The sequence below is a fragment of the Thermobia domestica genome, chromosome 3, assembly GCF_964235325.1.
Source record: "Thermobia domestica chromosome 3, izTheDome1.hap1.1, whole genome shotgun sequence".
NCBI lineage: Eukaryota > Metazoa > Arthropoda > Insecta > Zygentoma > Lepismatidae > Thermobia > Thermobia domestica.
The window spans coordinates 290,089,249-290,161,337 of NC_137456.1; the positions used below are offsets into that span (position 1 = coordinate 290,089,249).

Genomic DNA, 72,089 nt, shown 5'->3' on the forward strand with positions numbered 1-72,089 from the left:
TGATGTCAAGAGCGTTAAAGCCTGGTATGAGAAGTTCAAGAACACAGGGTCGGTTGCTGACCTTCCGAGGTCTGGTCGACCAAGAACCTCAGCAGACACGGTGGAGGCTGTGCGGCACTCACCTAGAAGTGCTACGTGCTACCAAGGGTGCTCATGTAGAAGTGTACTGATGTGACCAAAACTTTTATAGTTTGTAAACAATTCAACACCAGTTTCATATTTCTATCGTATTTCTAGCCTGAGTTATCGATTTCTGTAATCAGGGAAGGACTTCTCGGACAACCTATGTTTCTGCTCTTAAGAAGCGTTTATGTGGGGGTTTTAATCTACCTATTGCAAAGGGATCACGATATTAGTTAGAAGAATCAATTTAGACTTTTTTAATGCATACATTACGGAGAAATGCTAACGAGAATAAGGACGTTTTTGTTTCACAAGCCACGTTTACGTTCGGTGGCCAACAGCTTTAACTAAGAGGAAAGAGTTTTTGAATCTTTTCCTGTTTTCCAGTAGAAAAATGCTGGACAAGCACCATTAATGTAGACTGTCAGCGTTTTTTCTTCCTCTTTCTTTTCCATTGTTGTTTCGTTTCTTTTCAGAGTAGCGTTCCGTTCAGCAGCGAGGCTATATGAGACGTGCGCGTATAGATTAATGAGAAATATGGACCACATGAGCTTCCGGCAGGAATTGAACCCTCTATCCTTTTCCATTGTTATTGGTATCACTACTGTTCACTCATTGCTAAATATTAGAATGCGATTCCGATATACAGATTGATCCACCATCTATTTTGTAAATAAAAATTAACAAAACCCAACATACTAAATTACAGTGAAACAACAACGAGAGTGTAAGCGAGGAATTACATCGACTTTGGAATAAAGATCTCATTTCACTCGTAACTGTAGTTCCTATATATTGTCTTCCGTAATCTTTATCAGTTCATTTGACTAGACTTAGTTTTAGAATATACTTGGTATAACATGTCACTAAATTACAAAAGGGTTCTCAGTCTGTAGGGACAGTGTGAAGGTGTTATTTCATAGCGTACTCTTTTGGTCTAGCTGTGGGACACTTGAACGGAAGGTCGGGGGTTCGATTCTCGGTCGGTGAGTATTATGAGTATCTTTTTGTTAAATTTAAGATTTCTACATGTCACTCTTCTTATTAGAAGTTTCAATTTCTATTTCTATTATTTTCGGTTTGGATTTATTAATGTAGCCCTAAAAATAGCTGTTTTATGTAATGGACATCTGCATCATAACCACTTGTATTTTTCGTGGCATCCGATCAGCGGGACGGCGGAGGTGGCGTTTCTTTGCGTAACTTCCTCCCATGCATCTTCTACTAAGTTCTAATAAGCAGTTTCTGTCGTGAATGGCGGATTAGGGAAGCACTCCTTAATCACTTTTCTCACCTCAGTCCATACATTTTCGATCCGGTACATGTCAGCCGCACATGGTGGAAATCAAGAACATCTATATCAGCCTGTTCTGCTAGCCAATTTTCAACAGTCCGACATGTATGCACAGGAGATCTGTCGTCCTGAAAATTGACTGCGCCATCAGGATAAAGTTCTCTATCAGATGGCAGCATAGGATTCTGAAAAATGTGCAAATACTGCGCACTCGTCAAATGTCTCTCTTTCCGTTGGATTACTCTTAGGCTCCTTGATTTTAAGATTCCCCTGGCCGACATTGACTCACGACCACAGTGTCTCTGTGATGGTATATCGTTGGTCAATCCTGGTTCCACATGGATTATACACAACGACTGATTCTGAATTTTTAGAGACGAATGCGCACTCGTCGGTGTTGAGAATAACGTTCCAGTTGCGATGAATGTTCGCTTCTGCAAGTGTGAGGCTGTTGCTGTGCAACACGAATGAGCTGATGGTTTTGCGTTTCCTCCCCCAACCGTGGCATCTAGCAGCTTCCCCAGTTTCTCGGTACCGCTTCACCCAGTGTTGAGCTCTTCTTGTTTTAATCCCAACAATTACTGCTGCTTGTGAGACACTGTACCCCACGTTACCCCCACGGTACCCCCTTCCATTACGTTATCTGAAATTGCGCTCTATCGAGTTATTGCACCTCCAGATTGGGTTTGTAAAATATTACTCCTAAGAACAAACGTGATCGGCAGATAGTAATACTAAACAGAACTCCACAGAAATGCATTCTGAATTAACGTTTATAGCTACCCCCTAGTGAATTGCCCTCAAGGTCAGTTGATCGGTAATTCCTTTCCGTGCGTTCTTAAGCCGTGACCTTATTACTTCGAACAGTTTTAAAGCATTTGTTTCAAAAATAAAAAAAATACAGAACGATGATAATGAAAAGAATGCCTCGAAATGCAACAGATTCCTTTCGCTTAAGAAGTCTAAACTCAGTTGGTCAGGGCAACTAGTCTGTACGAAGGATGTTGCTGGTTCGATTCCAGTAAATGTTTTTATTAAAATTGTTTTTCGTTTTTAAGTCAGGAAAAATCAGGAGGTAATTTGGTTACGAAACTTTGTCAAGCTATATTTTGAATATCATTAACCATTAAAATTATTTCATTCAGATAAATGTGTATGGTATCTAATAATAGAACTTTTAACGAAATAACGACGTATGTCCTTACTAACTTGGGTCCATATTAATCTGCTTTTTACTTTGTTTACTTCACTCATTCTGTTCACGACATTTCTCATTGTTTCATAAATGAAATTATTTTCCAAACTTTTCAACTATATTGCCTTAAGTGTATAATATTTGTCCGAGTATCGCAAATGTATATTTGTCTTCTTTACTGTTTGTCATTTTGTTATGCATATTCTATCTAGAGCTATTCTACCTCTGTATAATTGAATTCTCAATAAAGAGCTATAGAAAGTTAGTTAGAGCAGCGAGTCTAAACGCAGCAGGTAGTGGGAAATAGGTTCGAGTCCTGTAGAAGTGAGATCTTCATTTTTACTTGATCACTGCTAAATAACAAATGTTTTCCACTAAATTGTAATTCTAATTTATAAAATGTTATAATAGTTTTCACAGCGCTTATCATTAAATTGTCTTCAATCTATTTGTTTGGACAGTTTGGTAACAAGTTTCCCTATTAAGTAGTACGGGATTGCCCCAAATACTGGGAATTCTCGAAAAGTAGGGACCTCTTGGAAGTGCAGATTAGCTAGAAATTTGGAAATTCTCCAAAAAGAAGGAATTTTTAGAAAGTGAAGATTCATCAAGAAGTGTCAATTCCCTAGATTTTGGGCGTTCTCCAAAGTGTAAGGTCCACTATAGTGTAGGGAATCCATAAGAAGTTGGAATTTCCCCAAAGTGGGTATTTCCCAGAAAGTAGAGATTCTTTAGAAAGTAGGAATTTCCAGAAAGACGGGATTCCCCAGAAAGTAGGGATTCCCCAAAAAGTGGAATTTCCGCAAGTAAAATTATCCCAAAAAGTGGGTATGCGTAAGAAAAAGGGATTTTCGCAATAAGAAAAATACGAACTCCCTTGGAAGCGGGAATTCCCAGAAAAAAACAAGGACTCCCTGAAAAGTAGAATTTTCCCTACAAAGTGAAATTCCCCAGAAAGTGGGGATTAATCGTTAAAATGGTTGTTCTCAGAAAGTGAGGAATCCCCAGAAAGTGGGTATTTGCTAAAGTGGGGATTTTCTAAGAAGTGTGTGTTGTCCAGGAAAATTAATTTCCTCACTAAAGTGTAATTTACCCAAAAAAAATGCGTATTCCCATTCCTTATAAAACGGAATTTAACTTAACATTTAGGTTCCCCGCAAAAACAGGATTTACAATAAAATAGGTAATTTCCCAGGAAAACTAGCTTCTTCAAGAAAGCACGATTGCCCAGAAAAAGTAAAAGGAATTTTCCCTGAAAAGGATTTTCCAGGCAAGCCTGATTTCCCCAAAACGGAATGCAAAGGAACAGAAGAGAAGGGAACGAAAGAAAAAGGCCGGGCCGCGAGAGCGCTCCTCGTGGCAGCTAATTTGCTTTATAAACTGTTTCTACGACGAAGTTTTGCAATATTTTTAGTTATGGAACTTAGTCTTAACTAAATTTTAAATATCATTAACAATACAAATGTTTAACTAGCTGATCAATTACTGAACATATCAAGCACTCTCTCACTCAATTCATTATCAGTTTTAATAATGATACTACTAACGTGGAAACGAGAATATTTTTTCTAGTAATCCAATGAGGGTGGAGCGAAAATTTTGAAATTTAATATATAGTTTATACGAAGACACTAGAAACATGTTTCTAATCTACAATAAGATCTCTGCTCCCTTATCTTCCACTGATTTGTTTTCAACTTCACGAATATATTTATTACCGCTTAACATAAGAATGAAAGAGAAAAGAAAAAGGAAAAGAAACTTTATTACTTGTCTGCTCAATGTTGAAGACAGATTTGCGCCGTTGACGTATCTGAGCCAAATGTATTATTTATGTTCACACCAATAGAAAGCGTTTTATTCATTGGCTGTTCTTCACACCAAAGGCTATTTTCATGGACTCTTGGTTCAAAGAGTTGCATCCAACGAAGTATTTCGTTTTAACATACTCATTCTATCATTTTCGTTACATTTACTAATTTATGTGTGTCTATCAATAAACTATTTCCCAATCGTAGCCAACAGCAACATTATAAAGAAAAAGAAAACAGGGACTTGAATCTACTTCCTTTAGATTACAAGCATAATGATATTTTTTGGACTACCAGCGGTTCGCATAAACCGTGAAGTATCGAAAATAGTCTTCCTTTTTCCTTGTCTATGCAAAGCGTTTCGTAATGCATAAATTTACTGTAGTTTCCGTTAACTCTTTGTAAGCGTGATGTGCTTCCATAGATTCTTTTGTGTTTTAATTAATGTTTCTTTTCTATTTCTATTTCCTTTCTCTATCCAAATACATTTCAACTGCTTTTTTTTAAAAAAAAAAGAAGATAGAGGATTGAACCTCGCCACAGAGCAAACATTTAATGAAACTTATTCCACCTAAATGAAGTCATTTTAGAATGATTATGATTACCTTCTCATCATGAGATGTTTAATATATAGAATGGTTTTCTGTGAGAAGGTCATATGGGTCCAAAGTTTGATATATTTCTTGTAGGTTACTTAACAATAACTTATAGTTACATCCTAAGAAGCTAATAAACATTCAATACCAATCTTCATTTACATATACTTTTCTGTTTTTTCATAAGCCAAACCAAATCGTGATTAATCAGTTTTTTGTCATATAACGAAAATTTTGTTTATTGCAAATACGTCCTTTTAACAAAATGATTCGATACAGTATATTCTTTCCACCTTTTTGTAAATTTCTATGAAAGGGAAGGATGTCGTATGAGAGTACCTATGCCGTGAGCGTCGGCGGATTACAGTTAGACATTAGGAACATGTCTCCAAACATTAACGGCCTCGCAGCGACGATCGGCGATGGCTTCACTTCCGTTTAGGAAAGTACACCACTAGCGGTAGATAAGCCACGGAACGCTAGCGAACCACAAAATTATTCCCCAAAAATACGTTAAATCGCATATATGCATAATTTGTTTCCATTAAGGTGTTTCTATAAACACTTTTAGAAAAGTAAAAAATAGTAATCTAAGCTGGACGCGAAACACCAACCTTAAGAGTACTAGTCGCGTGTTCTTCCGTATTCAACACGGAGGCGAAATAAACAACACACCTTGTAGAGTGATCAATCGTTGACGCATTTTTAATATTTGCAATGAGAGTACTCCTTCAGCAGTGTATATTTGACGATAACAGTTTGGAATCAGTTCAAATGCACTTGCCTTGTGATTTTATAACAAAATCGGAAGTGTCTATCTACTTTTTTCATAGATTTTTCACTTCGTTATGTAAAGGCAGGAATAACTCTTGACCTGTGGAGCTCAACTATTGTCATTATAATAACAATTCGTCAGGGTAAATTAATATATAATAATAACGGCATGCACATCAGTTGCAATAGTTCGTGTTAGTCCGTTCGCGATTCTTCGCGACAAATCGAATGAGCGCGTATCAAAATTAAGACCTCGCTGTTACGCGGTGATAACTTCAATACCCCCATCTCTAGATATCTTCTTCGACTCGACGAATCCCTGACACTAGTGGCAATCCTATCCGCGTCGAATAAGGACGATCGCCATTTACCGAGAAGTGGGCCACTTGGTGTTGGCGACGTTTATGGCATGGGGTAACTAACTAATTGACTGTAAAATGCACGAGTTGCAAAACTTCCCGGGTCACTCATAGGGTCCTTATAATTTCCATATACATCATGTATTACTTAAAGGTGCCCAGCAGAGCCAAAATGAGTCCGCTTACAGAGCGATGTCGATAAAGGATATGACTCATATTTATTGGTTTATGCAGATTCTGCCGAATTGGAACGTAAATTACTAATTTCTTTCGGAATGTGTGTGCTAACGCAGCTATAATACGATTTAAGTCAATATAGCAGTCGATCTGGGGCAATGTCGTCCAATGTCATTTTACCTAGCCTGTATCATTCTTCGTAGTTTACATCGCGCCATCTATAATGGAACGACTTGTTAACAGTTCTAGATGGATCAAACTTGAGATCCAAATGAATCGATGTCGCAGTTTTCCATTTACCCATCAATGGCAAACCAGGATCTGCTACTCCGGTGATTTCGGCTTGTAGTTATATTATAAGCAGTACCAATTGCTTTCTCCCTTTGACTTAGTCGTTATTATTTCAACTTTATTCTTAATAAATTAAAACATTACATTTTATAGTGAACATTAAAGTACCACAGGGTGCGTTCGCATTTCCAAAGGATACACTGGAAAAGAAAGAGCAATTGGGAGCGTTTGAGATTGCATAGCCTTAGTCGTTTTCTTATTATTGGACGAAAGCAATTATGTATTTTACAAATTATCTAAAGTTTAGATTTCTTTAATAACTCTAAGGTGAGCTATCTCAAACGTTTAATATCTACGGGAGAGAGAGCATTAAAATCTATGTTTTTCTTTCTTTTACACTTAGTGATACTATAACGTAATTACATGATTTGTACGACACCAACATGACACTCATTGATCGTTTGGCGTTGAGAATGTACATAGATAGTACATTGGGCAATTTTACTGCTCATAAGAAAACATCGTTCTCTTTGTAAATTTAACAATATCATCATTACAATATGATAACCATTATGCAGGTATGCCTACAGGATTAAGCTAACTAAAATATTTTAGGAAAACATAGGAAAGAAACATTACTGTAAATGGGATTCTCCACGAAAAACTAACTTTTAGCTCTATGGCCTACTGAACACGAAGTTTCAATGCCACGTTCACGTTCACTAACTTATATCCTTATCCAACTGGATCCAGTTTCTACCCTGTATTCCTATTTCTGCAAGATCCATCTTAATGTTGTATTCCCATAAACGCCTAGGTTTTCCTAATGGCCTCTTTCCAATTGGGGTTCCAGTTAAAATTTTGAAAGCGTTCCTTCTTTCTTCTATTCTGGCTACATGGCCTGCCCCTTCTGTGCCTCCTAGCTTTAATGACCCTAACAATTTTAGATGAGTGGTATAAAGAGTGCAATTGCTCCACGATTATTACTAAACAAAATAAAGAATCGAATAATTATATAACTAAATGCATGCTGAATGTGCTAAGCTGCGGGAGGGCGTCATCCGACAGATTGCAGCTTTGCCGATTGTTGCTCTAGAGGAATTTGTCAAGGGTTGATTGGTGTCGATCTAATAACGATGAGTATGGTTATTTATATCACCGTCAAAGAAATAGCAAACATTCTGAAAGGAGCTTACTTAGGAAACATCAGACCTTACTTATACATAGCCAGAGCCAATTCTGAAAAATTGCATCTGGCGTTCTGGGTGAAAGTTCTATGGGACCTTCCTCCATAGAACCAACTTAGAAGTAGCTTGAAACGTGAATATTAGACAGTAGGATCGTCACACAATGGCTTGCTCTTCTAGAAATACGCATGTCGTAGCAGCGCGTGGTAAGTATTCACTTATTATATATATTTGTTGATAAAGCTGACATATTTTCCTGTACTAATTTTCATTTTTAATGTCAGATAGTACAAAGCTCGTAATAATTAGCTACTGAAACGCTTTCTCGATAAAACTACAGTCTCGAAAATGTGTACCAGAGGTGTCAAAGCCAAATTTTCTTGTTTTCTAAAACAAACAATGAAGTGCAATTAATGTCTTTTTACTAAAGGCAAACTACAAAAATAATTGGTTAAGTTCTCTTCTGAACGGTCTGAACGACAAAGGTAAGCGGAGGAAGGGGTCTTGAGAGTCCTTATCTCCCGAAAAGCTTTTTGTGAAGTTAGTATAACTTTTGGCAAATTTCCGAACATTTTAAGTAAATTTCGCACCCAGACACACCTCGGAGTACCCCGAAATCCAAATTCTGCGTGTGTGATTACGTTGAGCTGAATTAGTGGGCTTAGCAGACGTATTGGTCTAAGTCCGTCATGTGTGAAGGATGGCATACCTCGATGATTACCCTTCCAAGGCTAACCCCGCCCTTTGTTAGTTTAGAGAAACGAATGGCCGAGCTGCCGTAGCTCAGATTTTTCAGGGATTCTCCTCAGTCATATTAGGAAATTGCTCGTATGACAAGCTCAACGTAGGCCATTGACAACAGCTTTCCGTATTGTTACCCGTCTCCTATCCCGACCTGAGTCTTAGATCCCTAAAAGTCATAAATGGTATATACTTCAAGAGAGAATGAGTGTATTCTATTTGTTCTGTACGTTCTGAGTGTTCTATTAATAAATCCACAGTAAAACTGTTTGTAATAAAATAGTAAGGTGGGAAATAAGAGCTGAAACATCGTTGAGATTTTTTTTGGCTTTTGCACGAGGAATTTCTTTTATGTTACAGAATGGCAACCAATCGCAGATAAATGTTTGAAATGTTTCATCAAGTAAAGCCTCATTGTTATATTTGTCGTATTGTTACAAAAAACAACAGTCTCAGACGCAGTTCGAGATTCCAGGAGATCAACCATGAAGACAACCGTCTCGAGAGAGGAAGAAAGCGCACCGTCAACACGTCCAAGAATCGTAACATCGTCAAAAAGCGAGTGGAAGGAAATCCGAATATCTTCGTGAGAAAAATCAGTCGTGGGTCCTGGATCAACCGAAAGTCGGTGTGGCAAAAATGGAGCTCAATCGCAAGGCGTACTAGCTCACAAAAATTAAATTGCTCACATGCAGAAAAAACTAGTGCGACTACAACGATGGTGCCTTTTCAATCACCGGGCCACTAAACATGGGAGTGCGTTCTTTTTACGAAATAAAAGCTGTACACCGTGAGCAAAGTTGCATACCCAGCACAGGACCTAATCCATAGAGGCTCCCGACACCTCAACCATCGTCGAAAAGCGCCAAATCCGAGGTCGGAATTGCTCTCGGGAGGAGTTTTCGCAAGCAGCAAGAGCTAATGTAGTTTTCTTGGATCAAAAGGGTCCAGATCAACTAAGAGGTGTACAACCACCACATTTTCGAGACAGTGGTACTTCCGTGTGCCAAGCAGCACTTCGGCGATACGGAATCGACTTCCCAACTAGACTCCACGCCGGTCCACAAGAGGAAACGGACGAAATACTGTTGCAGAACCCATTTTTCGGACTTCATCTCGACTTCGAAAAGCTATTCTACTCGTCCTATCTGAAACCTATGGACAACGGTGTATGGTTGATTTTAGGCGACGGCATGCACTAAATGCCTCTAGCGTTTGCAGTCCAAGAAGCAATCCCTGCTTTGTGAGTGGAATTTCTTGTTACCCGAGGACTTACAGACCAATATTTGAAAGCACATTTTGACGTTCGTATCGCTGCCAAGGGCGGCAACTTCATAACAGGTTGAAATTGTTGTAGGTAAGTATCCATGATTTTGACATTACACTGCGTCCTGCTAAAGTTTTCCGGTTTAATTAATGTATGGTAACAAACATTCGTTTGGGTTAATTCTTGTTACCTTCTAGTAAGCTTCTATATTTTTGTTACTGAGACCTAATGGTCGCTAGAGCGACCTATACATTGCTGGTCAGTGGTGATCATGGTAGAGCAAACTCGAGGAAAAAATCACTTGATATGCATGTAACGCAACAGGAATCTTCAAGTAAAACCCATATATAAGAGAAATCGTTTGTTCTTGCGTTTGAGGAGGATTTATATAGATAGATAGATATAACTCCAGTATTTGGGAAAGAAAATGAATGAAGTCTCAGGACACCACACTGACTGTACTAGGAATCATTTTTCCAAAAAGCAGTAATGTGGGAAATGGTAAAATGTCCTAGACAGAACGAAGAAAGAGTAGTAAAGAACCGAGATTTATAGCTAGCTGGGTAACGCGAAGCATGCAGTGTGTAGTTGAGTAATTCTTCGCCCCTCTTTGAGTAAAGACAGGGTGGTAAATATGTAGTGGCGAGAGGAGAATACACTCCTCCCCCATGCTTGTTGCGCACTGGAGATGAACTAGGGAGATCTAAGTAGCAACTCACATACTGAACTGACAAAGCTAGGATCCTATTTTTAACAAAGGAAGCAGTAGTAAGCCTACTTACATGACATAAGTAAATTATTACACCAAAATTCCCCTAAAACACCAACAATGGCTTCTCGTAAGGGACAGCAAAGGCAAAGGTGAAAGTTATTGCTACTAGTAGAGTAAGCCTATAGAATGGACAGATGATTAGAAATAGATGAAACAAGAACATAATTCAGTAGAGTATGCTATGATACTCGACTCGAGGGAGGTACATTTCAGGTAAAGTACCGAGAATATTGCGAGTAGGTGTATTCGAATAAAGAGGATGTTAATATGTTGCGTAAATGTATAATAAAGATAGGAGAAAATGAGATACATGACTAACAGGAAGCACGAAGAACTGGAGTATAGAGAAGAACATTCCTGTAATGGTGGTGTATTAAAGACAAAGGAACTGTATTCCTAGCCCTGCAGACAAATGAATTAACAAACAGAGAAAAGAAACCAAAATGATTAGGATAGTGATTAGGAGCGTGTTGCGTATTTGGAAATGAGCCAGCAACCAGAAAAGAAGTATGAGCTCCACTACTCCAAATTTAGCAAGTTGGCAGAATTCCTGAGAAGTTTATTAGCCAAAGAAGAATAAGACAATAAACGGTCTCTACGTCGATATTTCCATACGATACTAGAAAGTAGCTGATTTAAAAAAGATCGAGAGTAAGAAACTCTACTCTTCTCTACTTCCATAATAAGAACTTTTATACGTATAAGATAAGAACACAAACAAGAGAATATAAATAATGTAGGAGAAATGAGAGACGTTAACTAAATTACTCAGAAAATGTTGGTTATTTAACAAAAAGAATTAAAGGTTTCTTAATTTAGTATGGATTATTACGTACGTATTAATATTAAAGAAAACCTTATAGCAAAGAATAGTAAATGATGATTAAATGTAATAACATAAACAATACGAATATGTGCCTATGCGAAGTATTTACGAAATTGCAAGCTGGAAGGAAAGAACAACAACTCAATTCTTCTCCATACTCATAATGAAGACGAAACATCACATTGTAGAGCTCTCACTTGAGAGATGGGTTCTAATGGCCTTTAGTGTGTTCCATAAATAGTTGGTGGCTTGTTTATTGCTTATTATAAAAGCAGCCCTCTTTTTCATATTAATCCATAATAGAAACATCAAAGATAAAACAGAACACAACATGGACAAGGAATAAGATCAAAATTAAGTGATAATTTGAACCTAGTAGTAGTTACATATATGTTTCTTTTAACAAGTGATTAATTATGTCTTTCCCCTTTAGTCTCTCTTAATTATAATTATAAATGCGTTTCAGACAATACGAACTAGCCATAGGCTAATAGAGTTGAAAGGGAAAATTTCCGTTACGTTAAATAATGATAATAGGTAAGCAGCACTGTAACCAAAATGCAATGTATGAGACCGAAGTGTAACCGGTAGTCACACGTTCTCTAACCTATTCAGAGTTATTGATTAAAAGGAATTTTGTTGAATGAACATACAGTGAAGGAAATGGATGGAGTTTATCAAATGATAAGCACGAAGCCGGAAATTGATAAACGATAATTCTTTAGTGTTTGAAAAATATTAAATATTTGAGTTTTACGTCCCACGTTTATGCCGGTTAGACAAAAAGATACGATGGTAATGAGTAATGAATGAAGAAAATGGGAAGAATGAAGAAAATGGGAAGAAACGGGAGAACCCCAAGGAAACCGAATTACACGGTGTTTGGCCACCACAAATTTCACTCGGGAAGGCTGGGATCGAACCTAGGACCAGAGGTGAACGCTCTACCACTGAACCACCACGGGCCCTCTTTGGTGTTTGTGTGCACTATTAAAGACTCATACCAGTTACCATTGGAAAAAAAATACTACAATATTTGAATTGGCCGTTTCACTGTTAGGGTCGAAATTGAAAGAATAGAATCTGAAAGAGAATTTTATTTTGAATGATTTTTCAATAAATATACATCAAATAATGTTGCAAATATATCTTGTTCAGGGTAGCGCAAAGACGTATATATTTTCTAAAACACGCCACAGAGTTTCCAAACCCATTAAGTGTATTTTTCATTACCGTAACGATTTTCCCAATTTCAATATGTTACAACCTACATCTAAAAATATTTTGCAATAATAATATGACAGTTCAGTGATAGTGCGTTCACCTCTCGTGCTTGGGGTCCCGGATTCAACCCCAGCTCCCGCCATGTGAACTTTGTGGCGGACATACACCGTGTGCGTTGGATTCGTCGTCGTTCCCCCGTTTCCTCCCACAGTGTTCATTCCACAATTTCATTAATTTCTCAACATCACGGTCTCCATTAGTCTAGCGGGAATAATCGTGGGATGTAAAACTCAAAGATTACATTTCATGTTTTCAATAATATAAATAATTAATATTTGTTAATTTATTTAAACAAACATACATTATTGTGATTGTAATGACCGATGGGACAGGAGATGGAAATTACTGGAATTTATTTGGTAGAATACAGCGATACATATTTATGTAATATTTTATATCAAGGGGTTAGTTCAGGAATGTTGTAACCTACCAATACTAAAGAAAAACTAGGAGCTATTTTAGCGTTTCTTCATTTCATTATAGTTATTAAAACAAAATATTTTGGTACTCTTTCTGGTGCAAAATTTCACAGAAGTAAATCTCCACGTTAAGCGGGTTTGCATATCCAGGTTCCTAACTCTGAAAACTTTTACGATCACTCTATAGCTTATTCGCCCGTATATATTACATAAATTATCAGAATTATTCATGATCTTCCACGAAAATTCACTGGTGCATGCGCAGAAGAAACAGAAGAATGCAGTTTACTGATATTAGTCCGAATGCAAATTTCTAAGAGGCTGTCAGAATTTTTTTAATGGAAACCGTGGTTTTCAACCTGAGGACGCGCAGCTTCCTCCTGGTTATGCAGGAAGATGGAGCAAGGGAGTGACATTTACTGGCAGAAATGAATTGTGAAATAAAGCACCACTTATAATGACTTTAAAATTTAGCTCGGCAATTTTATATTGACCGTTCAATAAATAATACTGCACTAGGAAGGTATGCTAAAGACTTCCTGGAAATAAATATAAATACCTGAGATTATTATTATTATTATTATTATTATTATTATTATTATTATTATTATTATTATTATTATTATTATTATTATTGGTTTCCCCCTTCTCCACCGAGATGTGAAATATTCACCAACTTCTTCACACCACTAAATCATTTTTTCACCGTTTTCTTGTCACAGCCCATACCATTAGCTATCTGAATGGCAGTTGCCCCATAGTTACTCGACCTATGATTTTCCCTTGCATAATAGCAGATAGTTCTCTACAGCCTTTAGAGCAAGGTATTTTGACAGAATGTAGAAATTTGCATTGTGATTCGTATTAGCAATGACAGTAAAATGGATCTTTCTGTTTCAACTGTGCATCATCAACATCATTATATCAGAAGTATCCCTCCATTACCGCGACTGAGAAACGATCTTCTGTTAACCTTTCTATCTTACATACGATTTTTCTGTTTAGATATCGCCAATATCCTAATTCTGTTTATATATAGTCTAATTCGCCTCCTCCCACTCTTTCCTGTCATCATACCCTCTATCACATCCCTCACGATACAGTTCCTTCTTAACTAATATCTCAACCAGTTTATCTTCCTCTTCTTAATAATGTGTTGCTCCTTCCATTCTCTCCTTCCTTCCACCTATTTCTCTCCATTCTTCTCAACGGACATACGTATTTCAAACGCCTTAAATTGTTTCTCACCATTTTTGCGTAGTGTTAATGTTTCTGCCCTATAAATACAGTAAAATACAGAACAACGAAGCATTTTATGAGTCTTCAATTCTATTCAAAGTCTCTCAAAATAGTAATTTGTATCATGTGTGTCACATCATCACTAATAATACTACTCAGATATCGCAAACTAGTCATTCGTGGTTTTCTCCCGCTTCTACTACTATATTTGACACCGATCGCTTTGTTTCAATTACCATGGATTTTGTCTTCCTAACATCTATTTTCATCTCATATTCTTCAGAAGTCTATCCCAAGTTTTCTACATCTTATTAATTTCTTTTCAGATTCTGCAACAACCACCATATCAACACCAAACCGTATACACCTCATAATTTTAACCCCTACCGAAATTCCATTGTCATTAGGTAGACTCGTTTTCTCTACCTCTTCTACATAGCTAACAAATAATATCGGCGAAATACATAATCACCGTTGAACTAACCTTCCAATTACATTATCTGTCTACTGTGCACGCACCAGTGAATTTCCATGAAAGATCATGAATAACTCCGATAATTTATATAATATTTATAGATGAATACGTAACAGAACCTATATGAATAACATATATCATTCCTCAACGTAACGAATACGGTAAACAAAGAAACATCAATAGACATATTACATCAGAGTGAAATAGGCATAAACTTCAGACACTGCAAAATACATTCGTACTCTTACAGCTACTCTAGTGGCTAGCCCGTGTGCTTGTGGTGATGAATGGCGTTCAGGGTTCGATTACCTGTCGGGGAGCTTTAGAGTTTTATGTTTCTATATGTTTTTGTATTCGTGTTCCTGTCGTTCAAGCTTAAATGAAATGAATGTAAAACGTGTATAACCGAGTACAAAATAGAGACAACTTACTACGATACGTTCAGTGAATTAGTTAATTTAAAGAGAAGAAAGAAAGTGTCTAAGGCATTTGTCTGTAAATTGAAAGGAACTCTTAAATGTTAGTTCCAGTCACACCAACATTTTTCTTTTACCTGTTCTCAAATTATATCTTTGTAGTTTTATCGGATTCGAATAAATGGAATTTCGAATAGAGTCAACGTTGAATTCATTTATTGAGTAAGATCGAAACTCTTATAAGATATGGCTACATTTTATTATTATTATTATTATTATTATTATTATTATTATTATTATTATTATTATTATTATTATTATTATTGTTATTATTATTATTATTATTATTGGTTAAAGTACGAAGTCTCAAATCAGGCAATGCAGTATTTACGTAAACTAAATGATAATTTAGTTGATAATATCCACTAGCCCATTATATATTTGAGAAGATTTGCTTGGGGAAATGAAGTGTATACGACTCTGAATAATAAAAATGTTACAAAAATAGGTTATTAAAAAATGATTAAGTAATTGGAGTTAAACATACTTTCCAGTAAATATTATATAGAGAAAGGATTTACTTTAAAGTGTGATGCAAACGAATGTTCAAGTTTTAATCCGCGTAGAAATCGATAACTTTCACAATACTATTTACTTCATTAGTTCTATAAATCTTTTTGCTTATCGTATTGTAGTTCTCGTTAAAATAATGATTTTGTCATTTCAAAACGTAGAACGAGAAATAAATGTAAGGCATTATTTAAGGAAACCTTTCAAATAGTGGTGATTTCAGGGCATTACGTGTGGGAGAATTTTGAGACCCTGTCGACATAAATTTTCCCGATCGTAGCCATGTCTTCGATCATGCTCAAAGTGGACTAATAATGCTCTATAGCTTTATCTCATACGTATATTTGCCATTACTCGGGAAATATCTTGTGAAATCATCAATGCTTACAATTAGTTTTTCATTACAAATCAAAGCATAATAATAAAATATTGAACATACTTAATATTTTGTTTTCAGCTTTTAATTTTAGGTTTGCAACTCGCTAATGCTCGCTGGGGGCTCCACCTCCAGACCCCCGGTCATGGCTTTGCTATGAACTCTCTCAAGTTCTGGAAAGCAATTCTGGAGAAATTACTTGTCTTTAAAGAATATACTTATCACCAACACATACGTCAACTCAAAGGGTATGATTTCCTGAGTTTCACTTTGAACAGCAAATATACAATTTATTAAAAAGAAGTAAAGTTCTACGTGTACACCGACAATCATATAAATGGCTTATTATGCGCGCCTTGCACACATACGTATCAGATACACCAGCACTTATCTTTTGTCACATAATAACGGAGAATGTCTTCCAATCTCCTACTTGATAACCTTACAATATAAATTTTGTTGCATTATTTTTAAACATTTATATAGAGCATTTTCATAAATATTACCATTAGCCGTGTAATATATTACAATATATTATAATGATGTACTTGGGGATAATTTCACATACATATTACCAGCAGTAAAGGTACGTCCTATCTGTTACATAAAAGTGGGAAAATATTTACAGTCTTGCGACATATTTATTTTTATATTTTCATCCAAAGTTACAATTTATTAGATACTCATTTCTGAATAACTCAAAATCATATTTGTTATTACAATCAGCTAATAAAACATAAATTCCATAATAATATGCTCAAACAAAGCGCATACATAATGCCATCAGTACTCCGATTTTAGAGGTGTAACTCCCTGATGCTCCCTGGGGGCTCCGCCCTTGGACCCCCGTTCATGGCTTTTCCATGAGGTGTCAGTTCTAGAAAACTATTCCTTCAAGAATTCACTTCTCTTCAAAACAGACACCTGTTACCAACACATACTTCAATTCAACCGGTATTAGTCATGCCATATAACTTTGAAAAACAAGCACACAATTTATTAGAAAGAACTCTGTTACTACTTCTACTCTGGCAATCATATACATGGCTTATTATATACACTTTGCTCACATCTACACATGTTAGAGACAATAACAGAATTTATTTTCTGAAACATAAACATCGGAAACTGTCTTGCAATAGCCTGGCTTTTAAACCTTGCATTTTCCGAAAACACTCACTATTTACAAATGTAATTTTTGCAACCTTTTAAATATTTATCGTAGCATTTTTCTTAATATTGTGTTTTGCAGTGTAATTTAGTACAATGTATTATAATAGTGTCGTTGTAGTTAATTGTACATATTACCTGCAGGAAAAGTAATTCATATCTGTGATATAAAGCTGGGAAAATATTTCAGGCTTCCTGCACATTTAATCTTGTATTTACAATGAAGACACAATTTACTAGGTAATTTACAAATGTGAATATTGTTGAAGATTGTTTAAATTTTTTTCATAGCATTTGACTGAACACTACTTTTATACTATAATGTAGAAAGTGGATTATAATAGAAACCTCGGGCATAGTTGTACATATTACCTGCAGCATGACTTCTTGAAAAGTTCCATATATACTGCACAAAATCTTGCAGTCTCCCTGTATATTTATCCTTGTATTTCAATGAAGACTAAAGTTTGTAAATGAGTTACAAATGTGAATATTGTTGGAGGCTTTTTAAAGATTTGTTCGTAACATTTGAGAGAACACTACTTTTCCACTGTAAGGTAAAAAAAGTCCCTCACAACTGAATCATTCGGCACAGTAGTACGTCTTACCTGCAGCATGACTTTTTGAAATATTTCATATATACTGGATAATTTCTTGCAGTCTACCTGCATCTCTCGTCTTGTATTTTCAATGAAGACTACAATTTGTAAGGTATTTACAAACATGAATTCTGTTAAGGCTTTTTAAACATTAGTTCATAACATTTGATTGAACACTAGTCTTTGCACTGTAACGTAGTACACTGTATTATAATGGTTTCCTTTGGTACGATTGTACTTATTGCGCAGCAAGACTTCTTGAAACGTTTATATATACTGGGCAATTGCATACAGTCTTCCTGTATCTTTACTCTTACATTTTCAATGAAGACGATTATTTACTAGGTAACTTAGAATATGAATATTATTGGATGCTTTTCAAAAAATTCATTATAGCATCTTAAACAACACAACATTCTGCATTCTAGTAGAATAGTGTATAAGAATGGTGTCTTTGTCATTTTTTATTACAATCAAATAACGAGATATCATTTCCTTAATGATACTAAAAAACGCATATACAACACGATTGCAATTCCGATTTTAGAGGTTTAACTCGCTGAAGCTCGTTGGGGGCTCCGCCCCTGGACCCCCGTTAATGGCTTTGCCATGAGGTGCCAATTTCTAGAAAACTATTTCTTCAGCAATTCACTTCCCTTCACATCAAACACCTGTTACCAACAAATACTTCCATTCAACCGGTATTATTCCTTCCATATAACTTTGAAAAACAAGCACACAATTTATTAGAAAGAACTCTGTTACTACTTCTACTCTGGCAATCATGTACATGGCTTATTATATACAGTCTGCGATACATCTACACATGTTAGAGACAATAACAGAATTTATTTTCTGAAACATAAACATCGGGCACTGTCTAGCAATAGCCTGACTATTATACCTTGCATTTTTCGGAAACACTCACTGTTTACAAATGTAATTTTTGCAACCTTTTAAATATATATCGTAGCATTTTTCTTAATATTATGTTTTGCTGTGTAATTTAGTACAATGTATTATAATAGTGTCGTTGTAGTTAATTGTACATATTACCTGCAAGAAAAGTAATTCATATCTGTGATATAAAGGTGGGAAAATATTTCAGGCTTCCTGCACATTTATTCTTGTATTTACAATGAAGACACAATTTACTAGGTAATTTACAAATGTGAAAATTGTTGGAGATTGTTTAATTTTTTTTTTCGTAGCATTTGACTGAACACTACTTTTGTACTACAATGTTGTAAAGTGGATTATAATAGAAACCTCGGGCATAGTTGTACATATTACCTGCAGCAAGACTTCTTGAAAAGTTTCATATATACTGCACAAAATCTTGCAGTCTCCCTGTATATTTATCCTTGTATTTTCAATGAAGACTAAAGTTTGTAGGTGAGTTACAAATATGAATATTGTTGGAGGCTTTTTAAAGATTTGTTCGTAACATTTGAGAGAACACTACTTTTCCACTGTAATGTAGAAAAGTCCCTCACAACTGAATCATTCGGCATAGTAGTACGTATTACCTGCAGCAAGACTTTTTGAAATATTCCATATTTACTGGATAATTGTTAGTTGTTAGTTGTCGAGCGCGGACGTGTTTTCGTGAAGCTCGTAAGTTCAGTGACCTGCGCAATGGGAATTTCAACCGAGCAGTGGAGAGCAAGAATTGGCCTGTTTTGTAGTGCTGCGAGAAAACCTCCGACCTCAAACTTTCCGAAAATGAAAGCATCACGGGCGTTCTTATCTTACGGTTTAGTGATTCTCGTACTATTAATCATAGGAGGGGACAAACCCCACCCCGGCCCCCCTCAATCAAAAAAGGGGAAAAAGTGAAATCGCCGAGATAAAATAAATTTTGAACAACGTCGTCACCTCTAATGAGGTACTGGTGAAAGATGTGAAGCAAATTAGTGCTACAATGAACTCACTAGTGAACAGAGTGAGTAGTGTTGAAAGTGATCTCTAACTTGTGAACCGAGAACTAAGGTATCTTCAAGATCATGCAAGGTACCTAGAAGATAAACTTGATGATCTTGAGGGTCGATCGCGACGACAGAACTTAGTACTTTTTGGCATTCCGGAAAAAGATGGTGAAACTTGGGACGAAACTGAGAAAAAAGTCAGGGACACAATAAACGATCGATTAAAAATGTCATTAAGTGATGATGACTTACAACGTGTGCACCGTACCGGAAGGAAGAGAAATGGCAATGCGCGACCAATTGTCTGCAAATTCTTCTCGGACAAAAAGAAAGAGACTGTCCTAAGAAACAGGAACAAGCTTCGAGGCACAAATATATATATTGAACAAGACTTCTCTTACAAAGTTCGCGAGGAGCGCAAAAAACTAAATCAGCACATGATTAAGGCAAGAAGGAACGGCAGCTTTGCCTATCTTCAATATCGCTATCTCTACATTCATGGCAAGCGTCATAGTGTGTACGACCTTGAACCAAACACGCGAGAGGCAGCGGTCCCCAGAGAAAGAAGAGAAACACCCCCAGAAGCCTCAATCCCCGCGGCGAAGGCAGACCTAAATAATGAACAAAAAAAGGAAAAGAAATGTTCAACCTCCATCTCGAATTCAACGGCAGAGGGCGAAAACGCATTTCCACCCCCTCCAGCTCTAAGGTCATCCACCCGTCAAGCCATACACAAGAACGCTATGAACAGAAGGACTATCCCCCTCTCAAAACTCCTACCCCTTCCCGTACGGAAACAATGAAATAACTGTGACAAGGCTCCGGTAGAAAACCAAGAAAGTGTAAGTATAGAAACATAATTTAATATAAGTGACTCTTCAGTGCATCGTAAACACAAGTGCATAAGTGTCTATTATCAAAACACTCGTGGCCTGCGCACAAAACTCAACAACATATATAATAACATACTAAGTAATAATTATCATATTATAGCACTAAGCGAGACGTGGTTTACAAATACCCACACTGATTCCGAAATTGCAGAAGAAAGATATTTAATATTTAGATCTGACCGTAATTTAATTCTGTCTGGCAAAAAATCTGGCGGCGGTGTACTTCTAGCTGTAGAAGAGAACTTCCGTACATACGAAATTCCTTCCCCAGAATTACACTGAGAAAAATCCATTATCCGGACAGCGGTATATTGTACAAATACAAGGATTCGTTATGTTTACTAAGGAAATCTGTACGGAGCGTACTTTATCCATATGCTACACAGCTACTGCCTTTAACGCGCTTGGATGTTATATCATGTCGCTGCAGGATGTCTGATATCTAACAATCTTCCGTATTTTATATACGTATACGTATGTTAAATACTCCAGCTATATGTTATATACGTCCATCTGTGTGTGAGGTCCTGACCGCCTATAGACACCTCTTTCTTGCACCATAGATGACGTCATGAAACAACTGTCGTATGCTTGCGAGCTGGTTTATAAACGAGGTTGTTTACAAACGGAAAAGAAGAGCGGAAGGAAAGAAGCCTGGGTAAGTGCAATAGTAAATTATCACTTTAGTTAAATATTCCATTAATTATATATTCCTTTAGTATAACTTGCTTTAATATAGTACTAAACAAGTAATGTGATTTATGACCACAATTCTTACTATTGTAACTCGTTAATGGTTGAGGAGAAAGAAATGGGTTAATCTGAATTTTGAGAAATCTTTGAATATTAATGTTTTGTAACTTTTTACATTTCAAGGTACGCAAAATGAATGTTATGTGTTTATTCTTTCCTTTTTATATGTGACGGTTTATTACTTGATGGAGATTTACTACAGGACTGCTTAACATAATTGCTAAGAAACCGTTTTCAGCGCGAACATTTTCTTGTGTAGTGAAGATTTAGGATTTAGATTTCTGGGCTTTCGGCATCAATGACCTTGTTAGCCCGTCACATGTGAGTTATGACGTCCCTCGGTGAGCACACTATCCGGGGAAAGGGAAGGAAGCAAACGGCCTGGGACCTATATGTTGGGTACTACCCGGCATTTGCCTGGTATGAAATGAGGAAAACCCAAGAAAGCCTCATTCAGGATGTCTGGACTTAAAAGATTCTGATACTTTTTCGACCGAGTGCCCCTACCGGAATCGAACCTGGGTCCGCTCGTACCGAAGGCGAGAGCGTTAGCAACTACGCTACGCGGAGCCACTTGTGTCTAGGAAACCTATTTTTACTAGGATATTTGCAACAAAATTTATTTCCTTTCTTTCTTTATTTTTCTTTTTCTTTTTGTTTTTTAACAATAAAACAAAACATATTTTACAGACTCACTGAAATTTAAAAACAGCAGTCAGGGAGAGCTCACGTTTAAGATTCTTTTTGTTTTGTTTTGTTTTGTTTTGTTTTGCTTGTTATGTTCTCTAGTTAACTAATGTTTGAGTTCCTGAGAATTATATTATTATTATTATTGTTTCATAATTTTCGAACCAAAAATTAGATGTTTTTCTTTTTTTCCTTGTGTTGACGTCATTGTGGCAAGTTGGGGTGTTTGTATCGTACCTTGGCATTAATTTGGTTACTAGCACATAGTTTCAAGGTCATAAGTTGTAGGACGCTTGAAACAGCTATTACACAGTTGAGTGTCAGACGTTTGACTTGCAGCTTTCGTTACAGCGTCTAAATTGCAGTATTGGATTGCGTCCAGCTTCTATGGCTGGTAAAAAAGTTATATCGCTTTCGTAATATGGTAAGAAATACAATGTAACAGTTAGGTATAGTATATATGACTAGTTTAATTAGTCGGAAATTACTCTGTTTCCTTGTCTTATTCTTTCGATTATGTTTAAGTACTGTGTCTTCATAGTATTGTTTCACTATTTCTAGAAGGAATTAAGTATTAACGAAGTAAAGAATAAGCAGAAGCCCACTTTGACGTTTACTATTTCTCATACTTCATTGAGAATGTTTTGATCCCCAATTGCGCAAACTTCTAATATGTATGTGTGTTTCTTTTTGTTGTTGTTGTTGTTCTAGTATGTATGTGTGTTTCTTTTTGTTGTTGTTGTTGTTGCTTACACTGCTATAGATATGAGCTCCTTCATGGCTAAGCGGTTAGCGTACGCGCCTTTGGTGTGGGAAACCCGCGTTCGATTCCCGGCGGGAGTGGTTCGGAGTCCATGTTAATCAGTAAGTCCACGTCTCATACAGCCTCGTTGCAGAAAAGGATATTAAAATCAACTCAGCACTGCTTTACAGATGGAGTTGTTTGATTCAGGGTTCGAATGAAGCTTTTTACGGGAAGCAGGCACGTAGCCAAGGGGTGGGTCCAGACCCCCCCCCCTTCGGATCCAGAAATGAAAAATATTAAGGAAAGATGAAACAGAAAGAAACAGATGAATCAGCCTCAAAAATATAAAGCTACAATAAGCGTTTTGGTTACTCTTTCTTACGAGGAGCTTTGTGTGGAGGAAACGGGAGGGGGGGGGGCGGATCAAGTTGAAATTGGATATTATTATAACGGAACATTCCGAATTCCATCTAGCTCCATGTTAACAGTATGCAGCGGCGCAAATCTGTCTTCAACATTGGGAGGGACGGGTAAGACAGTTCTCATAATTTTTTTAAGGATGTTCAAATTACAGTATAACCTCGTTAACACGAACTCGCTTAAGCCGAACACTCGGTTAGGACGAACAAAATTTCGGTCCCGGCATCGCTGTACGTTATCTTATAGGAAGTTTTATCGGTTAACACGAATTTCGGTTAGCACGAATTACGAACTAATTTTTAGTCCCTTGAGTCAGTAAAGGTTTTGATTTAACACGAACTTCCAAGCCTTTGATTTTTTTAAACATCATTTTTCTTATTTCAGATTTCACTCCAGATCAGTTTTTGTCATACAGTATTTATACAGACGAAAATTGCCTTGTAAATAAGAAAAACCAGAAACAGATATCTTTCCTCTTATGAGGTGTTGATTCTGTCCTCTGTCAAGCGCTGAACATGCAGGTGCTTGGCAGACGAGCTGGCGACAGCTCGAGACAAAACATCTTCTCTCCCCTGTAACTCCAAACTGGTGACAGCAATCATAAATACCTTTCCGTTACAAGCGGTACTCACCCTGCTAGCGAAGTTATCAATTTTATAACTTGACCTGGATTTTCTGCGTGGAAGCTTTTTTTTTTTTTTTTTAAATCTTCGAAGATAGGCTAATAAACTTACTGTAGTGTTTTCACTTTTCAGAGGATGGTACCGAGACCTACACTAGTCTCGATCTCGATTTTAACTCGAATTTGAGACCGAGGTGTGCTTTCCGAAATCGAGACGAGACCGAAACTCTCAGTCTCGTCTCGATACAATTCTGTAGATGGTATCAAGACAGAGAATAGTCTTGGTCTCGTCACGAATTTGGAACCGAGACGAGACCGAGACTACTCAGTCTCGTCTCGATACCATCTCTAGTGTGTTCTATGACATACATAATATACTGTAGTGGTATGTATAGTCTGTATACTGTAGTGTGTATGTATGGAGAAAATGTATTCGAATAATAAAATTTGTGTCCCCGGTTAACACGAATTCTTTTAACACGAACTCCTGATTTTTCAGTCCCTTGATATTCGTGTTAACGAGGGTTTACTGTATGAAGTTGAAAAACAATGCTGCGGAGGATCAGGGGAGCAGAGTTGTCTTCAAAATTCTGAGGTGGGCAGATTTAAGGCTTATTCTGGGGTGGGGACATCAATTTCATCTTACTTTCCTTTGTGGCAATCGGACACAAATCATCACATTTCTCTCCAAAAAACGCATTTCAAATCGGATTATTGAGGGGAAAGTCCCCCCCCAGTTCTAAGATTGGAGGGGACATGTCCTCATCCCCCCGGGACTTGCGCCAGTAACCGTATGGACTACAAATGACGATCGATAAACCGGTTCTTTCAGATAGCCTGTCAGAACTTAAGCAATGCCCAGAATTACCAATAATATGAACCATTTTGAATTTCGCGGCAACACTAATCCATTTTATAGGATGTCTTTACTCCAGAAAGAGATCTCGTTGCTATTCTTGACGGCATTGAACTAAGATAAGAGAAATAGAAAGAAGACGAGAAGAACCGAGTTCGAATGACCTTGGAAGACTATGTCTTTGTCAATACTTTTTTCTATTCTTTTACGCAAGATTTCTTCATAATTCTTTAATTAAAATACTTACTAACATATCCTCATTTTATTGTCCTAACAAATCAATATGGATATGTTGTCAGTAAAATAGTTTAGATTGATCGAACCCCTGGTGTGATAACCACAGTATTTCGTCACAGACCTCCCGTATTGCGAAATCGTGGCTACGTGCCTGCGGGGAGGGGGCGACTTTTCAGATATACAATCCAAGCCTTTTATTTCTCAGTGATGCAAGATATAATATATAGTATATAATATGTAAAATATGAAATGAGGGAACATATTTTCCCGGCAAGGGAGAAATTCTTTGGCGAGTTGGGGAAATTACTTGACGAGAGGGAAAATCTTCATCCTCCCGTTGATTCAAATCTTGATCGAAGATCATGCGAGTAGGATTCCATATTATGCTGTAGGTGTAGGTAGTACACAGTCTTGGCGCTGAATAGGACGCTAAGCTTCAAGCCAACCACATGTCTGTAATAACCTATTGCGATTGAATGGTAATGTAACGTAATGTACGATATGTGCATTTTCTAGATGCCATAAAATTATAATTTTAATTGAACATTCCACGATTATATACTTCAGGTTAAAGGAGTTTGATGATTAATTGAAGTGAATAATCGAGGCAGTGATTCTCAATCTTCTTGACTTACGACACACTTTAGTAAACCCCAATGACATCGATATATTTGTTTAGATTTTGGATTGCTTTCCAACAAGTCGAGCCGCGCCAAAGCTGTAGGCTTACTAAGTTAAGTGAACTGATCCTAATCTAAATCCATTGTTTTCGGGGGCGCAGAAATGGACAGTGACACTTCCGATACTATTTAAATCAAAATTCAGCCAAGCAACTTGGGGAGGGAAAGAGGGGAGACGGATCTTACAAATGATCGAAAATAACCGATATGAGAGAGCGTTTCGTAATAGTAAAAAAAGTGACTGACTAACGTAACATACATGTATTACTGGTTTTCTTATTTTCACCCAACGAAGCAGGTAATTAACGCTAGTACTAGGTATGTGTAGACTAAATGAGGTGATTTGCTTCGTGACCCTTCGAACAATGTACGAAGCGGATGCAAGCAGTTAGTACATGGAGTTAGCTTACCTAAATTTAGATTTCGCTTTCCGAAATCTTAATGGATGTATTAAGTGATTTCGTTACTTACACTCTTAATCTCTAAATACAAGGATTCAAAACACATTTTCGATTCCAAACTATGACTCTGCTAGACAAAGAAAGCATAGTCCAGTGTATGTTTTACTTCATTTTCATATACGTGCTCGTAGGTTTTCTCGGGGACTTGGTTTCCTCCCACTTTCTCATTTCACCAAATATTCCATAATCATTAACTTGCTTTAATCACCGACTCCCTTAGCCTAACAGCATAATAGTGGGACATTAAACTCAAAGACTTTATTTTTATTTTCAAGTAATTACTTTTCTCTCCCTTATTTATTTTTAATTTAATTTCTCTTTCAATTTCCCTCTTTTAGGAACATCAACATAATTTACAATTCTTTCTCATTATAATAACACTATTAAAAGTCCCATATGCAGCTCACCACGTTGGAACCCAGCGGAAACAGATGAACAACGAATATTGTCGAAAATATGCATTGCTTACAGCGGCGTAGCGAGCATTACAAGATTGGGAGGGGGATGAAACTTGAAATTGCCAAGTCTTGATTTTTATCTTTAAAAAATGTCAAGTCTTGATAAAAAAAATGCCAAGTGTTTCGAAAATCTTACAAACCCTATGAAAAACTATTACAGCAACCTTATTTTCATATTCGTTCCATTCCATGCCCCCCGTCTGAGACACGAATAAGATCAGCCCTTGTTCCGCTCTCGAGTCCAATTTAACATCTAACCTCAGGATCATTATCATCACCCACGAAGCACAACTGTTAATTTGATAACTCATGGCTATGTTAGGTAACCTCCGCCAGCTAATCTTCACGAGAACCTTTAAAGTTACAATCAGTTGTAGAAATGCATTTAAAAACGTAGAATAAGGTAGGTTATATTTACTGTTTGTGATGTAGAAGTGCCTAATTTACATATTAAACATTCAATTGAGGGGTTCAGTGAGAGACCAGGCTAACTTACATCCAGGTCAAGATTGAGATTTTGACGGAACAGCATACTAATGTCATTAATTGACCTTTGCCTCAACCACTTGTCTGTGTGGCTTGTCCTGAGACAGGGGCGGATCCAGGGAGGGTCTATCTCCCCCAAGAAGAGGAAACTTTGTGTATTTTAATATAAAATAAAACCCACCCAGAGTTGAATCTCTTAAAAGTAGCTCTATCTTGTAAGTAGTGGCATTACAACCCACCGCCCCCCAGTAGTCCATCCTGGATCCACCCCTGTTGTATACTAAACCAAACTATGAATATCAGTCGTATCCTTTGAAACGTGCTGTTTTCATTTGTTTCCTTTTCTTTCAGAAAGTTAAAATTGTCAGTTAGCCTAGTCTCTCGCTAAACTGTCAATTGTGACAAAACACACCAATAATTGTTGATGCCAACTAAAACATACATATCCAAAGCCTACAAAATATATCACATTATTTAAGTTTTTTTCTTTCTTTCTTTTCTTTTTTTTTTTTTTCAAAATTGCTTGCAATGTTTTTCTTCGTGCCAAGCATCCGAATGTCATCTTGAATTCTGACCTCATTTCACTACAATTCTTTGAAGTGTAAGACTGCGCAGCTTTTTTTTCCCTCTCTCTCGCTCTCTTCAGTCCTTCAGTCTCCCCCACTTTGATTTCATGATTTCGCACTCTGATGAAAAGTATTAAACACCAAAATGGAAAAGTACTAATATATAACCTCTCTTTTAGTAGCCCCTCCAACCACACGCCCGGGGCACGTACCTTGCTTGCTCGCCCATAGCTCTGTGAGCTATATAAGTAAAATACAATGCGCGCGCATATGTAAACTTGGTGCCAGCTTTGATTCTCGCTGAGAGAGTATACATATAATGTTGGTTCGAATTCCATCAAAACCATAGGCTCATTTTTGTGTAACCTTGGTACTAAAGAAGACAGTAGACTTCAACAAATATTCCTGTCGGGCCTCGATGGCTCAGTGGTAGAGCGTTCACCTCTGGTGTTTGGGGTCTTTGGTTTGATCCCAGCTCGCGCCAAGTAAACTTTGTGGTGGACAAACACCGTGTGAGTGGGTTTTCTCGGGGTTCTCCCGTTTCCTCCCACTTTCTTCATTCCACCATTTCATTCATTATATCATCATCAGCGTCTCCTTTAGCCTAGCCGGTATACCCGTCATTATTGATACAACTATTATATACAGGATGCATCAGAAGTCCCTTGTCATCCTTTCTGAAAACTACAGGGATGTAGTTACATTGATTGCGAGATAAGAGATACACATTAGGCCCAGAGGGATACTTTTGGATTACATCACGCGGACGGTCGCCATCTTAGATTCGAAATTGTAATACGGACGATAAGTGGGTAGTGTGATACATGGCCATGCACTAAAATGTTCTGAGGATGTCAAATATGCAATCAGATATCATGTAACTTATTCTGGTGAAATGTTATTGGCAGTGAACCAAGTGAGACTATATGTAGTGGTATGTCATACCCTTCTTTTTTTTTTTTTTTTTTCCAGTGATAGAGACATACCGTTTCTGGTTTTTTAGTGATCAAGATAAACCTTCACGGAAGAATAAATGCTAAATACCATTAATAAATCCCTTTTTTATACGTATTGACGAATAGCTTTGCACATAAAAAGATTTTATTTCTTATGTAGATTCTAAGTTGACAATACTGACATTTTTACCGTTTTCTACCTTTTGTTTGTAAAATGAGGTGTTTTCAAAGAAGTTCATCTAGTTTATATGTTGATGTGCCGTATTGAATTGTTTCTTTCGTATGTATGTATGTGTCGTCTTGTCTGAATTCTTATAAGCGTCGTATTTTGAGCATGGGCGGATTTAGGGGATTGCTGTGGGGGCAGATCTTACGGGAGTTTGAAATACCCCTCATTCGAGTGTGTGGTCCAGGAGTTTTCCCGCTGGAAATTGTTAATATTGAAAGTCGGTTTTTGAGCACTTTCGTGTATAATTCTCTGATACAAGGTAAGGGCTATTTTTATTTATTTTTTTCCAGAAAGTTGTTCACGATGGATGGATCAGTCTCCGTTTTTTCTCCGTAACTAAAAGAAGCTTTCCAGTGGTTTTCAGACATTATGTAAATAGAAATGCAATCTTGTAGGCTTCACACCTCACTGCATTTGAACATTTAGATAGCCGATATGTCGAGTCAAAATCGTAATAAAACACACCGCCTCTGATTTTTCCCACTTCGAACACATTTCCCTGTTATAGTCAGGGGTAAAAGCTAGGGGGAACGCGGGGGACGCAGTTCCCCACCTCGAAAAATATGTAGGACGTCCCCCAGATCCTAAAATGGTACAATGGGCAGAGATAGGCAGGAGGAACGGCGTGGAGTGATGCCGCTACCTACCGTCCCCCCACCTTTTCAGGTCCACTTTTACCCCTGGTTATAGTATATGTTCTACATGTTCCTACTGAGCAATAAACATTTGCAGAAGCTTCTTCCAATTGCTGTGGACACAAAGTAGGATATAGGGTCAAATTTGTGCACAGACGATGGCGATACTTTGTTCTAGATGATAAAAATTATGAACATTTACTACACAAACCATAGCCTTAACTTTTCCACTTAGCTAGAAATTGAACAGCGTTAGGTCCGGTGATCGAGCAGCAATTCAACTGCCTCTCGTCGATCAACCCATGTTCTAGAAAATTGTTCAAGTAGTGACGCAATACGAATCCATAATGAAGAAAGCGCCATGGTGTTGAAAAAACTGCGAGAATGTACCATCCTCGGGCATCGCAGCTCGCAATATCTATCCCTGTACGAACGAGCGTGAGGTATTATTCCGCAGTTAATTTTATGGAATGAAAAAGTGACTGATTAGACGTATTCCTCATTTGTCTGCCAACAACATAATTAATTTTCTTTGCGCTGGTCATGTTGGAGGGGTCTTGCACGCGGGGTTGTCAGGTGACCAATTGTGCATGTTCTGCCTATTAACCTTCCCATTTACGTAGAGGTCAGCTTCATCTGAAAAGAGTATTTGCATAAAAATGTTAACCATAATTACTCACTGCACTTGGCGATCAACATCGTTCTCGTGGAGATGTTGCTTCATTTGCACCTTGTACGGATGCACTTATACACGCGCAGACCCTATGACTCAACCCACATTGCATTAATAAATGACGTGTGCTCCTCTGGGGCCACATCGAGAAAGAAGTCAGCACTGCCGTAGGCGTTGCTTCATCTGTAGCTCTCTACGATCGTCCGCTACGACGTATGTTCACGAATGTGCCCGTCTCCTCAAATTTAGTTAATTACTGTGACACTGCAACATGTAACACAGTCACATTGTGGATGATTCTGTTTGCAATCGGTAACCACTGTACAGGCACTCCTCCCGCTCCACAGTTTGAATATTTCGATGCATTCCTCACGTGCTAACGGTATGGTTCTACATCTAGAAGAAAGAGGTAAATACAACGTTCAATTGGCAATAACTTTTCACCAAATTAAGCTCCATGGAATCTGATTGCATATTTGACATACTGAGAAAATTCTAGCCTGTGGCCATATATATATCACATTACTCACCAGTTTATAACAAACAAATTTAATCCAAAATGGCGGCCGTCTGTGAGAGTATTTCCAAACGGCCTAATGTGTATCACCCATCTCACATTCAATTAAACTACACCCGTGTAGAATTTAGAAAGGAACTTCGTATGATGTATACAGGGTGTTTCGAAAGTCCTCTGACGTTACAACAAAACGTAAGAGGAAAAACCATTTCTAAATATGTTGTTTTCATTCTAAAGTGAACACTTTTTAAATCGGAGGAGCCGTTTGGGCTGTACTCTTTATGCGCCCAATGTGGAATGAAAATGCAATGTTACCATTTACCTGGACCCACAACATATGTGAATGAAGTTACTGTTTGAAATGGGGGCTAGCCATCGACATGTTAGCGTAAAAATCAGTAACTTCATTCACTTATGTTGTGGGTCCAGGTAAATGGCAACGTTGCATTTTCATTTAACATTGGACGCATAAAGAGTGTACAGCCAAACGGCTCATCCGATTTTGAAAATTCCTTCAACTTACATTGGAAACATCATATTTGGAGACGGTTTCCCAATTACATTTTGTTGTAACTCTGATAATAATCGAGTTACTTAATGTCAGGGGACTTTTGAGACACCCTATATATCTTATGGAATATATGTTTGATGTCCCTATAACTGTAGATATAATTTAGTTTGTTTAAATTTACAAGTTATTACAAGTAGATTCTGACTTACATGCGTAAGAGTTTGTATGTAACTAACTAATAAATTCTATTTCATGAAATTTACATTGAAATATTTAACACAAAATCTTTTATATTCATGCTTAACTTAGTGACTTGGCTTTGGACTGCAACTGATTATTGTACCCCATTATTGCTTGAGAAGAAAACCGATGTCCGAATCTTCATTTGGAGAAACCAAAGAACTATTGGAATGCTGAGGATTGCAATCATTAATTTCTACACTTCAAGGTGCGTAAAGTATATCTAGGTATATTCTGTGTTTATTGTTATAATTACTATTACTATTATTGGGTTTAGAATCAATCAAGTACTTCATGATATTTTAGAGGGATCAAGATGGCTGCCAGATAGATAAATATTTGAGCGTCAGGCCCTTATTTCTTTTCAATTTTATATTTAATCAATGTCTATTCCCCCCCCCCCCCCTCATTATTCCACCAAATCGTATTCCAAGATCATCAATTTTCAATACTCATTTGTGACTGTCAGCATACATAGCATAACCGTAGGAAGTAAAACAAAGATTTATTTTTATTTTTCGTTTTCATGTCTTTTCTCCATAGCTGTGAAAAATAACGCCTTCAACATCATAAATTTGTATGCTACTTGCCTGCTTTCGAGCACAGTAATCAACTATTTGGACATTACGAAGCAAAGCAGGTCTACGTTGCAGTTAGCATACTTTTGAAAGGATGTGACATAATGATATTGGTGTTGCGATGTTCAGCCTAAACAGTGCAAGTAAATAAATCTGTAACAATTGTATTGGTGTTTAGCTTACATGTCCTCCAGACGGGCCATTTTTTTTTTTTTTTTTTTTTACATCTTGTTACTTCTACTCTATATGAGGGGTCGCGGTAGCTCAGTGGTGGAGCGTTCACCTCTGGTGCTTGGGGTCCTGGGTTCGATCCCAATCCCCGCCAAGTGAACTTTGTGGTGGACAAACACCGTGTGCGTGGGTTTTCTCGGGGTTGTCCCGTTTCCTCCCACTTTCTTGATTCCACCATTTCATTCATTACTCATCATCACCGTCTCCTTTAGCCTAACCGGCATAATCGTGGGACGTAAAACTCAAAGATTTCATTTCATTTCTACTCTATATGAAGTATATTCTGAGGTTGTGTTTTTGGGGACGTGGTAGCTCAGTGATGGAGCGTTCACCTCTCCTGCGTGGAGTTCCTGGATCGATCCCAGCACGTGCCAAATGGGCTTTGTGTTGGACAAACACTGTGTGTGGTTTTCTCGGGGTTTTCCCGTTTTCTCTCACAGTTTTCATTCTACTATTTCATTCATTCTCATGATTATAGTCTCCTTTAGCATACCCGGCAAAATCGTGGAACGTAAAACTCAAAGATTTCATTTCATATAAACTTTGGTGCAAAGTAACCCCATAGATGAAGATATTTTGCACCACATACAAAAAAGTATGTTCAATATACTAACATAATGTTTGTCTGCAATGTTTTCTCTCCTGTATTTATACATTTCACTTTTTACACAAAACTGCATGTGTAACGAATTTTTGTTACGAAATTCGAGACGAGACATAGCTCTTCCAATAGAAACAGATACAGTTTTCGAGACGAGACAACTTTCGCGACACCTTTGCGAGAGGTGACAGTCTCAAATCATTTCTCGTGCGTACCCCTAGCCCATATCGTGCGTTATCAAAAAGCATGTTAATGAGAAATAACAACATGTAAATACAATATAGGTAGTTAAAAACATTTTTGTTTTCATTCTTCACTAATGCATTATTATTAACCTCAGTATTTTATTGTCCATTCTTAATCTTAAGGTGATATATAATTAAGTTTTGAATTCGGTTAACTTATTTTGTTTCTCAAATTGTATTAAAAATGTATGTACAAACATGTTTATTTTCATTCTTGAGTGCTTAAAGTCACTATAGTTATTAAACATAGTAATTAATATTGTACTCTTAACGTTAAAATAATATACAGTTAACTTTTGAATTCAGTTAACATTTTTCTTACTGAAATTGCTTTAAAAAGTATGTAAAAACTTTTTTATTTTCTTTCTTGAGTGCCAAAAGTGATGCACAGTTATTAAGATTAGTACTTTATACTCTATTCTTAATTTTAAACTGATAAACAGTGCGTTTCTGAATAAATTATGTCAAGTTATTTGAGTGACGAACACTGGTACAAAACCCTAACTACCACTGGAACATTTCGATTTTGAGATGACTACTACCGGTGCAATACAAGGGATTTTAAAATATTGTTTTTCCTTCAACGGCTATTCGATTTTGAATTCTGACTACATGGTCATATATAGGAAGGATCAGTGTCTCTTTCCAACTATGGTACAGCTCCGACCGATTCACGGTGCTCACAGAAGAGACAAAAGAGTATGTTTTCAACCTTAAAGTAACGACCACTGGTGTTTTTACCCTGGTATGCAAAAGTAAGTGGGTACCCCAATGGGGTAGAGGGGTACTATGCGGTACCTAATTTCTGCATTTTAGATATATGGAAATACATGTGTCTAAAATGTAAAGAACTGATATTTGTTTACCGAAAACTGCAACTCGGTAAGCCTTACGGATACCGAGACATGGGAAAATAAAGAGCGACACGATATGTATGTGGGGCTTGCATACTTGAAGGTACAATTTGGAAAATGAATTCAAATATGACTAACGGCTATCAAGATATTGTCAAATAAAGAGAGGACCAATACAGGTATGGGATTTTCGTATTAGATGATAAAATTTCCGAAACCGGTCATGGAAAGTTAATAAACACCAGTAGCAATTCCATCTTCAAGTAATTAGATATTTCCATGGGGTGTTAGAACATCTTACAGTCTACCAAGATTAAATTTTAAAAGCTTTTGAAAATATAACTTGACATTTGTAAAGAGTATTAGAAATATGTATTTACCTAAAACTTGCAGCTAGTACATCTAACATATAGAGAAACACCGTGAAATAAAAGAGTATGAGATGTTGAAACTTCGGAAAAATTATTGGTCCCAACAAAATTAAATAAGATGGTATTTCTATGGGTTAAGTAAGTACCTCAGTACAATTTCGATGGAAAGATTAGTTCTAGGTTTTCTTCAGGCAGTTCCAAAGGTTCATCGAGCTGTGTAAAAGAGTGAAAATTCCCTGTGAATATCTAATATAGTAACCAAAATATAACGAGTCATTTATTTTATGACGTAAAAATAGAGATCTTTAAGGATTTGTACTTCTGGGTCTTTGCTATAAGAAAGAAATTCAAAAACCTACTGTATATACCTTAATATGCAATTAAATCAGTGAGGACACAGTAACTTAGTGGTGGGGTGTGTACCTAGTATGTTTTGCAGAAACTACACTGGAGTATTCTCTTAATCCACAGAGATACGATCACACTTAACTGCCCATTTATTTTTAAAATGAAATTAAGGCAAGTGAATGTTGATGATAGAATTGATGGAGTGTAAAGGTGGGAGGAAAGGAGTACACCGAGAATACCCACGAATACAATGTCGACTACAAACTGACTTGGACACGGATCAAACCAGGGACCCAATACACCAAAGGTACGCACTCTACCACTAAGCCACCGTGCCTCCACCCATTTAATTGTCTATTAAGGTGTATACGGTAGTTTTCTGAAATTTCTTCTTCTTACAGCAAAGACTCAACAGTACAAATCCATGTGGGTCTCCATTTTTACGACCTCGTAAAATACATAATTACTTATATCTCGGTTGCTATATTAGATATTGACAAAGAATTTTCATTCTTTTTGTACGCTAGGAATTATCACGCTTGGATTTACCCGAAGAAAACTTCGAGCTGAATTAATCTTTCGATCGGAATTGCCCTGACGAGTGTGAGGTACTCACTTAACCCATATAAGTACCATCTTATTTAACTTTTATTAAGATCAAAAGTTGTTTTATGAAATTTCAAGATCTAATACTCTTTTATTTCACGGTGTCTCTCTAGCTGTAAGATGTACTGGCTGGAAGTTTTGGGTAACTCTATTCTCTTTTCTAATACTCTTTACAAATGTCAAATTATATTTTCCAAAGCTTTTAAAACTTAATCTTTTTAGACCCATGATGTTCTAAAACCCCATGGAAATACCCAGTTACTTTAGGATGAAATTGCTACTGGTGCTTATTCAGATTTCATGATCGATTTCGGAAATTTCACCACCTAACACGAAAACCCCATAACTGTGTGGGTCCTCCCTTTATTTGACAATATCTTGATAGCCATTAGTCATATTTTCATTAATTTTCTAAACTACTGTCAAGTATGGAAGCCCCACATACCTATGGTGTTCCTATTTATTTCACCATATTTCGGTAACTGTTAAACATACCGACTTGCGGTTTCGGTAAACACACACCTGTAACGTTCTTTATAAGTTTATTAAGATATATTTTAGAATGTTTAGAAATGGGAGGTCTGCGAATGCCATAGTACTCGAAAACCCCCATAAGGACGTGTGTGTAGTGTATTGAATTGAAACTACTTTTGAGGTTGTTGATAGCCCTCAGTAATTACGTTTTCGAAACTGCACAATCTAGTACGCAAAACTCACACTTCTATGGTGTTGTCCTTTATTTTCCCATACCTCGGTATCCATAAGGCTTACCGAGTTGCGGTTTTCTGTACTAAACAGATATCAGTTCTTTACATTTTAGAGACATATATTTCCACATATCTAAAAATGCAGACATATTAGGTACCCCATGGTACCTCGAACGCCAGTGGGTACCCACTTACTTTTGCATAGTAATACATTTCGAGTTGTTCAGCATCAACAAACACTTTTTTTTTTAATTCATCATTTTTCTACCAGAAACCCAAAAGTCCATACCTGACCGAACAGATTTTGTCCATTTAATCTAAAAAATGTTAAATATTTTAAAATGTAACATTTTAAATATTTTTGGATTTTTGTTTCAGGTATTTCATGTATCAAAACAAAACCAGGATTCTGCATGAAAGACAGCGAAAAGAAGCAGTGTAATTTGTGGCTAAAAACACGTCCTTTCTGAAGACAGACCCGATTGTATTTACATTCTTTTGTACAAATATGTAACCTTAATAAATATACTGCTCCGCAAATTATTTCTTTCTTCCATAAATTAGAATAAATGTATGTCTGTTTAAAGAAAATGTTTGTTAGTTAAAGGTCTTTTCAACTCTTTTTCTCTGTAAATAAGAACATTATACCTTGCAACATTTTTTTTTATCATTGTGCAATTCCGATTGGATAAAGTAAATCTGCACGAAGCACTATTATTTCAGTCATACATTAATAACTAATGTATTGTTCTGTGAATAAGGCAATGGTATAGTGAATATGTTTTAACATAAAATCTGTAACTCAGCTTTTCAGTAGTCAACTTTATTGAGAATCCGAAGAAAGAAAGAAAAAATGTTGGACTTAACGAATTTCAAAATTATTTTTGTTCGAATTCTGGACTAATCCAAATTATCCAGAGAAATCATTTATGTTGCTCTCTACAGATGTATCCTTTCTCCAAATCGTATGAAAAGGAGACTTCATACATCGCTATATTTTGTATGTACTATGTTTCGTATTTATTTAATCACTTTGTACCTTTCTCTAGTGTTGACAAGGCCGCAAGTGTCAATCGAATAATTTAGTGTTTCACTCATGTAACCTTGTGACTAACGTACGTCCTGTCGGTATATATATGTTACTGGGTTCGGTTAGCGACAAACAATTTTTAGTGTTAAACAAATACAAAAATCTACACGCAATGAGATACGATGATCTCTGCCTCATAGACAATACCAAGCAACTAACGGTACTGAGTGTGGTTGAGTTTACTAGTGGTATTATCTGGCTAAAATCAATGTTCCGAGAGCTATACTTCTTTTTGTGCTCTGAATGCAAACTTTGATATAACCGTTTTAAATTATTGTACATCTATCTATCTATATAGCTATATCTATATCTATATATGTATATAATTGTAAACTAGAAACTTCCGAGTAATTCTGAGAATCATCGCTCTTTCTTTAAATAATGTATGAGACTATTACACTGCTCGTTACTTAAAATGTTGAACTAAGAAGGATACATCCAGGAAAGTCCAAATTTGCAGAATGTGTAGAGCAGGGAAGGATAAATATGTTTGGTCGATGGCTGCCCAGCTTCTCATACCTGTGAACTCCGCCAGCTACAGTTGATGAGCTGTGGCATTGGATCGTAAGACGCATGGCTTACCATACCAGAAGAGAACATCCTCTCGATGTCTCGCTGTGTTACAGTCGTTCTGGTTGTCAATGTTGGGTCAGTTCTGCTCTGCTATCACCACGTTGTCACACAGCGAATACAGCGGTAAGTTTAACCCTTAACGTAGCAAGCCTAAGTCGTCAAAGTTGTTTACCAAGCTGGAGTCTTCTGGGGACCCCAAGTATTATTTTAATTTCTCAACATAGTATTGCAGAGGGTTACTCCAACTATTATTTTTTGGATGTCTAGAAGCATACTTAAGTTAAATGAACATTGTTGACGTCAAATATTATGTATATTTGAACACTATTCAGTTCTTCATACAATTTCATACTTGTGTGTTCGTAAATCTGAAACACAGGTTTAACAATGAAGTTTTTACATTTTGAAGTGTGTTTTTATTTTTTGTATTTTTTAAAGAAACGCATCGTTGATCTAATCATGTAATTGATATCTCAAAGGGTTGCAGGATACATATAAAAATCGAGAATAAATTGATTCTTATAATTGCGGCAGTATCACCAAATATCACTCTCTGGGGTCCCTAGAGTACCCCGCTTGGTATGTTAAGGGTTAAGCATATTCGACACTTACTATTAGATATCGGCTTGGGAACTTTGGCGTAGCTACCCTGTCTCCTTGAAGTTGCATTTTTAATGGGGAGTACTGTTTAGGAATCATCTTGTGAGGGAAAACGTTTTCAGCTGACACCATGTTTTTAATTATAGCTTCATTTAAAAAATAACTTATCTGTTAATTAAAATGTTCAGATAAGTTATTTCTGGAAAATCCTATTCACGCCTCTTGTGGTAACAACTTCTGCATTTTGGAAGAGGATATTATTAAGGAAAAGAATGAGGTAAAGTCGTCTGTATATAGTACACACGGAAAAGAAAGTATTTGACAGTTGACAAATTTTCTTTTGCCAATAGCTCGGCAACAAATTAATTAATTTGGATCTTTTTGTTGTTATTCTTCGAATAGTTATAACTTGACAACCTGCCAAAGTCGGTACTCTGATAGGTTAATTTATTGTTGAGTTTTTAGGAAAACAAATTTTGTCAACTGAAGAATATTTTCTTTCGTGACTGTACAAGCAATGGATGATAACGGCTTAATAAATGACTGTACGTAAGTCTTTTTTGAGTTTGAACATAGCATTGTACATGGCTGTGAATTTTGCATTATTATTGAAGTGCTGCAACTAAGTTATTGCAAAAGGTATGATAAATTCTTACAGTAATATTGTCACATATTGATTTACTCTGTATGAAAACTAAAATAGTTTAACATATGGTTACCCTCCTTTGTGCCAATAATTTTAAAATTAACTCTTGTGCCACTTTTCAACACTTGGCTTTGCAGTAGCTTTCCAAAGAATTAGCAGGAAGTCCAAACTTACACCCTGCAGATAAATACATTTCTCTGGACAGTTTCACTGCTCCAAACTAAAATTTGAAAAGTGTAGTATTTTTAATTTTATTATTATTGGCACAAAGGAGATCAACCATATTTTAAGCTATTTTTGTTTCCATACAGAGAAAAACAATATGTGGCAACATTACAGTAAGAATGTATCATGCATTTCTCAGTATGTTGCAGCACTTCAATAATGGTGCACTATACGTACAATCTAGATCCTGAATATGTCCAATTCATATATTACAACAAGGCAATACGTATGCGATACAGGTAAAATCCGTATATTTCATATGGACAATCTACAAGCTACATACATCCAGTCCATACATTACATATGGCCAGCCTGTACGCGACATACGTGTAATCTATATGCCGCATGCAGACAGTCTGTAAGCTGCATATGTGCACTCTGTATGGTGCATACGGATATTCTGTATGCTGTATCGGGACAAGCTGTGTGCGACATAAGGAAAATCTGTATAATACATAGGTACAATACGTACACTGTATCTAGTCGTACGTACGGGGCACAAGTACAATATAGATGCTGTCTCGGGGTTGAACGCAAGAAACACACGTACAGAACGTATATTGCATACTTCTTGAAATTACGCTCCGTCCTGATAGTCAGTGAGTGTCGTCAATATTAACCCACATGCTACATACGATCCTGACGTCACAAAGCTAGATATTACCTCCGTATATACTTGTTACTGTAGATGACGTCACATGAATGACGTCATTGCACTTATGTAGACAGTACGTATAATACATACTTTTTCAGCTATACGTTTGCTGCAGGATGCTATATACGGTTGTACGTTAAGTCCAGAAACTACAGGAATTACGAATGTAACCTACGTTTTTAAGTATGCCACCTACATTTTTTTTTCTCAGTGTAGGTGTGGACTCTGTCATAACTAAGATTGCTATTAATAATTACATGTCATTAACCCTGTGCTTAGTATATTTTCCCCCTGCTACTAAAGCCTCAGTGTATTTATCATTCATTGATTTTCTATGTGCTATTGTAAACCCAAATGACAACCTTCTCTTAATAGGTGACTGGAACTTACCGGAAATACAAGGCTCGAGTTTTGAATTTGACACTGCTACTGGTACCTACAATGACCTCTATAATATTATGTGCTACCTCAACTTGATTAATAACATCATCAACTTCTACGGCAAGACACTAGACTTAGTGCTTACCAATATCTCTAATGCCACTGTTTCTCACGAACAACCCCCCTTAGTTCCAGAAGACTCTCACCATCCTTCCCTCTTAATAAAATTTAGACAGGTACATCAGCGTAAATCTTAAACTTCTGAAATAAAACCGCGTTATAATTTTTCCAAAGCAAATTATTTTGACTTGTATAATGAACTTTCGCGTGCTGACTGGAAACGGGTGAATGATTGTGCTAATGTAGTTCTAGCGGTAGAAGAGTTCTATAACATTTTATACTCAATCTTTGACAAATGTGTTCCATCAAAAAGATATTCTCGTAACTATCCCATATGGTTCACTAGAAATATAATTAAACTTGTGAAAAGTAGAAATACCACCATAAAAAATGGAAACGTGGAGGAGTTTTTTCAGAATATCATCACGAAAAATTTTGTAGTATTAGAGCTTGCCTTAATAGAGAAATTAACGAAGCTTATAAAAACTATGTACATGATTGTGAACAAAATATACTAGAAAATCCAAAAGCTTTCTGGTCGTATTTAAAAAGCAAAACTAGAAAATCAGATCATAATACTCTTCGATTTGAAAACAATATTATAAAAGATAACCTAGAAATTGCAAATGCTTTTAAACAGCACTTTCAAAAAATCGTTAGCAACTCATCACCTACCTATGACATACAAAACACTTCAAATCTTGAAACTTCTGAAATAATTGACAACCTAAATTTTCACCCCATACATCTGACCGAAGTAGAAAATGCAATTAAAAATCTCAAGCCTAGAAGCTCCCCTGGCCCGGACGATGTACCTCCATATGTAATAAAGGGATGCGCTGAAATCCTAAAATATCCACTACTAGCTATATTTAATAAATCACTATCGTCATCCCTGTTCCCATCTAAGTGAAAAATTTCGAATATCTTACCAATACCAAAAAGCAACTGCGAGAACCATGACGTTCAAAATTATCGGCCCATTGCCTTAATATCTGCCCCAGCTAAGATATATGAATCTATAGTTTATCAAAGAATTTTAAACATATTCGTCCTTTAATATCTTTATATCAGCATGGTTTTCTGCCGAAGAGATCTACAACAACTAATCTCGTTGAATTCATACACTTCATTGCGGAGAAAATTGACAGTAGAAATCAAGTTGATGCAATATATACGGATTTCAGTAAAGCTTTTGATACACTGGATCATGATATTTTATTGAACAAGCTTATTTCATTCAACTTCACTCTCGAAGCTAGACAATTTCTAATGTCATACCTCTTTCATCGCAGACAACATATAATTTATAAAAATATAACAACTCCAAATTTCATTGTAACGGCAGGGGTCCCTCAGGGCTCAAACCTTGGTCCATTATTATTCTTAATCTTTATAAATGATCTCCCAAATGTGCTACCAAATTGTACTAAATTATTATTTGCTGATGATGTAAAACTCTATCGAAGAATTTCCCAGCCCTTCGATGCTCTCGCACTACATGAAGATCTAAGCGCACTACATACTTGGTGTATATCGAACAAACTCAATCTTAACATTAAAAAATGTAACGTTATTACATTCACTAAGAAAACTAATAATCTCATATTTAATTACAGTATAAACAACACTCCTGTACAAAGAGTGGACACTGTAACTGATTTAGGGGTCACTATTAGCTCCAACTTTTCCTTCAACAAGCATATCAATCGCATTGTTAGTGAAGCCTACAGAAACCTCGGCTTCGTAATCAGACTAACTTTGACTTTTCAAATACTAATGTTCTTAAAACCCTGTTCAATAGTTACGTTAGATCCAAACTTGAGTACTCTTCAATCATATGGCGTCCCAACAGTCAGAAAAACAAAACACGTCTTGAAGCGATTCAATCTCGTTTTGTGAGGTACTTAACTTATAAGGAAACGGGACTATATCCAAAAATCGAAAAATATACCGACCTCCTTCGTAAGCACGATATCTCATCTCTCGAAGATAGACGTACCACCCAACTTTTGATTTTCTTAATGTAATTATTGCAAAATAATATAGACTCTGAGTATTTAGTATCCCAGTTAGAATTACATGTCCCATGTAAACGCACGCGTCCTAGAAATATTACTTCTCATTTACCTACTAGAACAAATACGCTATACATGTTACCTATTAGGAGAATGTGTTATATTTTTAACTCCTATGCTGAAAGTAATCCTGAACTTGACATATTTAATATAAATGACCGTTTTCTAAGAACTATTTTGAAATCCTATTGAAGATTCATTAATTAAAATGGTCATATCTATAAATGTGTATTTGCAATTATATAAGTGAATTCTTGCATGCTCTAACTATGTACAAAGTGACTAGGTCACTATCATTAGGTAAAATACCTGTTGTGATCTATATGTAACCATAAATAAAATAAAATAAATAAATAAATAAAATAATTTCTTGCAGTTTACCTGCATCTTTCGTCTTGTATTTTCAACGAAAACTACAATTGGTAAGGAATTTACAAATATGAATTCTCTTAAGGCTTTTTAAACATTAGTTCATAACATTTGATTGAACACTAGTCTTTGCACTGTAACGTAGTACACGGTATTATAATGGTGTCCTTTGGTACAAATGTACTTATTGAGCAGCAAGACTTCTTGAAACGTTTATATATACTGGGCAATTAGATACAGTCTTCCTGTATCTTTACTCTTACATTTTCAATGAAGACGATTATTTACTAGGTAACTTAGAATATGAATATTATTGGTGGCTTTTCAAAAATTTCATTATAGCATCTTAAACAACACAACATTCTGCATTCTAGTAGAATAGTGTATAAGAATGGTCTCTTTGTCATTTCTTACAACACGATAGTAATTTCTATTTTAGAGGTTTAATTCCAGAGATCCTTACCCGCTACGTACCAGTCCTCTGTGAGCAGTAAGTAGGAAATGAAAAATTTAAGGAATTCAGTAGTGTAGGGGAATGATGTGAGCCTACTGCGGAGGGGACCAGGGTTGGATTCCTAACAATTTTTTTCTCACTTTTTATTCCTTTGAAAGTTTACTTTTATAGCATATATTGTTTGCCTATAAGTTTGAGTCTTTTATAAAACGCATTTCACTCCAACCGGCCCTGTAAACAAACTACTGAACCGAAAGGGGTACTTTTCCACGTTTCCCATATATTAAAACTATATACAATGCCAACGAGAAAATTGTTAAAAAGGCTCGTATATATATATATATATATATTATATATATATATATATATATATATATATATATATATATATATATATATATATATATATATGTGTGTGTGTGTGTGTGTGTGTGTGTTTGTGTGTGTGTATTTCCTTATAAGTTATAACCTTATACTTTTTCAGTAGTGGTATAGACTTCAAACTTGGTATACGCATCTATCTAAACAACTAGTATAAAAAAAGAGATTGTCTGCAATTATTTCCGGTTGGAAGCACATACTATTCTCGCGAGACAAAATGTATTTTTGTCTCGTCTGGATACTATATCCTGCAAATGATGCTCAATGTTTATTTCCAAAATGATTTTAACGGGTACACTGCCTGCTTGGGGCTCTTAGAGTGCCCCCGCAGGAGACCAAATAATACGTGTATAATAGAATAATAAACAGAATACTATCAGCAGTGCTCCGGGGAATACTAACTGTGATCCTCAGGAACATTGTTTCTGAAAGAAACACTGGTGTTCCCAGATCTCTAAAGCTACATATGTTTCTTCTTAAATAGTTGAGTATCGTCTCGAAGCTTCACACGAACATACTGCCTACTTTCGAGACAATCTCAACAGTTAGCGTATAAATATATCCTTTTCGTCTATGTCTGTAATAACGAAAATATTTTGTTCACGCAATGCCAACAGAAACTATTTTGATAAAACCAAGCAACGTGATAAGAAAATGAAACAAGGTTTGGCGGGGAATCGAACCCAGACCTGCTACTCAGAAAGCAGACATTTTACCGCGGAGCTAACTAACTACGTTGAATTTAGTTTGTTCTATTCTCCTCAATATCTCACATAAGAGGCCAAATGAAGGCAATTCAAAAATATGGCAATTTTGCATTCAAGGTGGCGACTTCTCCAATGATTTGTTTCTTCACTTAACCTAAGGGCGGATTCGCAAACTACGCATCAGAAGAAACATCAACTCGAAATTTTAACGTCACAGCTACAGCCATTACAAATATCCCTTTTTTTCAATTTGCGCCGCGAAACGAAAACGAATTTTTATGTTTCTTTTTCTATCATACACTAGCTTCACTGCCTGAGAAAATATGGCGTTTCTATGGTGTGTGAACTACTCTAAAAACTAGCATTTCGAAACGACGAAAAATATCGACACTTCAATTACATGGAAAGTGTCGCCTTTTCCGTGATATCGGAATATTCCCATTACTCACATCCCATGACGAACAAGTATGCAAAATTTGGTGTTTGTATGTTTTGCGGAAGTATGCAAAATATTAAGTGTGTTTCCGACTTTAGAGGTATATAATTCCTTAGATCCTGCCCCGCTAAGTACCAGTCCTATGTGAGCAGTAAGTATGAAATGAAACATTTAAGGAGTTCAGTAGTGTAGGGGAATGACGGGAGCCTACTGCGGAGGGGACTAGGGTTCGATTTCCAACAATTTTTTATCAATTTTTATTTCTTTGAAAGTTTATTTTTGTAGCAAATATTGTTTGCCTATAAGCTTAAGTCTATTATAAAACGCATTTCACTCCAACCAGTCCTGTAAACAAACTAGTGAACCGAAAGGGGTACTTTTCCACGTTTCCCATATATTAAAACTATATACAATGCCAACGAGAAAATTGTTAAAAAGGCTCGTTTATATATATATATATATATATATATATATATATATATATATATATATATATATATATATATATATATATGTGTGTGTGTGTGTGTGTGTGTGTGTGTCTTTGTGTGTGTGTATTTCCTTATAAGTTATAACCTTATACTTTTTCAGTAGTGGTATAGACTTCAAACTTGGTATACGCATCTATCTAAACAACTAGTATAAAAAGGGAGATTGTCTGCAATTATTTCCGGTTGGAAGCACACACTATTCTCGCGAGACAAAATGTATTTTTGTCTCGTCTGGATACTATATCGTGCAAATGATGCTCAATGCTTTTTTCAAAATGCTTTTGGGGGTACACTGCCTGCTTGGGGCTCTTAGAGTGCCCCCGCAGGAGACCAAATAATACGTGTATAATAGAATAATAAACAGAATACTATCAGCAGTGCTCCTGGGAATACTAACTGTGATCCTCAGGAACATTGTTTCTGAAAGAAACACTGGTGTTGCCCCATCTCTAAAGCTACATATGTTTCTTCTTAAATAGTTGAGTATCGTCTCGAAGCTTCACACGAACATACTGCCTACTTTCGAGACAATCTCAACAGTTAGCGTATAAATATATCCTTTTCGTCTATGTCTGAAAGAACGAACATATTTTGTTCACGCAATGCCAACAGAAACTATTTTGATAAAACCAAGCAACGTGATAAGAAAATGAAACGCAAGATGAAACAAGGTTTGGCGGGGAATCGAACCCAGACCTGCTACTCAGAAAGCAGACATTTTACCGCGGAGCAAACTAACTACGTTGAATTCAGTTTGTACTTTTCTCCTCAATATATCACATAAGAGGCCAAATGAAGGCAATTCAAAAATATGGCAATTTTGCCTTCAAGGTGGCGACTTCTCCAATGTTTTGTTTCTTCACTTAAACTAAGGGCGGATTCGCAAACTACGCATCAGAAGAAACATCAACTCGAAGTTTTAACGTCACAGCTACAGCCATTACAAATATCCCTTTTTTAATTTGCGCCGCGAAACGAAAACGAATTTTTATGTTTCTTTTTCTATCATACACTAGCTTCACTGCCTGAGAAAATATGGCGTTTCTATGGTGTGTGGAACTACCCTAGAAACCAGCATTTCGAAACGACGAAAAATATCGACACTTCATTTACATGGAAAGTGTCGCCTTTTCCGTGATATCGGAATATTCCCATTACTCACATCCCATGACGAACAAGTATGCAAAATTTGGTGTTTGTATGTTTTGCGGAAGTATGCAAAAAATTAAGTGTGTTTCCGACTTTAGAGGTATATAATTCCTTAGATCCTGCCCCGCTAAGTACCAGTCCTATGTGAGCAGTAAGTATGAAATGAAACATTTAAGGAGTTCAGTAGTGTAGGGGAATGACGGGAGCCTACTGCGGAGGGGACTAGGGTTCGATTTCCAACAATTTTTTCTCACTTTTTATTTCTTTGAAAGTTTATTTTTGTAGCAAATATTGTTTGCCTATAAGCTTAAGTCTATTATAAAACGCATTTCACACCAACCGGTCCTGTAAACAAACTAGTGAACCGAAAGGGGTACTTCTCCACGTTTCCCATATATTAAAACTATATACAATGCCAACGAGAAAATTGTTAAAAAGGCTCGTTTATATATATATATATATATATATATATATATATATATATATATATATATATATATATATGTGTGTGTGTGTGTGTGTGTGTGTGTGTGTCTTTGTGTGTGTGTATTTCCTTATAAGTTATAACCTTATACTTTTTCAGTAGTGGTATAGACTTCAAACTTGGTATACGCATCTATCTAAACAACTAGTATAAAAAGGGAGATTGTCTGCAATTATTTCCGGTTGGAAGCACACACTATTCTCGCGAGACAAAATGTATTTTTGTCTCGTCTGGATACTATATCGTGCAAATGATGCTCAATGCTTTTTTCAAAATGCTTTTGGGGGTACACTGCCTGCTCTGGGCTCTTAGAGTGCCCCCGCAGGAGACCAAATAATACGTGTATAATAGAATAATAAACAGAATACTATCAGCAGTGCTCCTGGGAATACTAACTGTGATCCTCAGGAACATTGTTTCTGAAAGAAACACTGGTGTTGCCCCATCTCTAAAGCTACATATGTTTCTTCTTAAATAGTTGAGTATCGTCTCGAAGCTTCACACGAACATACTGCCTACTTTCGAGACAATCTCAACAGTTAGCTTATAAATATATCCTTTTCGTCTATGTCTGTAATAACGAAAATATTTTGTTCACGCAATGCCAACAGAAACTATTTTGATAAAACGAAGCAACGTGATAAGAAAAAAACGCAAGATAACACAAGGTTCGGAGGTACACCCAGACCTGTTACTCAGAAAGCAGACACTTTACCGCGGAGATAACTTACTACGTTGAATTTACTTTATTCTATTCTCCTCAATATACCACATAAGAGGCCAAATGAAGGCAATTCAAAAATATGGCAATATTGCATTCAAGATGGCGACTTCTCTAATGATTTGTTTCTTCACTTAAACTAAACTACGTCCTTAATATCATAGCAAAACCTGGTTTACCTACCAAGAGCACAACTTACAACTTTCATGGTTACAAATTTTTGAGCCGCCATTTTGAATCGATGATGACGATTTTTCCAACAAGTTCGACTTTTCCCCTCACATGCACTGTAATCTACACACTTGAACGCAATTTAGTGATTCCACCATATCTACAAGTTCTGTAGAATAAACGCACGCTTATAACATTCCTAGCACTTTCTTACACCGAACGTGACTATTTTTTTCAAGTTTAAGGACGGATTCGCAAACTACGCATCAGAATAAACATCACCTCGAAATTTCAATATCCTAGATACAACCATTACAAATTTCACATTTTTTCGATTTGCGCCGCGAAACGAAAACAAATTTTAATGTTTTTTCTATCATAAACTATTCTCCTAGCTTCACTGCCTGACAAAATATGGCGTTTCTATGGTGTGCGGAAAACCCGCATTTCGAAACGACGAAAAATGTCGACACTTCATTTACATGGAAAATGTTGCCTTTTCCGTGATATCGGAATCTTCCCATTACTCACATCCCATGACGAACAAGTATGCAAAATTTGGTGTTTGTATGTTTTGCGGAAGTATGCAAAAAATTCAGTGTGTTTCCGATTTTAGAGTTATATAATTCCAGAGATCCTGCCCCGCTACGTACCAAATTTCACAAAATTAAATCCCCACGTTAAGCGGGTTTGCAATCCAGGCTCCTAACTATGAAAACATTTACGCTCACTCCAACCTCAATCATTTTACGAATTCAACCTGCTTTACCTATGTTATTAGGACATAATATCGATTGTGATTTATTCTAAGAACACTTTTATACATTGGAAGAGCTGTAACGTCCAAATATTTACAGCGAACTCATAGTCGTGTCGGAATAAACAAAAGCGAGTATGGAACAGTAAACTACTTTCACAAAAGACAAAAGAACATATGCAAAGGCATACAAAACGGTCGAGTTGCTGGTGGGAATAGCAGAGTCGTCTTGTCGAGTTGTAGCAGTGGTGGCGAGCAGACCTGTGGAATGCGCTGTTGCTTCTTTATACGGCATACCTTCATACTTCAAGTTAGAATTCTTCTGATCGTCTAAATGATAGTGAAAATAGTTAATACTTTGCGTGTAAACTTTAGTAATGTGCCTACTCACCCAATTACTTATAGAATACATGAATTCATATTTGACAATTTCAAGTTAAGCAATGACCAAGTTGTGAGTATTGAACTAGACCATTACCGACGTTGTGTCTTCGTTAAGTTAATATCCCAGCTTTTGTGTGAACAGATAATTCGAGATAATAGTACTGGAGTACGATATAGTGATGAAAATGGAGTGTATGAAGTGAGTGTGGAAGTTGCAGATAAGCCTGATACTTTAGTTAAATTATCTGTAGTGCCAAGTGAATTGGACGATGAAGAAATATTAAATACTAAAAGTGTTGACAGCATATGGTAGTGTCAAAAATATCAAGGACGGGTTTTATGATAGTAGTCATCTATACCGAGTGCGTACTGGGAGGAAACTGGTGTACATACAGTTAGATAAGGCAATTCCATCGTCTATTGAAATCCAAGGTCAACGATACTTAGTATCTTATATTGGTCAGGAACGTACCTGTTTTGCTTGAAATAGCCCTCAACATCGATATGACCAATGTGGTAGACGTAATGTAACTCTAAACCTATAGTGCAATCTGCAACCGAAGTTAACCTAGTCCGGACACTTAATTCAGTTACGAATGTACAACCTGTTGTTCCATTACCTTCGTCTTTTAGTGACAAGGATTTTTCCCCATTAACTAGTGACAGTGATAAAGTTGTGTCACCTTCTTGTGCTCAGAAATTGAATGCTGACACTGCTAATGTTCCATCGGTAGCTTCGGCTACTTCTGAATGCTGATCTAATCCAGTACTTGAGCATACTTCGGATAATCAGCCACCTGTCGAGGTTTCTTTGCCTCCCGCAATAGGTTCTGTTTCATCTCCAGTTATCATTAGAGTATCCGACTCGATACCTCCAGCGGTTTCTATTGCTGACGCTGCTGACTGTGTTTCTGACGATATAAGTGATGTGGCAGATGTTCCTATTACTATTGACAGTGGTCCATCTGAGAGTGAGAAATCCATTTCATCTTATAATCATACCTTCGTTTTAGCCTCAGTTCCCTCGCAAAGTAGTTCTAAAGAGCGAACCTCCCAAGATAAGAAGACACGGAAAGGAGTGAAAGACGGTAAAGTTTCTTCATCTGCTAGAAAACCTGATAAACCAGCTAGTGATGCTTTGTACAGGATAACTAGTGCTAATGTTTCCAAACAATTGCAGCTTGTTGCAACAACTTCGGCTAGAAGACAGTGCTTCTGGATCTGAAGAGTCTCCACTTTCTGGTGTCACTGTCATCTAGTGATTCTTGTGTGTGTGACATGATATGTTTCCTAGTGTGTTTCCGAGTCAGTCCTCCCACTTCGTAACTACGTCATCTCATCACGTACTATCAACTCTGTCTCCTTCCCTACCTTTTCATGGCAATTGTTCTTACCATTGCTAGTATTAATCTAAATGGAATATCTCTACCCACACAGTATCATGCTATGTATGATTTTTTGTTGAAATCTGAAATTGAGGTGCTTTCTGCAAGAGGTAGGTCCGGAAGTGGTGAATGTACATGATTCATATCACGTTTATAACAATTCAACGTATAATCGTCTTGGTACTGCGATTTTGGTTAAAGATGGGTTACCGTTTACGAATGTACAATGTCACCCCAGTGGTAGAATTATACGAGGTGAATTGTTTGGAATGACTATGATCAATGTGTATTCCCCATCTGGAAGTCATAATCGTGGTGCTCGCAACACATTTTTTTGCGACTGATGTTGCGACATCGTTTAGTTGTGCCTCAGACAATGTCATTTTGGGGGGTGATATGAATTGCGTATTGAATAGAGCAAATATGGACCCAGGTTTTAATTATTGTGCTTCTCTTGATGAACTCGTCTCTCATTATCCCTTGTATGATGCGTGGCAACTAAGGAAGAGTGATCTGTTGGGGTACACCCTGATTCGCCAGAATAGTGCCTCGAGAAGGGATAGATTCTATTTGACGGAATCTCTTAAATCTCAGCTTTTTGATATATACCGTTATCCTGTTTGTTTTAGTGATCATGTGCCTTTAGTGATGAAAGTTAAGATTTCATGTGATAAAATTGTGCTTGAACGTGGTTACTATCATATGAATGAAACACTATTAACAGATGAGGAATTTCCTACAATGTTTCAGAGTAAATGGGACTATTGGAGACAGCAAGCAAAACGGTGCCCAAATATCCTCATATGGTGGACTACCTATTTGAAACCTAACCTATTACGCTTCTGTAAATGGTACTCTGGAGAACGCTCTCGTGATCGCCTGAAATTGTATAATTTTTATTACGGATGTTTATTAGAGGCTCAACGAGATGCTCTTTACGACATAACATTGTTGCCCTTGTTAAAAAATATAAAGCAAAACTCTTAGATTTTCATAGGATTCAATTACAAGGTGTAAAAATTAGGAGTAAGGCTCTTATGTTTGATGTTACTGAACAGTGTTCTCTTACTCTCGTTTTGCAAGAAAACCGGCGTGGCAAGCGCCGCCTGATCAAGACGATTCTTATTCCGGATGGAGATCCCTGCAAGAATGTTTTTGCAATTCAAAAGGTATTTTATGATCATTATTTAAAACTTTTTGGTGAATCACGACGACTGGATGTTGACAATTTTATTTTTGAAGTTATTCCTAACGTCATAACAAATGATGAGAATATGTCTTTGACGGCGCCCTTTACACTTGAAGAAGTAAAGTTGGCAACATTTGCTGCAAAGCCAGGAAAATCGCCGGGACAAGATGGAATATACATATTCTTGTATTTTAATGAAGACTACAATTTGTAGGTTATTTACAAATATGAATATTGTTGGAGGCTTTTTAAACATTTGTTCGTAACATTTGAGAGAACCCTACTCTTGCAGTATAATGAAGAAAAGTCCCTTATAATTGAAACATTCGGCATAGTAGTATATACTACCTGCAGCAATACTTTTTTAAATATTTCACATTTACTGGACAATGTCTTGCAGTCTACCAGTATCTCTCGTCTTACATTTTCAATGAGGACAACAATTCGTAGGTAATTTACAAATATGAATTTTGTTAAGGCTTTTGAAACATTAGTTCATAACATTTGTATGAACACTAGTTTTTGCACTGTAACGATGTACACTGTATTACAGTGGTGTCTTTGGTACAAATGTACTTACTCGGCAGCAAGACTACTTGAAATGTTAATATATACTGGAAAATTGCATACTGTCTTCCTGTCTCTTTACTCTTAGATTTTCAATTAAGGTGATTATTTAGTAGGTAATTTAGAATATTAATATTATTGGAGGAATCTTAAAAATTTGTAATAGCATTTTAAACAACACAACTTTTTATATTGCAGTATAACAGAGTAGTATGGCCTCTCCTGATCTAACATTTGATTATCCAATTTGGGGACACCATGAACCATAGTGAATAAATCAGGGATGCTTTTGCCCGGGATTGCGTCACATATTGAAATTTTGCTAATGCTTATTCAGAGGCCCTGCACGTTGGTGCGAATGAGTCAGAGGTACCTTGGCCCTGCTATGACGTCATTGAATTGGGAGTTTTGGATCAGATGTTATGATGATTCTTTAAAATTACTAAAAATATGGTCTTGATGATTCATTACGTTATGAAATAGTACAGGTTTATGAATGATTTTTATTTTTCGTTCCGTTTTATGGCATAAAATTTGGACATTGTTATATCTTTGATGAGATGGACTAACACTAGTGCAAAAAAATCTTTAGTTTTATGTCCAGCGAAAATAGTTTTGTGGTGGGCAACATTATGCTTAGGATATTCCAATTTTCTCTAACACTTTCATTCATTTCTCATTGTCACCAGCTCCTTTAGCCTAAACAGCATAACCATGGGACGTTAAACTAAAGATTTTGATTGCTCCAGTGTTATTCCATCTCATCAAAGATATAACAATGTCCAAATGTTATGCCATAAAACGGAACGAAAAATAAAAATCATTCATAAACCTGTACTATTTCATAACGTAATGAATCATCAAGACCATATTTTTAGTAATTTTAAAGAATCATCATAACATCTGATCCAAAGCTCCCAATTCAATGACATCATAGCAGGGCCAAGGTACCTCTGACTAATTTGCACCAGCGTGCATGGCCCCTGAATATGCATTAGCTAAGTTTCAGTAGGTTATGCAATCCCGGTCAAAGCATCCCTGATTCATTCACTATGGTCCATGGTGGCCCCAAATTGGATAATCAAAAGTTAGATCTGGTGGGGTCCTTACTACTACCAGTGTATTAGAATGGTCTCTTTGTCATTTCTTATTACAATCAAATAACAATACATCATTTCCTTAATGATACCAAAAACGCATATATATCCTGATTACTATTCCGATTTTAGATGTGTAATTGTACAGATGCCGGCTCGCTACGTACCAGAACGATGTGAGCAGTAAGCAAGAAGTCGAAAAAATAAGGAATTTAATAGTGTACGGGAATGAGGTGGGCCTACTGGGCAGGAGACATTGGTTCAATTCATAACTATTTTGTTCTCACTTTTCCTTTTTTTCTTTGCTTATAAGCTTGAGTATATTATACAAGGCATTTCATTCCAACCGGTCCTCCACACAAACTACTGAACCGAAAAGGGCACTTTTCCACGTATCTCATATATAATAACTATTTACGGTGCAGACGGGACAATTGTCTAAAGATGAGTTTTGGTATAGACTTCAAGATTGATATACGCATGTATCTAAACGACTAGTATAAAAAGGTAGATTGTCTGCAATTATTTCCGGTTTGAAGCACACACTATTCTAGCGAGAGAAAAGATATTTTTGTCTCGTCTGGATACTATATCCTGCAAATGATGCTCAATGTTTTTTTCCAAAATGTTTTTGAGGGGTACACTACCTCCTTGGGGCTCTTCGAGTGCCTCCTCAGGACACCAAATAATATGTGTGTAATACAATAATAAATATAATATTATCAGCAGTGCCCCTGGGAATACTAAGTGATCCTCAGGAACATTGTTTCTGTAGGAAACACTGGTGATGGCTCATCTCCAAAGCTACATATATTTCTTTTTAAATAGTTGAATATCGTCTCGAAGCTTCACACGAACATACTGCCTAGTTTCGAGACCATCTCAACATTTACCTTGATGAATATATACTTTCGTCTATGTCTGTAATAACGAAAATATTTTGTTCACGTAATACCAACAGAAACTATTTTGCTAAAACGAATCAACGGTTATAAAAAACGCAATATAAAACATGGTTCGCCTGGGACTCAATCCCATACCTGCTACTTAGAAAGCAAACGCATTACCGCAGAGCTAACTTACTACGTTTATTTCTGTTTGTTCTATTACCCTGAACATACGGCATAACAGGCAAAATGAAGGCAGTTCAAACATATGGCAACTTTACATTCAAAATGGCGACTTCTCCAATGATTTCTTTCTTCGCTTAAAGTGTACATTATTTTTAATAATATAAGAGAACCTGACTTACCTACCTTGGGCACAACTTACTATTTTCATGCTTGAAAATTTTTCTGCTGCTATATTGTATCAAAGATGGAGACTTTTCCAACATGCCAGATTTTTTCCTTTACTTACATTGCAATCTACATATTTGAACGCAATTTTGTGTTTGCACCAAATCTAGACGTTGGCTAGATTTAGACGCACCCATCAAACACTCCTAGCACTTTCTTCCACCGAAGATGAGTATTTCTTTGAATTTTAAGCACGCATTCGGAGACTACGCGTCAGAATAAACATACGCTCGAATTTTTGAAATGCTAGCAAGAGTCATTAAAAATTTCACATTTTCTCGATTTGTGCCTCCAAATGAAAAAGAATTTTAATGCTCTTTTTTCTAGCACAAACTATGTTTGTAGCTTCACTGCCTGAAAATATGAAGTTTGTATTATGTCTGCAACTACTAAAAAACCTGGCATATCGAAATACGAAAATTTCGAAACTTTATTTAGATGGAAAATGTAGCCGTTTTCAAGATATCGGAATTTTCCCGGTACTCACATCACATGATGAAAATGTATGCGAAATTTCGTTTTCTATGTTTTGTGGAAGTATGCGAACAATTAACTGTGATTGTGACTTTAGAGGTATATAATTCCACAAATGCCGGCCCGCTACGTACCAATACACTCTTAAAAATTTCCTTGCTCAGAAATGAGAAAAATGCATGTTCAAAACAAAATAAGTAATGTTTGCTCATATTTGAGGAAAATTGTCTCATTATTTCCAAATGTGTTTTCATTTATGAGCTCAAGGCAAATTTTCAGGTTCCCATTTTAGAGATCTTCTCACTTCTTAAAAATGAGAATGGAATAGTGCGTGATTTGCAATATCATAGATGATTTTAAAATAACGATAACAATCTTACCGAAATAATATTACTATGTTTTACTAGGGAGTAATATTTCTAGGGCTTAATTACTATTCAGGAAACGAGATAAAGGATTTTCAGCTGTAGCAAAGTGCGAATGGATATGAGTACGCAGTAGGTGATGTAACTGAGGTGGCGTATGAATACACGTCATGTGAAAGCCGTGAGGAGCAGCATACATATCGACTTTCGAACATAAATGTGGGTGAATTATAAACATACTACGATAGACTAAACGTTACTGTAGTACATTCGTTAGGGTGTAGAACGCTGACTCCCTCATACAGGCTATATAGGCTATAGCAGACAGGTTGGGTCCTTTATGTATCAAAGCTCAGTACGCAATTTACATAATAACAAGTGCAGCAATAACAAGTGAAGGCGGGTTAAAGCCCCACAGGGTACGTTGTTTTCTATATTACAATAGAACGGGGAGGCATGTCATTGTTTTACACCCTTCGTCATTCGTTATAATGTGCAAAATAGCTTATGTACGGAAACAAAGAATACATAAGTCATCTGTGTAGTTAGAAACAGCGTTACAAAAGTGTGATTTATTATTATGGAATTGTAATACAAAGGTACTTTGTACTGATCACCAAGCATATATTGGCGCCTCCGTTTTTTCACTAAAAGTAATCGTTTTAATGACACGCGTTTGCTGGTTATTTGTGGCATAGTACTGTACTCATTTGCTCTTGATTTAACGTAGAGGTTGCGGTAGTTCAGTGGTAGAGCGCTCACTTCTGGTGCGATGAGGCCCTTGGTTTGATCCCAGGATTCCCAGCTCGCGGCAAGTGGGCTTGCTGGTGGATAAACACAGTGTGCATGGGTTTTCTCGGGGTTCTCCCATTTCTTCCCACTTTCTTCATTCCACTATTTTTTTCATTCTCATCATCATCTTCTCCTTTAGCCTATCCACACAACTGTGGGAAGTAAAATTCAAAGATTTCATTTATTTTTTAACCCAACGTCCCAGAATTGTGCTCCAAGGCTAAGAGAGACAGTGATAGAGATGGATAATAATGGTGTAATAAAAATGTGAACGTACATTTCTTGGCAGTTTTTGCATGGGTTTGTGACCTTGTTTCCAATCTGAATTGAATCCTAGCAGTGGAGTCTCGCACATTTATGAGGGGCACATACTGTCGCATTCCCCTGCAGTAATGAAGAAGGTGGAAGGTAGAGGGTGAGTCCTGGAGCTCCGGAGCTTCCCCGAAATCGCTACTTTTATGTAAACTTTATCTAATTTTAGGTGCAATTTTACATATTTTAATACAATTTGTCCTCGTATTGAACTTGGAGCCCCTCCGAAACAAATTTCTGCGTGCGTTTCTTGTAGGAGGAAAATGAAGAATCCTGGAAAAGCCCACGAACACGGTGTTTCTCAGGTAAGCAACTTTTTTTTTGGTAGAGAAGTAGGCATATTGGACTGCGATGACTCAGTGGTAGAACTAGCCTCCGATGCATGAGGTCCCAAGTTTGATTCCACCTCCGTCAAGTGGGCAGTTTGAGTGAACATCTTATATATGTTTTCTCGGGATTCCCTCATTTTTTTCATTATAGCATTTTCACTCATTATCATCATAAGGTCTCCCTGAGCTTCGTAGCATGAACGTAGGACGTTACACTCCAGCAGAAAGTGTTGCCGTTATTCTGAAGTAGGCGGATAATTCTTGAATCAGAATTATCAACAAGTTGGTGTAATGTTGGATAAAACAAGACAATCTTGAGTAAACCCCGTTGATGAAAACGAAAAGTCTTGAGAAAGTGGACAGTGATGGAAAAGAAAATGTTTAACTGTCTGATGCAGTAGGAATAAGTAACGAACCTAAAATACAAGTCATCGTGGTATTCGTGTAATTTTCTTTAGTTGAAGTGAAGATTTAAATGTGTTATGTTTTAAATAATATCTATAACTGTAGGTATTTATTCAGTATAAATTCTGGGTGTACTAATAGATTGAATTTTTTTGCAGGTTTATATTTTGTTTATATCCTTTTTCGTCTTCTCGTATTTGAGAACCGTGTTTCTGTGCACCGTTTCTCGCTTTTGAGGAAGATATTTCTCAATTTATTTTTGAGAAATGTGTTTCTCAAAATTGGGGTTAAACGTCTCATTTCCTCAAATGTTAATTTCTCAATTTTAGGAAAAAATACATTTTTTCTCAAATTTGAGAAAGCATTTGCACCCTCAGAAATGAGACATAATTCCTCGCATTTGAGTCATTATTTCTCAAAATGATTTGAAAAAATCGAAATCTTACTTTTAAGAATGTATTACTCGGTGCACAGATAAGAAACGGATGTTCTCAAATACGAGAAATATTTCTCGAATTTAAGAAACCATTTTTAACAGTGTACTATGTAAGCAGTAAGTAGGAAGTCGAAAATCTAAGAAATTAAATAGTGTAGGAGAATGAGGTGAGGCAACTAGGAAGGAGACCTGGGGTCGATTCCCAACAATCTTTTCTCACTTTTCCTTTCTTTCAAAGTTTATTTTTATAGCATACATTTTTGCCTATAAAGTTGAGTCTATTATACTTCGCATTTCATTCAAACCGGTCCTGCACACAAACTACTAAGCCGAAAGGGTCACTTTTCCACGTATCTCTAGGTATTATAACTATATACGCTGCAGACGGGACAATTCTCAAAAGATGGGTATGTGTGTGTGTGTGTGTGTGTGTGTGTGTGTGTGTGTGTGTGTGTGTGTGTGTGTGTGTGTGTGTGTGTGTGTGTGTGTGTATTTCTATAAATTTATAATTTTATACTCCTCGAGTTTTGGTATAGACTTCAAGCTTGGTATACGCATCTATCTAAATGACTAGTATAAGAAAAGTAAATTGTTTGCAATTATTTACGGTTTCAAGCACACACTATTCTCGCGAGACAAAATGTATTTTTGTCTCATCTGGATACTATATCGTGGAAATGATGGGCAATGTTTTTTCCAAAATGTTTCTGAGGGGTACACTGCCTCCTTGGGGCTCTACGTGCGCCCCGCAAGAGACCGAATAATACGTGAATAATAGAATAAAAAATATAATATTATCAGCAGTGCCCCTGGGAATACTAACTGTGATCCTCAGGAACATTGTTTCTCGAAGAAACACTGGTGTTACCCCAACTCTAATGCTACATATGTTTCTTTTTAGATAGTTGAGTATCGTCTGATAGCTTTACACGAACATTGTGCCTAATTTCGAGACCATCTCAACCGTTACCAGGATAAATATATCCTTTCCGTCTATGTCTGTGTTAACGAAAATGTTTTGTTCACGCAATACCCACTGAAATTAACCCTCGAGAAGTCGCGCTGAAAAAGTAACGCGAGTAGTCGCGCGCGGCAAAAGAACCGCACGAACATAATGTGTTGCAAATATCATTTTAAACATTTTTCTTGTATTAGAAACGTAATTTTGTATATTTTCTGATTAAGAGAAAATAATGTTATTATTATTATTATAAGTTTGACAGTAATAGCTATGAGAGAAACCTACAATTAGACATGTCCTTTTTTATTTCTCATTTGGAAAAAAATGTTTCTTTTTTCGTTACATATTTCTTTAGATAGATAGCAAAGCACTGTTTTCATTAAAAATTCTAAATCTGATCATGATCTTTTTGTCAACTCTGGTTCGTCTAAAATTAGAAATGCAATAATAAATTAGTTAAAATATACTATACAAACATAACACTAAAACACAGCTTCACAGATCATTTTACATTGAATTAAGGCTCACTCGTAGCTAAGCGGTTAGCATACACGCCTTTGGCGTGAGACTTCCGGCTTCGATTCCCGGTGGGACCTCACGTGGTTCGGATCCTTCATTAAGCAGTAGGTCCACGTCTTTCATAGCCTTGATGCTGAAAAGGGCGCTAAATTGAAATCAAATCAAATTTACATTGAATTATTTTAGGATTCTGTTATTTTGAAACTTCATCTATACAGCACTACATTAAATTATTTTAGGTTATCTTCAAGTTTACACTGTTCTACACTTCGTAGTCGCTTATTTCGTCCTCTCCTGCTCTGACTACATTCGGGGAATCGCTGGTTATTTCTGGGTTTAAGATCTTCAGATTCGCTCGCATACTCCTCACTTCACCTTTCGTGTTCACTCACTTTATATATATCTTCCTCAGGCAAAGCTTCCACGAAATCATCTCGGCTGATTTATCCAAATAGTCCATTCCTAACATTTCCCTCTGTTGTTTTAAGCTGTTCATTTCTAATTTTCTCTTTTTTCATACTTGGTATCAGCTTGTTAACTCTGTCGACCTCTTTTCTGTCCGTTAAAATATTCTTTATATTTATAAAGCTTAAAGCATCTCCAAAGCAAAGGTCACGTGCAGAGGGAAACACTGAGAATAAAGCATTACACGGTTAGTCGCGCGCGGTGGAAAGCACCGCAGAATCACTAAACAATCACTAGTAGTTAAACTAAACAACGGATAACGGGGTGATTGAGCAGGAATGTTCGGGAAGGTGAGGGGGAAGATTAGCTAGACGGAGAAGTCTGTCTGACAAACAGAATGGACACACGATCGAAAATAATTTCCCTGCGGTGCTTTTGACCGCGGCGCGACTACTCGAGGGTTAATTTGCCATAACAAAGCAACGGCGATAAAAAAACGCAATATAAAACAAGGTTCGCCTGGGAATCGATCCCATACCTGCTACTTAGAAAGCAAACGCATTACTGCAGAGCCAAGTTACAACGTTGATATCTGTTTGTTCTATTCCCTAAACAAAACACATAACAGGCAAAATGAAGGCAATTCAAAAATATGGCAATTTTGCATTCAAGATTGAAACTTCTCCAATGATTTGCTTCTTCTCTTAAACTGCACATTGTCTTTCATAATATAGGATTACCTGACTTACCTACTTGAGCGCAACTTACAGTTTTCATGATTACACATTTTTCAGCTGCCATATTGTATCGAAGATGGCGACTTCTCCAACATGTCCGATTTTTCCTTTTACTTACGCTGCAATCTACACATTTGAACGCAATTTCGTGTTTGCACCATATCTACAAGTTGTCTAGAAATAGACGCACCCATAAAACACTCCTAGCACTTTCTTGCACCGAAGATGAATATTTCTTTGAATTTTAAGCACGCATTCGGAGACTACACATCAGACTCGAAATTTTGAAATTCTAGCAACAGCCATTAAAAATTTAACATTTTCGCGATTTCTGCCTCCAAACGAAAACGAACTCTCTTTTCTCTAGCACAAACTATGTTCGTAGCTTCACTTACTGACAAAATATGATGTTTCTATTATGTATGTAACTGCTAAAAAAAACTAGCATATCGAAACGACGAAAAATTTCGACACATTCATTTAGATGGAAAATGTAGCCGTTTTCAAGATATCGGAATTTTCCCGTTACTCACATCACATGATGAGCATGTATGCGAAATTTAGTGTTTCTATGTTTTGTGGAAGTATGCGAACAATTAACTGTGCGAATTTAGAGGCATATAATTTTACAGATGCTGGCCCGCTACGTACCAATACTATGTGAGCAATAAGCAGGAAGTCGAAAATTTAAGAATTTAAGTAGAGTAGGGGAATGAAATGAAGACTTTGCCGGAGACATGGGTTCAATTCCCAAGATTTTTTAATCACTTTTCCTTTCTTTCAAAGTTTACTTTTATAGCATATATTGTTTGCCTATAAGCTTGAGTCTATCTTACATCGCGTTTCACTCCAACCGGTCCTGCACACAAGCTACTGAACCGAAAGGGGCACTTTTCCACGTATCTCATATATTATAACTATATACGATGCCGATGGGACAATTGTCAAAAGGTGCTTGTATATATATATATACACACAGAGGGTTGATTAATTCGTGTGTCTATTTCATTTGTTCAGTGTGCGAAACTGGTAGGAGGTAAAACCGTGCAATTTGGTGTAACTTTAGACGAAGGACATAAGTTTTGCTTCGCCATAGAAGCATGTCACTTGTACCAAAGATTGAAGAGATACAGGGTCTAAGGTCAAATTTCGATTTTTTCCTTATAGGACTGCAATGGTAAATTCTGAAAGAGTATGAAAAAAGTAAATCGAAGTTATAATAAAGAAAAAGCTGTATGGTGTTATTCTACGTGGTAAACCCACAAAATATGCGTCAATCATGTGTCAAGGTCAGAGGTCACTGGCTTTCTGAGAGGAATTTTATCTGAATTGATAGAAGCGATACCATTGGAAACACGCCTACGAATGTGGTATCAACATGATGGCTGCCCGGCTATAATTTTCATGAATCACGCTCCATTCTAAACAGGAAGTTCCCCAATCGGTGGATTGGACGTAGTGGCCCTGTTCCGTGCCTGCTCGTTCGCCAGATTTGTCGCCTCTAGACTTCTCTCTGTGGGGTGTTCTCAAAGATGAATGTTATCGAGAAATCCCCACAACACCAGTAAGTATGCAAATGCGAATTAGTCGTGCGTGTGCAAGGATTTCTCCTCGAACATTGGCTGATACTCAGTTGAGTTTTAGGATTCGCATTGGAAAGTGCATTGAAGTGAACGGTCACCATTTTGAATATTTGCACCTCTAAACGATACGACGGGTCAAGCTGCTTTGCTGTGACAAATCTGGATTGAGCTGCGAAGGTATGTATCATATGTTTGAAACATTTGCACATACTGATATGTAGGGTTACCAGACGTGCTCTTTTATAAGTACATGAACTGTTTTTCAAGGTATACACTTTTGTACCCTCTCATTTTTAAGTGGAATATTTTTTGTACTGTTTTTAAATAATTTGTGACTCCTGACATGCTGAATACTTTTTCCATATATCTATTAACAGGAATTGGTAACATGCTGGCAATGTATACAGTGAGTACTGGAATGTTTTGATATTGGTGTCCCAAACTTATAAGAGGATAAATATTTTCATAGCGCGAAACAAGATATTAGGTACTACTATGAGCAAAATAAATGATGCGTCTCTTTATTTTGAAGTTGTTTTTAAAATATCTTCGTTTTCTTTATATGTTCGAAATTTCCCAAGGTTTTCCGAGAAGGACAGGTTAATAACAAAACCATGTTTAATACTTGCGTTAGATATTAGCTTAAAATAAAAAAATAGAAGCAAAAACCATTAAACCGACAGAAATCTCGAGAATTACCAACTCTCTTAAGTGGGAACTTTTCAAGAACGCGAGTGAATTCTGCAGTTCAACACGAAGCAGCGACATCTATGTTATTGAGAGAAGCGTGGATTAGATCTACAAACGAAAATTTTAACGAAATATTTCTCATATGTCTTATTATATGCATTATCAGCTAACTCCAAATATATGAATATATGCCAAGTATTAACGTATAGATAGAGCAAATAGTGGAAATTACCTAAGGAAAAAGAGGAATTGTTAGCACAATCATAATGAAAAATTGTCTTTGCGATAGAACAGTGTCAGTTTACGTAAGAAAGCAAATAGCTCAGTTAGTATAGCAAGGGCGGAATTTTAACTGTCCTCGATGTTTCTGTGTTCGTGTCTCTATCGTGTCTAGTAGTCCTGAACAGTGGTTGCAGTAGAAAATAAGTCAGGAAGTTTTTCTTAAAAAAGTTAGTTAAAGCAACGAGTCTTTATGCCGAAGGTAGTGGGTTCGAACCCCATGGAAGCGCTGTTGTCATTTTTATAACTAAGTTTATTTTATTTATTTTCTATTTGGGAAAGAATCAAATTGTAACATATGAGTAAAACTCATAACGATACCAAAAAACGAGAAAATGTCGCATTTGCATTAGTGTCTCTAATTTTTGTTTGCAAACAGTTTCGTAATTATTTCCAATGTGCTCACTACTCACTACATGTTCAGTGATGCATAACGAATGTTCTCCAGTAAATGTTAATTCTAATTTGGAAAATTTTATAAAGTTTCACAATGTTTGTCACTACATGGTCTTCTATCTACGTGTTTGGATAATTTGATAACAGATTTCCCTATTAAATGTTTAATTTTCCCTATAAACATTTGCCTTAAATTGAAATTGTTTTGAATTTATTACATAAGGAGAGTTGCCCGAAGGAGAAGAACTCAAGTAATTGATATTCTACGTAAAAGCAACCTATTGTAGAAAGATGATGTTTCTTACCTTCAGCACATAATCTTAACGTTAGAGAGTCAGAGAGAGAAAAATCCTGTTTTTTCCTCCTCTATGACCACTCATCTTAAAGCTATGCATATTCTGATTCGTGTCACATAATTTCGGCTCTCCAAAGACATTATTATTATTATTATTATTATTATTATTATTATTATTATTATTATTATTATTATTATTATTATTATTATTATTATTATTATTAGAATGTTTGTGCAAAAGGCGTTTAAATGTGACACATATTTAACGTTATTTCTCGAGAAGTTTGCAACACTGACCTGCGGGTGGCATATCTTTCGTCTTGCTTTTTAGTGTTGAATTCAATTATGAAATACAATTTATGTCGTTCCATTTACAAAACCATAACTTTATATTGGGTTGGCAACACTGTTCATCCAGTGGTGTAAAATAATAGGTCTACCAATGTGCCCTTGGTATAGTTGCTTTGTGCAAAGTTTCGCTTCTCTGTCTCTCTTTTGGTTTCTCCGTCATCAGGGTTTGACATTGATTGAGTGTGTGTGTATTTCCTTAAAATTTATTGTCTTATACTCATTGAGTTGTGATATAGATTTCAAACTTGATATACGCATGTATCTAAACGACTAGTATAAAAAAGGGAGATTGTTTACAATTATTTCCGGTTTCAAGCACACACTATTCTCGCGAGACAAAATGTATTTTTGTCCCCGTCTGAATACTATATCGTGGAAATGTTGCGCAATGTTTTTTCCAAAATGTTTTTGAGGGGTACACTGCCTCATTGGGGCTCTTAGAGTATCCCCGCAGAAGACCAAATAACACGTGTATAATAGAATAATAAATAGAATATTATCAGCAGTGCCCCTGTGAATACTAACTGTGTTCCTCAGGATCATTGTTTTTGAAAGAAACTATCATTGTGCCCCATCTCTAAAACCACATATGTTTCTTCTTAAATAGTTGAGTATCTGCTCGAAGCTTCACACCGACATACTGCCTAGTTTCGAGACCATCTCAACAGTTACCAGGATAAATATATCCTTTCCGTCTATGTCTGTAATAACGAAAAGATTTTGATCACGCAACACCAACAGAAACTAATTTGCTAAAACGAACCAACGGTGATAAAAAATGCAATATGAAACAAGGTTCGCCTGGGAATTTATCCAAGACCTGCTACTTAAAAAAAGCGCATTACCGCAGAGCCAAGTTACAACGTTGATTTCTGTTTCTTCTATTCCGTCAACAAAACACATAACAGGCAAAACGAAGGCAATTCAAAAATATGGCAATTTTGCATTCAAGATTGAGACTTCTCCAATGATTTGCTTCTTCTCTTAAACTGCCATGATTATTATCGATATTTCAATCTTAATCTATATTTTGTTTAACCATATCTTATTCGATCGTGTCGTGTTCAAAGAATAACTATGTAAATATCACACACATCTTTCTCGAAATATTCTTCATGAAGCCTGAGTAAATAATTAATAGCTTGTAACCAGCATTTAATGGATAAAATATAGAACAGTACATTATATATTTTTAATTTTGGGCCATAAAATATTTCAAATATGTACTAGGCAGGCTAATTTTTACTATCAGAAGAAGAGAAAGATATATTTTAAATAATATGATTGTCAATGTATAAAGATATTTAAATGTTTCAAAAATAATAAGTCTTTGGAACGTTGTTGTCAGGACAACCAGATATAAATAAGTGGAATCAAACTACTGGACGGAATCTGTATAATTTAATGGCTCGAATTTATTATAGAAAAGAACCAGTGATCTTTAATCGTTGTAATTGAAACACGTTTAGCGGCTCTAATAGATTATTTGGTACGTAATGTGACCAACATAATTACCTAGCAATAACAATCACAAATGAAGGATGAGGACATCGCCCTTTTGCTTATCATTCAGAGAAGCAAGAAATCTCTCAGCAGAAGTTCTATGGATGAGTCATGAGAATGTACTGCATAGTAATGCTGCGTTCCTCATAAACGAAGACTGCATAGTGAACTTCCATCACGTACTTATGCCAAGAGGACAAGGTCCTTTAAGACAATATATTAAGTTACCAGCTAAAATGTAAAAGCGAAATTTGACATTAACCAGAATTAAGGGAAAAATGTACCATATGTTTAGGAAATGCAATCGTCTTTGCCATAGAAGTATAAAATAAAAGGGAAGAAATCAAACTAAATACAATAGATATGTAAACAAAAATCGAAATAAACATATAATAAAAAGAAGTAGAAGACCTGAGTGAAGCAGCCAGTACAGATTTCAGTCATTGTGGTAGAGTTCCTCAAATTCGTAAATTTCAAAAGTATTTAATGAATTATAAAATCACAGTGTATAGGGTTATTTTCGAGAAGCGATGTCATGTTTGGAGCACCACCAAGTGATAACGAGACAACGTCTTTAAATTTACTTTACATAGGTAATCCTTGAAAGCATGACAATATGTTTTACCTGAGGTTATTATTGCGAAAGCTGTCATAAGAAATATGAAAAAAAAATGAACATTTGAAACATTGTACAGCTGTATGTTACCGATGTCATCAGAAGTCACCATGTGATTTCCAATAACGCCGTATTACATGCAATGATTGTGATCGAGAATTTTATGGTCATTAATGTTATGAATAGTATAAGTCAGGTCCTTATCAAAATGGAAAGCCTTTACGTTTAATTATGGAATGTTATACCCAGTGTTTGAAAATTTATGTAGGGAAAGAGGAAGGATCTGAAGTATGTGGACAAACATAATGCAATATTTGCTATACTACAATACGACCTAATCGCAAATGTTGCATGAAAATGAATGAAAGAAGATCAAAAAAGCGAATGAAAGTTATTGAGAAGAAAGATATATTGAATCTACAGACGATACGAAAATAGTTTATGAGGACGGAAACATATATGAAAATATATCTAATGTCTTAGTTACCAGCATGCATGTTCCCGTTGTTATGAAGATAACAACATAGAAATGATTGTATCGTTTGTGGAGGAAATGTAATAGAAGGCTTTCTAAAACATTTAGAAACACGACGTCCGAAAGTTAAAGCAGTAACATGCTATGCACGCAACCCGAAGGGCTATGATGCACATTTCAGTTTAAGACCATAGTTGAGAAGATGAATTTGATTCCAGAAGTGATCATGAATGAGGCAAAAATTCTCTCTCTTAAAGTAGGGAATGTAACCTTCATTGATTCACTAAGTGTTCTTTCTATGCCTTTAAGTAAATTAAGTGGTGAGTTTGGTCTTTTACCCTGCAAATGATATTTCCCACTTTTTCAATAGACCTGAGAACCACGCATTTGAAAGTACACTTCCAGCATTAGGTATTATGAAGAAGATACCACGAAAGTAGGCGAGAGTCTCCAGTTTCTGCAATGGTATACTGAAAACCGCAATGACACATTTAAAATGAAAGAGGAACTCAGCAAGTATTGTGTACAGGTTGTTGAAGTTTTACGCCAATCATTTATTTCCTTTATGAATACATTTACGTCAGAAAAGAATGTAAATCCTTTACTTGAATGTATTACAATCGCTAGTTCATATAAATTGGTGTTTCGAAAAGAAGTCTTAAACGAAAGTACTATTCGTATCATAGCAAAGAACAGGTATTGCTGGAGAGGTGTACAATCAATTGAAGTAGTACAATAGATAGCATTGAAGGAAAAACAGGAAAAATTTACTTTATCAATTCTGCACGTACTAAGAAACACGAATTGCATACATTAAAGTAGATAGTGATCCTACAGACGCCGATACAGGAAGAATACACGTGGGGACGTATGAAGGATGCTGAACACATGGATGTATTTTTGCTACCCTGAAGACAGAGATAAACTCATATATAACAGTGCTATACACACGAGAACTTTTCGAAATGAAGCACGAAACAAGATTCAAAAATCGAAAGATTTTGGCTGTAGAGTTCACGAAATATAGGGTTGGGAATTTAAAAGAAAAACAATTCGCAGGAAATGAGGAGATGAAGAAGTATGTTAGTAATCATCCATACACAAAGATAACGCCATCAATCCCCGTGACGGTTTTATGGAGGACATGTGAATGTCATAAATTTGTATCATAAAGCTCGGGAGTATGAAGAAGGAACAATATGCTACAAAGAAGTTATTACCTTGTACTCTTACGTCTCTAAAAATAAGACTTTTCAATTCGTCACACCACTATCTATTTGGATAGAGATTCAAATTTCCCAGCATTGAAGAAGAAGAAGGATTAGTTAAGCTAAACATTCATCCTCCCAAATTCTCATTCATCCGGTTTTACTGTTCCATGTCTTACAAATAAAATGATAGATTGATGTTTCCGCTTTGCCGTACATTTTGTGATGAATTAAACGAAACACATTGTAATCACAGCGATGAAGACCGAATTCTACATGGTAAGTTCGCGGCATAGAAATTCCTACAAAAATTCTACGTTTATATTAATAACAAACTCGTGCCCCGTTTTCTTATGAATCCAGAAAAACAAGTCTCAAGCGATTAGTTGCTTCTTGTACGACAAAACTCTAATTCCTCCTCTCCTCCGACTCTTCTTGTTTAAAGCAGTGTATGTGACTTAGTACACTCTTTACATTCAGACAAAAATATAAATAAAGTTTACAATGTTATAGCTCTAAAACAGTCTTTTTTCATTTAATTGTTCTGAAATATCTTTTAAAAGCCTAAATTAAAAAAAAAGTCACATAAACTTCCCATAGCTCCATTAATACCTTTAGTTTCATTTTTTCCCTTCTTTAAAGACTGTAAGCTAGCAAGATGCTTCCTAAGAAATAAATGGAAATTGCTAATAGCGGCAGTAAGTTATGTGCTTCCTTAAGTCTGTAATGCACGCACAGAGCTCGAGAATATCTACTGCCAGATGGATAGTGGCTAACAGATGTCACTCCTCACTTGTTTGTAGTCTTGCATAAATGGAAAATTGTTTTGAAAGTATATTTAACATTAAAGTATGATTGTTTAAAAACACATGTCCTTGAAGATGTTTTACAAATATTTTCTACTGTATTTCTTATTTATAATAACATATTTTCTATATACATTCTATTCTATGTTATACGTTTTTTATTTACATTTTACGCCTTACATTTGAAGACGAGATAATGACAATTCAGAGTGGCAAGGACATACACAGAATGCAGGCCTTGGAAATTCAGAGCTCCTGTCCCACGAAAGCACTACTTTTCTGTAATTATATATAATTTTAGAGATGGTAATAGACATTTTAGTAAGACGTCCCCTCAAAATAACGTCCCTGCAAAGTAGTGAAAAGTTTAGAGGGTAAGCAGTTAGTAATGTTTTCCCAGAAGTTCTATTTCCGATTATTCCAGTGTGATATCAGTATTTGTGCATTATCATTTTTCACCCACAGTGTATTGAAACGCAGTAAAAAGGAACTGTTCTGAAGGTTTCACGGGTTCACGATATGACCACATGACAATAGAGTCAACCTTGTGCATATCCTCATCTGAAATATCACCTTTCATGTCAGTCATCCCGAAAACTTTCCATTCGATCCAAATATTGGATATTTTTTTTATTCTTTTTGCCTCTCACTCTCTCATTCTCAACTCTATGCCAACCAAGGATTAATTTGGACTTACGCAGCATCCACAGTGTCATTATTCATTTTTGCACATTAATTCCACACTAATATCTTACGTATTTGACTTCTTTTACATATCTTCACCTCTTCGTTGGGGTGCTTTCAGTGTCTCGTCCCCATAACTATGGAGAAATTTCAACCAACGTAAGTATAATTATAAATTACCATTTGATAAATAACTGTACATGTGATCGTTTTCGGAGAGAAATTCTTTAACTACTTTTTCGATAATAATGTATTGCCTTTTTTGCTTTTCATGCTGAAAATTGCCAACGGCCTCAACTTCGTCTGCACAATTGTGCTATGAATATAGGTTTTAGTGGTTTAATTCACAGAATGTTCACTTAGATGTTGGTCCCGTCCTAGGAAAAATTATATACAGTTATAAAAGAAAAATGAAATGAAACATTTAAGTTTTACGTCCCACGTTTATATCGATTACATCAGTGAAGACATTGATGCTGAGAAATTAATGAAATCATGGAATGAAGAAGTGGGAGAAACCCGAGAAAACTCATACACAAGGTGTTTGTCCATAATAAAGTTCATTAAGCGCGAGAGGGATCAAGCCAAGGACTCCATACACCATGGGTAAAGATATAAAGAGATAGCCGTATAAAGAAATACAGAACACTACTATCAATGAGAGTTATATAAGATTAGATCCTTAGTTATTTTATTCTAAGTAAAACTTTCAATCTTGTTCTTCATTACTGTTCGAAAACTTAAAGTTGTTGCTGCAAGGGTGCGATAAATATTCTCAGTAGAACTTAAAGTCTATATCTCCTTCATAACTTCTGTTTCATCTAAGGCCAAACTAGTTGTATTTTAGCCATTGAGGAAAACGTGTCAAATTATATAAAAGCTGCAAAGTGGAATTACGAATCTTCTGTGGGCCCCTTTTTGCTGTAAGCTTCCATCACCACAAACCCGTTAGTTACGTTGGGGGCATGATACAGTTTAGCCCTTTTAGGAATATTTTCTAAGGTGAATTGAGTGTATTTGTTACAACTGTTTTTAAAGGGGACGAAATATCCTATACTCAAACACAAATCATGTCTTTGAAAACTTAAGGAATCGTCGTATACATGTTACGTTTCTGAAGAGTAAAAAAGCAAAACATTGATTGCACAAACGCATAATGGTATCATTTGCATGCAAATTTGTAACTTATAAAATGTGTTGGCTTATTAGAAGAGGGGTTAGTAAAAGGGAATCTCGTCCATTCTTGTTGCTTTTTATAGCTACACTGAGCATGTGCATTCTAGATCTTCAAGCTTGAAGAGAATATACCTTGAACAGGCGTTCAACCAGTAACCTGTAGGTTCGTGATTCGAATCGCGTCGGACATTTTTCCTACATTAAAATTTTTGATGGCGATTGGTCGACGATGACTCACATTTTACTATGTTGAGACATTTGAATACTCGGATGTTTGAAGTATCAAAATATCAGGGATAATAAGATTATTAATAATAAGTATTTTTACCTTGTAGAAGATTAAAAACTAGGAGCTAATTATCACTCCGTTCATACCGTTACAAGCAGAAACGTGACATTAGCAAGAATATTTTGGTTTTGTTTTATGTTGCCCAAGAAATGAGAACTTCTCATCTTGTTTCTGAAATAACAATATAACATGAGAATTAACATTTTACAATCGAGACGGGACAAGGGTATCTGAAATTATCATGTCGCTTTGTAGAGGAGAATCGAAACGAGACGAAAAGTATCGTAAATAATTTTCATCTTGTCACGATTTTCGAAATAGTCTGTGTCCATTTTTTAAGTAACAGTTGCTCTGTTGACTGAATCTTATAGGCTTTTATCTTATAGGAACCTTTGTATTTTACAGTTCATTGAATTATGGTCTGTGTACGATTTTTAAGCAAAGCTTTTATACTTACCTCTGCATATCCTAAAAAGTAGTTTATTATATGCCTTACTCTTGACTGACATTCAATTATTCCATTATAGTTATTTTTCTTAAAACATACAGTAGAACACTTTCTACATGAAGCGTTAGTTGAAAGCTTTGTTTAAAATAAGAGAAATCTAGAGGTGTATCTTGAAGGTACGGAACTCCTTCTCCGAAATCCCTAAGTTTGAGTAAGTTTTCCAAATTTTATGGCTACTTTAAAACTTTTAACACCATTATTATTATTACTATTATTATTATTATTATTATTATTACTGAAGTGTTGTTAATTTAATGGTTTACCCTGTTCCACCCAGCTCCAGCCTAGTGGGCATTGTGCTGAATAAACCCCGTGTGTCTAGTTTCCTCTACATTCCGCTTTCTCCAAGTTAATTTATTTCAGTATTTCTTTCATTCTCATCATGACTCAAATTTTTGTATGGCTCTTCTGAATTCAGTATCCCTACCTTCTACAAGAAATTGGCCTGGAAACTTTCCGTTTAACATTTAGCTAGTTGTAGGGACGTATGCAGAACGTATGTCCTAATGGTCCTGACAATTGTCTCGAATGCTGAATATTTTGTAACTTTCGTCTAACGCTAGGGGCGGTTTTACAGATTTTAATATAATCATTCCTCATACCGAATTTTGTTTTCTATATTATTATTATTATTATTATTATTATTATTATTATTATTATTATTATTATTATTATTATTATTATTATTATCGGTTGCGTATTTACGGGGGGCTTAAGCCCCCCGAAATCTTACTTACTATGGTAAAGTATATGAAATATCTTGAAGAATTTTCCCATTTTCAGGCAAAGCCGCAACGAAAGAAAATTCCCCGAATCAAAGCAGTAAATACGGCACTGATTATTATTTTGGACCCAAATATTACGTATTATTAAAATTCAAATAAGCATATTGAAGTTAAGAAAAATGAAAAAAAATATTTGGATCCTGGATGAATTGCCTTATAAGAGATATTTTGGAAGGAAAAGAGGGGGAAAAGAAGGTGTAAGCTACTGGTCAATATGTAAATCGAACCTTCAAATGCCCTAACAGAA

General features: G+C 36.2%; 1 long non-coding RNA gene across 1 annotated transcript; it reads left to right on the top strand.

The window, feature by feature from the left end:
- Positions 1-22,513: 22,513 nt before the first annotated feature.
- On the top strand, positions 22,514-36,512 carry LOC145681704 (uncharacterized). The gene is made up of 3 exons (XR_014130860.1): positions 22,514-22,646; positions 31,584-31,722; positions 36,434-36,512. It is a non-coding gene; the product is annotated as an uncharacterized LOC145681704 (long non-coding RNA).
- Positions 36,513-72,089: the final 35,577 nt, after the last annotated feature.